We start from the raw sequence: 72,089 nt of genomic DNA on the forward strand, positions 1-72,089 counted from the left end.
TATATTTATTCAAGGATGAAAACATAATTTACCTCTTTATAGGTCCCTGGTAAGGCTTCAACCTGAGTATGCAGTGCAGTTTTGGACATTAATCGGTGAGGGATTTTTTTCCACATAGGACAGATCAACAAACCAGAGGCCGTCCCTTTAGACTATAGAAGCTGAACTTTCATTTGAAGCAGTGAAGGTGGTTTTTATGGTTAGGGCACTGAGGATGTGGAACACCCTGCTGGGTGATGTTGTGATGGCAGATGCTATCAATGTCTTTGAGTGGCTTGGATGATTTTGTGAACAAGATTTAGTGATTTTACCTTGTGAAAATTTAGGGGAACAGTCAAATTGATTTGAATTTGAAAAAAATTTGAAAATTTGAATATCGAAATTTAATTTGTACTGTCTCTCTAAAAATTCGACTTTGATCATTCACCGTCTAAAACCTGCCAAATTGCTGTTTTAGCCTATGGGGGACCTCCTATTTGGAGTCAATTGGTGGACTTTGAAAAAACTTCTAATCGAATTCGCAGTTACTTCGATTCGTATGAATCAAATTTGATCGAAAACTGACCTATTCGATTGAAAACGGACCTATTCGGCCAAAAAAACTTATGGGAGTTGGGAAAAAAAACTCTGATTACTTTGAAATCCTACCCTTGATAAATCTGCCCCCTAGAGTTAGTATTGTAAAGGTATCGATAAATATAGTTTAGATATGATAAATATAGGTCTTTATAGGTATGTGTGTGTGTGTGTATGTGTGTATATATATATATATATATATATATATATATATATATATATATATATATATATATATATATATATATATAAGAATTAGTGCCCATTTATAAGGAATTGCTAAGGGGTTGTTGCTGTTATCAGAAATAGAATAGGGTTTGTGCTGAACATACTTTTTGACTTCCAAATAGGAGAGGGGGATGGTGGACCTTACAATTTCTAAACGATTTGTGTCCGATTCCTTAATGGTTGCTCTGTGCTGCAACTGCTACAAATGATCCAAGTATAAAAGAAGGAAAAGGAACTCCAGCAGTGTTACTTCAAACAGCCTTTAATTCTGGGTAGTGGTAAACACAACATGTTTCGGGTTCAATACTCTTTACTCTTTAATACTCTTTATCAAGTGAAAGTTGATAATGGGTATGTGTGTGTGTGAGTTCCTTTTCCTTCTTTTATACTTTTAATTTTGAGAAATCTAAGTCGGTAAATATGTGTCAGTAAATAACAGAACAGTATTAAAGCTTATGTACAAAATTGTGGTATCATAATGAAAAGAATATGTGGACAGTTAAGCTATGCCTATGGACCATGTTTAATTGCTGAAAATGTGAAAGGTACTTATTCCTTTCTGGCAAAAAAAACAAACAAAGCCGCATACAAAAAAAGTGTAATGTGGCCCAGTCTGGTCCCCCAGCACTTGCTATGATATCCACCCTCATATATCCCCCCTGCCCAACTACTTTTTTCCTTCTTTCTCCCCCCCATGCTTGCCTGCAGCAGTCAGCACAGGAATGTGAGGGTGCAGGATGGAGCTCTACAGCAGACCCCTGGCCATCTCACAGTTAAACCACTAGATTTTGGATATATGATCAGGATCAAAACAGCCATCTAGCAAGACATAAGACAGAATTTTGCTTTAGCTAAAAGACTCATTTACTGCACTGCTGTCTGGAGAGGTATTTTTTTATGTAATTGGGAAAATATGAATAAGTAAGAATAAATAAATACGCGTTTAGTTGAGGTATAGGAAACAAATCCAATGATGTTTAAAAATATATGAAATCTGAATCTTTGATGTGACGGAAAGTGACAGCACTAAAAAAACTGTATAGAATTGTAAAGTGTAGGCGGTATAAGCTTAGTTTTAGAGCCATACTATGTAAATGGATTTGTATGGTCAGTTGTCTGATATCAAAAGAGTAAATATTTAAATACTTTTTATAAATTATAATAGATTTACTTGCCGTGAATATGGATCAGGTAATAGGATCTGAACCACATCTTGTCAGCTATCCTAAAAATTCTGTATAATTTGTAATCTTAAATTCTTGAGGATGCAAAATATGAAACACACACATATATATAGACATGATAATAAGCATGAAAATGTACTTTCTTAAAATAATTTGTATTGTAATATCAACTTGTATTTTTATTATAAAATAAGACTTTATGTGGTTTCCCTTATAAAACAATTCACATTGATTACAATGCTTTATCAAGGTGTTGCCTCTCGGAAGACCTCCAATAACAAATTGTTCAAATAGCAAAATGCATTAAAAGCATTGTAGTTATTATTCACATTCCACTTTTGTACTTTTATCTAGGTTCTGCATAAATACATCATATTATTGAAAATCAGAACATAGGTGTAACTTTTTAGTACCATTTACAATATGCTGTATGTAATACTGTAGATCTCCAAGTTGTAAAAAGATTAAAAATTTAAGTGACAGATAAAATGAATTCAACCAGCCTACTCAAAAGTTTTTCTTTTTTAAATAATGTGCATGTCCACAATATCTCCGCAGATCACATCCAGGTTAGTAGAGAAAATGGCTTCATTTTGTTGCTTTAAAAAGTTCATTTTTTTTCCTTCCTGCTATATCTTCTCTAGACAATGATGTCTTTGCTCACCATGGGGAGTTTCCTGTGTCGAATGAGTCCTTTGACTCCGCAAGGCACTGTTTGTTGTAGACCTGGTAGATGAAGAACCTGATTGAGAGCTTCTGGAGTCTGAGGAAGATGATCCAGGCTTCACAAGTCGAGCTTTTGGGGCTTCGGCATCTTCCCTGGATAACAATAATAATGAAGCTTAGAAAATATAATAAACTTGTAAAGCTTTCTAATAAGTTAGTTATATTAATATTGCATGGTTAATATATATATATATATATATATACATATATATATATATACCTTAATTTTTGGATGTTTGTAAGAAGTTATAGTAGGTAGCAACGGGGTCCATCTATTTTTGGTTACGCTGTGCTGAACTTATTGGGACTTATTGGCAAACAGCTTGTGGTAAAAACTGAATAAAGAATGTTGTGAAAATAAAGCCTGATCATAAAAGGATAAGTAAACCTTTAAAAAATGTATTGTAAAATTGCCTAGGGTGCTTTTCTAAGCACTATTTGCAATTTACATTAATTATTTTTTATCAGTTTCAGAGCTACAGTTTTTATTATTGGCCAATTAGTGATGCATCTATAAAACTTTTGCAGGATGTGAATGGGATTTGGACTGAACTTTACCATGTGCCTGCCCAGATGTCAGTATTTATAGATTTGCACATGCCCCTTTTATGACATCAGAAAGGATCGGTGGCTGGTCTATAAATGCCGAAGCTTGGCTGGTTAGGGTCAGTTGCAAAGTCTACAGCCGTTTTATTGAATGTTATAACAACAGGGCCACCTGCTGGTTCAGTTTCACCTACTGTACAGTCAAAGAGATAGAGATTTAGAAGAAAAGTGTTCTTATGTTGCTTTGCTCAGGAAAGAGATCAGAATCCTGAGATGCCCTTTCCCATCTCCTTCCAAATGTAAATTGCAAAGATGCTTGTAAGGTCAATCCCAAGAGCTTACACTTAGGGGCCGATTCATGAAGCTCGAGTGAAGGATTCGAATGAAAAAAATTCGAATTTCGAAGTATTTTTTTGGTACTTCGACCATCGAATTGGTTAAATTCGTTCGAATTCGAACGAAATCGAACGAATCGAACGAAAAATCGTTCGACTATTCGACCATTCGATAGTCGAAGTACTTCCCCTTTAAAAAAAACTTCGACCCTTTACTTCGGCAGGTAAAACCTACCGAAGTCAATGTTAGCCTATGGGGAAGGTCCCCATAGGCTTGCCTGTGATTTTTTGATCGAAGGATTTTCCTTCGATCGTTGGATTAAAATCCTTCGAATCGTTCGATTCGAAGGATTTAATCGTTCGATCGAACGAAAAATCCTTCGATCGATCGATCGCAGGATTAGCGCTAAATCCTTCGACTTCGATATTCGAAGTCGAAGGATTTCAATTCGAGGGTCGAATTTCGAAGTATTTTTAACTTCGAAATTCGACCCTTAATGAATCTGCCCCTTAAAGTGCCAATTCGTAGGAAATGCGATTTATTAGCAGGGCATTTTGTACCCACTTTCAGACAGGCTTTCACACCGTCGGCACACACAGATTTTATACATATTTTCAGGCGCATCAACGATCATATAAAGCATTCTACTAGCAAACAATACAACCCCAGTTGTCATAGACGCATCCCTTTCCAGGACCTTGCACCACCTGCCGGTCCTAGCAGCCCAGCGTATGCTCTATGCACCCCTTCCCAACTCCGGATATGAATTTTCCTTTTTACCACCGTCTGGTCCTAGCAGTAACCTCTGCCCTACTCCGGATAGGAATTTTTCTGGTCCCATCTTCAGAATGTTCCCACTGGCCCTAAACTGTCACTTCTGCCCTATCTTGGCTTAGCAATGGCCCCTAGGCCACTACCTCTTCATTGGGGGTCTGGGCTACCCTTGCTAGCTATCACCCTATCTAACTCAAGTACTTAGTACTTCTTACTAGAGACCCTCAATCTACCTGATCCTGTCCAGCCGATGTCCCGGCGAAGAAGAACCCAGACTGGGATGTGTTCTCCTTTTTATACCCTATGCACTCTACAACTAAACTTATATTACATTAACACTATTGCCACCTAGTGGCCATTCTAACACATTATACCTATTCTCATTACTTTTGTTTTATCCACAGATTTATAACATTAACAAACTTACTTCACATCACTCTCACACATTCCAGTACAGTAAAAGAAACATTCACACCAATTACTTGGTGTACCCCCTTACACACTTTCCACATTATACATCTTCAGCCACCTTACATGCTTAGAAGAGCACCTTGAGCAATTTTACAAAAAGGGGGGTATTTACAAAAACTCAACTTTTTCTCACTCTAATAAGAAAATAAATTCGACCAAACTTCCAAACCTGACTCCCCTTAACATACCAATAATTCTTCTTAAAAAAGCCAGTGCAAAAAAAATGCAGCGACAAAATTGTGCATGAGTTCGAATTGTGTGGCTTCTTTAATTGACATTTTGAAAACTTGACTTTATTGAATTGTCACAAAGAATTATTGAACGAAAACTAGCTCAACCAGCCTAAAATTACTGCGAATCCGAAATAAAACATGTTCCAATTGTTAAAGGGACCATCTGCTATTGACTTGATTTCAAAAGGTTTTAGCTGGAGAATTTTCGGATTCAAATTTTTAGCAGCTTTCGAGCATAATAAATTTAAAAAAAAAATTTGTTATTTTCCTCTAAAAATTCATGTTTTCCCCCTTTAAAAACTTGGCCAGAAAAATTAGAGGTTTAATAAATAGGCCCATTATGTTAAGGTTTAACATTTCTTTAACGTTTTTTCAACTCAAAATTGAAACAGGAAATATAATTTGACCTTTGAAAAACTTGCTTTGATACGTTTACATTCCTTTAATACATAACTTTTTTGTTTGTAAATGTTTTCATTTTCTGTCATACCTAATTTCATTAAAGTATTCTTCCTCTTCTTTTTTCTTGAAATCCTTTTTACGAAACAGCAGCCAGACTGTAAGGAAAATAAGGAACACACCAACCACTACTCCACAGGTGACACCTGCTAGAATTCCTGTGTTGCTCACACCTGCCCAAGATAAGCAAAAATGAATGCGATCAGCATATTCTATATGGAGATTGATGTGATTGCGCCTTAACTTAAATTTTACTGCTAAAAAAAGGTTTTATTCATAAGTCAACAAATTAGAAAAGGCACACAGCTTGCTCTAGATTTTAGCAATCTATACCAACCAATTAGATGTTACCTACATTGACTTGTAAATGCTACATGCTAATGGAGTGCTATAGGTTTCTAAAACTGGAACACACTCTGCACTCGTTATAGGCTCTTTCACCGTTTGCAAGTGCAATCTGATTTGAGCATTTTGATTTAGAATCCCACTGCTTGGATGATGCTTGCACAAAGTTATAACCTATTGGATGCCATCTCTTCATTCACACTTGTGGTATGCATTAACTTTGGTCCAGGCAGTTACATTTCACTATTGTACTTGAAGCTATTTTCTACTTACGCTGCACAGTTACATGTACATCACAGATTCGCATCCCTACTTCATTAGACACTTCACATCGATAGGATCCATTGTCTGTTTTACTTAAATTATGCAACAACAGTTGATTTTCTGGTCCTGGTTGAAAAATAAGAAAACTATCTGAAACAATTGTCTTTGGCAAAAGCAGCTTTTTTTCTGAATAAATTCCAAGGCACAGTGAACTGGTAAAACTCCAAGAGACACAAATAATGTAGGGTAGGCCCCAAATGCCTCTGATCCTACTCCTATAGAAGTTGTTAATATGTTTCTTTTATAACTTCAAACTAAAAACAAATAACAGATAAACTAAATGTTTGGGTACTGGAACACATGCTAGTATTATTGTCAGACATTACAGGGCCAAAACTAGAGAAAGACAAAAGAGGCACCTCTACAACTATTTTAGTAAAAGGTGGGGGGCACGTTAAAGAAAATACAATTTTATATAGATTATTGCTACTTTGTTATCCACATACAATTAACATTAACAAACATCTTTATAAAAAAAAGTGTTGTTGGCCAGCTCGGCACAGAGGACACCACAATCACTGCAGCAGCAGCAGCAGGGCCGCCATTAGAAATACAGTAATGGGGCCCCAAACAACAAAATTTTCTGGGCCCCCTGGGCCCCACCCTGGCCCCCAAGCCTGGCCCCAGATCCCGCCCACTCTACATCACAGTTAAAAGACCACACAGACACCAGCGCTAAAAAAGGTAACCCCCCCACACACACAAGTTTGCCGCTCTGGGATTCGGCTGCGGCTGTTTTCGTGACTACGGGTCTTTTCGCTGCTTCAGGACTTCGGCTGTTCGGTTTTGGGGCACTTCCGCATTCGAGTCTTCGGCTTTTCGGCACTTCCGCATTCAGGACTTCGGAAGGAGGTTGCAAGGCTTCCGGCTTCGGCACTGTCAAGGAGGGCACGGCTCTTTCAAAAGTTCAGCACTGCTGGGTCCCCTTCAGGCTCGGGCCCGGTACACTTGTACCCCCTGTGCCCCCTTGATGGCGGCCCTGAGCAGCAGCATACCTATTTTACATTGTCTCTTCACACCCTCACAAATTTTGAAATTTGTGCACTAACATGTGTTACATTATGGAACTTTATATAGAACCTATACACACATATTCCTACATATACACAAATGACAAGTTTCTCACCGCTGCGTGCTGTACTCTGCATGGGCCTTTCTACAGCATCTTTGAGATTCACTCGGAACCAGCGGTAGTTCAAGGGTTTTGTGCCAGCCGATGACTTGCATTTCAATGTCAAATTTTTCCCCTCAAGTTGTTCTCCTTCTGAGCTACATGCTAGTTCTGAAGGCTTAACTAAAAGCAAATACAATATCTTTAGAAATAAAAAAACCCACAAATTTATGTATTACATTTTTCCTATATAGAAAAAATCAATAATTTACCCATTTATCAACAAGCTTCCTTGGTTAGTAGTTTGTTGCTTTATGATAAATTAGTCTATTTGATTTTTTATTGCTTTTTGTGTGTTTAAAGAGACCCTTTTATCAAACGAAAGGATTTCATTTGTGTATTATAAACCATTACATTTAGAGGGATAGTAATATGGTATTACATATTAAGAGCAATGTCATAAAGGGCAGTTTTCTTGAACTGGCATTCAGCCTGAAAATGCATATGATAAGGGGCAAAAGAAAAAAGAAAAACATTTTTAACCACAGATGTTTGAGCTAATTAAGAAGGGGACATAACATCCATACGTTTCACATCAAGTGGGGGTGGTATATTCTATTTGGCAAAAGATTAGCCTAAACTGAAGTTGGGTGTTGAAGGAAGGTGGTATCAGTAGGTATGATGGAAATGGATAATCTTAGAATGTATATTCAGACATGGAAATCAAAGTACAGTGCATATTGTGCATAGTGCATTAGTTTTCTTTTTGCCCAGTTTTGACTGTTGTCAGTCCTATTTAGAGTCACAATAAAAGTGTAAAGGTATAATGGCAGAAGTTTAGAGACTTGTTCACACTGTTCATATACTTCTGAATATTCCAGAAGCAAAATGTAGCATGTCAGCTTTGTATGATCCATTTTGTGTCCAAAGTTAAGCTCCTGCAAATTTGTAATTGCATAGTTTTTTTTCAGACAAAAGAATAGTCACTATTTTAGTTAAAATTAGTCATTCCAAGTTGTGGTTACAGTGGGCGTTTTAGGACGATACACCAGGATAATACTCACCCAAAACAATTACTGTAATATAACTCCATGTATACTGTCCTGCATTTTTGACTTTGCAGATGTACTGTCCCGCATCACTGGGCTGCAGAGATCTGATGAACAGTGAAGCATCTCCTTCTAGATATTTGGACACAAAGCTGTAACGTCCCTTGTGGTTTTCAGCATCGTAGACCTGTCCTCCACTGTAACTGAGCAGCTGCACAAAGATAAATAAACCTTTTAATACTTGTTTTCCAAAACTAGTAATATTATTAAATGAAAATGCCATAGAAACATGTTATATAGGTTATGTGATACACTTAGGGGCCTATTTATTAAACCTTGATTCTTTCTGGCTGAGTTTTTAAAGCAATACTGACAGATTCCTATAAAAATCATAGGAACGTGTCAGTATCAAGTAGTTGCTGCATATTGAATATTTTCCCTGAAAGCCCACCTCAAAGCCGCCCCCCAGCGCGGCAAACCTTTGCGCAGCTGACCTGCTTACACTACTAAAGTATCTTCTGCCTTGCTTCTGTGATGCTGGGCTGGGAGCGGATCGTTCCTTCCATAGGCTCAAGTCCTGTTTTTATTTATAATTAGCCTATGGAAGGATCGTGCTACCCTCAGCCCAGCTTCACTGAAACTGCACAGAAGGTCTTTTAGCAGTGTCGGAGGGTCTGGTCAAAGCAGGTTTGCGGGGCTGGGGGCGGTTTTGAGGGGGGCTTTCAGGGAAAATATTCCGGGTGCAGCAAATACTTGATGCTGACACTTACCTTAAGGGGAACTGTAACTGTTCCTTTTAAGGAACCCCAAAGCTGCTAAAAATCTGAAAATACTCAAGCTAAAATCTGTCGAGGTCATGTAGAAGTCAATGGCAGATGTCCCTGGAGATGTTTCTTGACATCTCGATCTGCACTGGTTTTCATATCGAGTGATTTGGGCGTCAAACTCGTAACATTTGCATGATACAAGTTGTCGAATTTAGTTTTTGAGCTGCTTGTTTGATAAATGAGTTCAATTTGTGGATAGGAGTTAGGTTGACTTTGTTTTAATTAAAAGTAGTTATATTTATAGTAAAATATAGTTAAAGTGACATTTGCATGGGATAGATGAAAAACATGTAAGCATGTAAGCAAAAACCTAATGAAAAAATGTAATATAGTCATAGTTTGGCATTCTTACAACTTGCTTTCCATAATCAGAAATGTTTGACAGCCATTCAATATCCAAGCTCTGTGTCCCCAGGTGTCCGAGGCTATGGCGGCATGGAAGTGTCACATTCTCATCTGCTACAAGCTTGATTTCTGTCTGAGCTAATGCTCCCAAGACATACCATAGACCTAAACAAGAGATATTAACATTTTAAAAGAGGAAACACTAATCCTATAATTGCATTTAAATTACATTGAAGTTAACCAGAAGAGCCAAATTACTGTAGCATTGAGAACAGTATTCACATTGGAAAAAGCCACATTTCCATATTTATTTTTTCATTGCAGTGTGAATGCTATAGATTACAAGGTCCCATTGGTTTAGTAGAGCACACACTTAAGGTGGCCATAGACTCAAAGATCCGCTCGTTTGGCGACATAGCCAAACGAGCGGATCTTTCCCCGATATGCCACTAAACTGCATGGCTATAGCGGGGGTAATTCGAACGTTCTACCGTATGGCCGAACGATCGAATTACAATGCGCCAAGCCTCCAACCTTCCTGATCGATATCGTGGCCAGATATCGATCGGGAAGACCCGTCGGAAGCCCCTATACACGGGCAGATCAGCTGTCAAATCGGTCCAAACGACCGATATTGGCAGCTTTATCTGCCCGTGTATGGCCACCATTAGGGGCAGATTTATCAAAGGTCGAGGTGAATTTTTGAATGAAAAAAATTCGAATTTCGAGCTATTTATTGTGTAATTCAACTAGGGAATAGTCCAAATTCAAATATTGGAATTTATCATATACTGTCTCTTTAGAATTCGACTTCGACCATTTTCCATCTAAAACCTGCCGAATTGCTGTTTTAGCCTATGGGGGACCTCCTAAAACTTCTTGGTATCAATTGAGGGACTTTGAAAAATCAAAGTTTTTTTGGGGAAAAACTTTGAATCAAATTCGATCAAATGTGCTATTTCTTCAAATCGTACAATTCGAATTCTGCAAAATACAGACCTATTTGATCGAAAACGGACCTATTCAACCAAAAAAAACCTTTGACTTAATTTCAATTGGTCTTTTTGAATTCGAATTTCAACGTTTTTTCAATTTTAAATTTGACCCTTGATAAATATGCCACTTACTGAACAGTTCTAGGCTTCTGTGACATCTCAGAGACCCTAGCTGATGATAATTTGAAATAACATACATTTGAGCTAAGTAAGTAGTTTACTGTAGTGTAAGTTGGCACTCCCACTACTTTATTTATTATTATACTTTATTTATGCAGTGCTGACTGGTAGCATATTGTGAAGTGCATGACAGAGAGTGTTTAATGATTTACATCACTCTTTGTCCCAGTGGCACTCACAATCCAACTTTCCTGTCACAGACATACAAGCATTCACATTTGCGGAATAACTACAGTATTCCATTTCCACTATCCATTGAAGCCTAGATGAATTTTAGCGAAGACTTTGGAGGGCTACTTCTCCTCAAAACAACACCAATGAATTTCCTACAACACACAGGATAGTAGCATTATACATGAAATTAGTGCTTTATATACATAGAGTTGGTACTATATTTGCCCTGCCATATGTTCTAAGGTTATTGTACATGCAATTTGCATTGTATTTATCCTGCCATGCATCCTGGGGTAATATGCAAAGCTATGGCACTATATGTATCTTGCCGTACATTATACATTAAATTGCCCTGGAATACTATGTTGAATTTGTTTAGAAAAAGTCTTCTATTTGCCACCCCAAGTCTAAGAGCTCTTACACACAGGCATTTTTTCTGCGTTTTTCTGTGTTTAAGTGCAGGTTTGAGCGCAAATAAATACATTTGCCAATTGATTCCATTATATTCTGCCTGATTGTACTCATGAGCTTTCTTAGTTGGGTTTTACACCATTTGCGTTGTTTGCGTTTGTTGACACAGCATGTTGCATTTTCTTGATGCACATTCAGCCATTAATAGAACAGAGGGTTGTGTTTGGAATGGAAAAAAATGCATGCAGCTGCATTAAAAAAAGTGTTTAAATGCAATATATATGTTTTTTTGTGTGCTCAGCATGCAGAAAAATGCTTGTGTGTAGAAGTCCTAAATATCACCCTCTACCTTCGTATAGAAGGCAAATCACTGGGCATCTAAGTCTAACCAGCATTTCAATAAGTGGCTCTGAGCATGATTGAGTGTTAATTACTTTATTGTGGTGTTTATACAAATGGCCTGTAGATGGTCACTGTGCTCAGACTTATCTGTGCATACTTCCTGTCAGCTTAAAAGTGAAAGTTGTGTAATGGCTGCATGAGAGCCTGCTAATAAAGCACTGTTATACTCTACTCATCCTCGGCTACCCAAAACATAACAGATTGATGATGAGATGGATCTTCTACCTCTGCAGCAGCTTGCACCTTTTCTTCCAAACCCTGGTGAGCCTATCATACCTTTTAATGCTTGGATCCATATGTTTGAAAATTACATTATTGCTGCTGACCAAGGGGAGATTTCTGCTGCTAGAAAGCATGCTTTACTTATTCACTGCCTGGGAGCAGAGGGACAGTGTATATTCTATACATTACCATTACCTGATGATACTTATGAAACTGCTCTATACTGTATGCACTATACTGCTATAAAGAACTTTTTCATTCCAAGAGTAAATGTGGTTGCTAAAAGATATAAATTCCGCCAACGTGGACAACGTAATGGCGAATCCACAGAACAATTTGTAGCAGCTTTGAGAGAGCTGGTTGCTACCTGTGACTTTGGGACTCTAACAGATGAAATGCTAAGAGACCGCTAAAACTCTCAGTTAGGGAACTGCTGGGAATGTACAGATTGTGAATTCAGCACTGTGGCCTAATAATGCACAGTCACAGGCAAAATACAGTGCTAAGGAAAGGGATTCACCTACACTGCAAAACCGTGCAGCAAATAGAAAATACTGCTTTCGCTGTGGTTCAACACAACATACTGCAAATCATGTTACGTGTCCTGCAAAAGCTAAACGGTCCCGCAAATGCACAAAAGTAGGACATTTTGCTAAGATCTGCCATAGTTCTGCTAAATGTCTTTATGAAGTCACCATTTATTCCAGACAAGTTTATATGCAGTACTGTCAGTGTCAGTACTGCGTCTGCTGACAAGGGACACTCCATTAACCTGATGTTTGATACAGGTTCAGCTGTTTCTATACTACCAAAGGATATTTTCTTGAATACTCTGAAAAAGATCTTGTTGCACCTGCCCTGAAACTGGTCAGTTACTTAAAGGATCCAATCCTTGTGCTTGGTTGCTTGCCGGTAATTTGATAGACGGGATGGGTCAAGCATGGCCTTTTTAAGAATAGGCTTTACACAGGCTTGTTTGAAAGGAGAAGGGAAGGTTCCAGAAGCTAGAGAAGAATTGAAGATGTGAGTAAGTAGTGGTGTAAGCTCTGCAACACAGTGTTTGAGCAGAGAAGAAGGCATAGGGTCAAGGGGGCAAGTTGTGAGTGGGGAGGACAAGAGAAGCTTGGAGACTTCAGACATTGTTACCAGAGGGAAGGAATTAAGACATGCAGAATGGGGGCTTGGGAAGGACGAGCTGGTTTACATTAGTAGACATAGGGATCTAATTGCGGATGGATTTTCAAGAATAGACGAGCACTCCGTTTCCATCCGTATAGGTTAAAAGGTAATTTTTATTCCAACTTTGTTAAAAACATCAGATCCCTGACGCGTTTCGTATCAGCAGATATGTAGTCATTATGACAATATACCGTATATACTCGAGTATAAGCCGTCCCGAGTATAAGCCGTGGTACCTAATTTTACCTCCAAAAACTGGGAAAGCTTATTGACTCGAGTATAAGCCGAGGGTGAGAAATGCAGCAGCTTCTGGTAAGTTTCAATCTCGTTTTTGGATGACTATTCTTAGGCGCCCGCTACTATTCTAAGCGCCGGCGAATATTCTTAGGCGCCGGTTACTATTCTAAGGTGCCGGCGAATATTCTTAGGCGCTGGCTACTATTCTAAGGCGCTGGCGAATATTCTTAGGTGCCGGCGACCGTTTTTGCACTTGACCCGAGTATAAGCCGAGGTAGAGTTTTTCAGCATATTTTGGGGGCTGAAAAACTCGGCTTATACTCGAGTATATATGGTATGTGTTAATGGACACTTAGTAGCAACAGTCTTTTTGCACACTGAATCTTAGTGCCCATTTAAGCCAAAAAATATTCATAGTGTTTGGTACCAAAATTAGTAGATATTTTGTATATATCCACTGATTGCGGATGGACTCTACTTTGTCTTTAAAGAAATCAGCAAAGTCCTGAGGAGAGTGCATCAGGTTGACTGATACTGTTGATGAAGGATGGAGAAGAGTATTAAATAGAGAAAACAGGTGTTGTGGGTTGGATTTCTGATTGTTTATAAGGGTACTGTAGTACTCTTGCTTGGCCTTTGCAAGGCAGAATTGAGGCAGGACAATAGAAATTTATAGTGAATAAAGTCTGATGGGAAATCTTGGAAAGTATTTACAACAGAGTTCCTATATAACTACAGAGCAAGGTGCCATGCAACAATACAATCATCTCCAGCTGAATTATTACATGGCAGACAGATGCGCACTAAGTTACATAATGCAGACATCAAACTTCCACAAAATACTGTGCCTACAAAGTCATCTACTGCTGACATTGTGAAACATCAGCAAGCCAAATGCAAGGCTTATACTGACAGGAAACATGGTGCCAGAGAAGTACACTTTCAGCCTGGACCTTTAGTCACAATTAAGAAACCAGGAATACTGAAACAAGGACAATCTAAATTTACTACACCACTTGAAGTGAGACGCCAGTGAGGACCATACACATTTTAACTGTCTGATGGACACATATGGAATGCAAGTTGTCTTGCTCCTGTTAGATATGACTTTGGAGAAGCTCCATTTGATGAAGGACATTTTCCTACTCCTGATGTCAACTGCTATAGGCCTGAAGAAAGTGAACCTATAAGGCGTACTGAGAGAATCAGAAAACTACCTGCATGGACCAAGGACTTTGTGATGTGAAGAATGTATAATATTGTTTTAAAATGCATACTGTTTAATTGTTGCTGTTATTATAGTTGTCCAAATTCTTTCCTACTATAGGGGGAATATGTGGTGTTTATACAAATGGCCTGTAGATGTCAATGTGCTCAGACTTATCTGTGCATACTTCCTGTCAGCTTAAAAGTGAAAGTTACTGTTGTGTAATGGCTGCATGAATCTCTTCTAATAAAGCACTGTTATAATCTACTCATCCTTGGCTACCCAAAATTAACCCAGGAACAATTCCTGTGTGAATCACCCACATTCATTGCCTTATTCCTGGTATTTATTCCAATACTTTAAAGGTTATCTGTACAAATTTTGATTACTGCTTCAAAGAACAAACAATTTCATGTCTTCATTTTTCTCAAGACTGCAAAAATGGCAAGATTTTGACTGTTGGTGCCATGTTGTCAGAACAATCGTTCATTTTGTGATGGTTTGTACCTCATCAACGTAACGATAAGTAGACAATTTTATTGGATCATCCTAAAATGTGCCATTTCACCTTTATACTACAAAAAAGAACAGCACTTCAGGCCAGATGAAATATATTACAGTGTACTCATTATGGTAATATCATGCCTGCAGTGAAAGAAATGTGGAAATATAATTACTGTAAATCTGCTTCAGAGAAGATCTAAACAGCATTACAATCCAGAGAACATTATAAATCATAAATTCTGAAATACACTGTAGCTGAAGCACTGTAGGTCAGTCTCAATGCAAAAATGTCCAATTGCTTTTCCTTTAGTGTAAAGAGCAGTTATGTTCATTCTTATTGTTGACTGGCATGCATGCCTCAGTAGGGCTGTAATAGATGAAGGCAAAAGGATACATTTAAGGATAAAGACTAAATTTAGGGGAAATGATTAATGTGTGCTAGTGAAATGAGAGAGTACATAAATTACAGTTATGGAGACTATTTTAATACATTTTTTTAATATAAAAAGTCCTTGCAGAATCTGTTATCCCCCAAATGTATAAGTTGACAGCTCTTGAATTAATGTAAGCTTTTTGACAGTGGTCTTTTCCTATGTCCTGGTTTGCCTTTATATGGTTCATTTTGTATTTTCACACTGTTATACAGCAAGAAATACTTGCCAGTTTATAAATAAACAATTATATTAATAAGCAGAAGGTGATCTGGGAACAGACTTTATAAATGCATTAATATAATAATATAGTTTATTCATAAAGCTCTTACACATTCTGTAGCGGCAATATGAGTGGAACAATAAACAATTTAGACTAAAGAAAGGGACAGAGAAAGGAAAGCTGGAAATATTAGCTTTTAGGTGTTGGTGATATTTCAATTCAACAAGTGCACTGCACGAATTAAGGGATTAAGGGGTTACATTTCTAAAATATGAAATTACAATTAAAAAATACACTTTTAGCTGGATTTGTGCTTGAAGAATGGTATTGAATTTAAGTTAATCAGCCCCAAAGTATATATTTTATTTGGTTTATTTGGTTTTTCTAAATTCTCATCAAACATTTCAAAGTTGTGTGTTCAGTTGAAGTTGCTCATCTTTGATTTATATTATCTCTGCCAACTCTTTTACTCTTGCCAAGTTTATAAAGAGGAAAACCGCATCCTTCTGTTCAGTTGGCAAAAAATATCTAGTAACCTTTTCACTACCAGGTGTTTTAACTTGTTGACATCTCTTAGGTTACAGCTGATTTTTGGAACCAATTCAGCATTTCAGTAATAGTTAACCTGAGTTTTTGCCTCTTTTCAATATGCAGTGCTTCAACAAAACTAACATTGCCACACAGAGATGAATACATATATTTTTTAAAACCACCCAGCCTCAAATCAGATGGAGTCATTAAAAGTCCTTCACTACCCAATAAAACCAGGAAAGCATTATGGAAGTGCACAAATTGGCAATCTGGGTGACTGAGTGGCAATTAGATTAATGTTGATAAATGTAAATGTGTAAACTTGGAATTTAAAATATAGTCATTGATAATCTTAATGTAACTAAGTTAGATTAAGTATTTGATCATCATTATAATTTGTTTATTTAGCACCAGGATGTTATGCAGTGCTTTATAATAATTTGTAACAACCAGGGGTGTCACAACAATTTAAAACAGTTAATAAGCCAAAGATGAGAAAGTCCCAGGGGTTCTGGCAGATAATAAACAAAAACAAAGCTGCAAAAAGCAATGAGAATGAGCATTGTCAGGAAAGGCCAGCAAGGCATTTTTCTGTATTACAAGGAGGTTATATTGGTGGAAGGAGAGGATAATTCTTCCCCTTTACAAGGCCCCATCCAGAATATGCAGAGCAGTTTTGTTCTCCAATTCACAATTCGCTTTACTAGAATAGTAAAACTCCAGAGAAGGGCGACTAAGCTGAAAAGGGTATGGGAAGCCCCTCTTATTAAAGGGATTCTGTCATGATATTTATGATGTAATTTTAATTTTAAAATTATACTATTTAAACCGTATAACATTTTATTCCTGAATCAGCAAATATATATTTTTTAGTTGTAATATTGGTGTGTAGGCATCCATCTCGGGTCATTTTGCCTAGTCATGTGCCAGTGCTACACTATAGAATTGCTTTCAGACAGGTTATTGTTTTCTCCTACTCAATGTAACTAAAGGGGTCGTAGTGGGACTTGGATTTTACTATTGAGTTCTATTCTCATATATACCAGGGAGCTGTTTTCTTGTGTAAGGAAGCTGTTATGTTACATTTCCATTGTTCTGGACTGCTGGGGGGGCTGATAACATTATAACTTGCAGTGCAGCAGTAAAGAGTGACTGAAGTCAGAGCACAAGTCACATGATTTGGGGCTCCTGGGAAACTGTCAACTTGTCTAGCCCAATGTCAGATTTCACATTTAAATATTATTAAATCTGTTAGGTCTTTTTAAAAATGGTTTCCAGATGAACAGATCTCAGGGAGGACTGGCAGTACCCAATATCCGCAGATACTATGAAGCGGCACAACTGCGACAGGTGCTAGGCTGGACCACCTACAACCCTACCTCTAGATGGGCACTCATTGAATCACTTTATCTGGCACCTACACACCCAAATGCTCTTCTGTGGCAGACCCCCAAACCGGTGAAGCTACCACTCAATGTCTTACAGGCAACTAAATTCACTATTAGAATTTGGGAACACTGCTCCAAGAAATCACCCTTGACCAACTTTCCGTCCCCAATGCAATCCGTTCTGGCTAACCCTCACTTTATTCCGGGAATGTCACCCTCCTTCCAGAAACGTTGGGGTTCAAAAGGCCTCTTTAGAATACATGATTTTATCAAACCATTGGAGAATAGACTATACTCATTCGCAGAACTTCAAGAGAAGTATCAAATTCCCCAGAGTTGGTGCTATGACTTTTTGCAAATTCTACATTTCATTAAAGGAGTGTTCAAGGGGCGTCCTCCGTCCAGCTCACTGACGTTTTTTGAAAAGAAATGCCTTGGTGGTCTGCCACAGAAAGCACTAATCTCAACTATTTATTCTATACTAAACACTGAATTGGAGGAACCGTTTCCTAAACATTGGTACATGCTACAATGGGAGAGAGAGCTCTCAACCACTTTCACCATAGAACAATGGCAAGAAATATGGGAAAATGCCAGGAGAAGTGTTACTTGTGTGAGGCAGAAAGAAAGTGTTTACAAGGCTATCTTTCATTGGTACTATACCCCGGTGAAATTAAGTAAAATGTACCCAACAACCTCAGAATTGTGCTGGAGGGCCTGTGGACAAGAGGGCTCTCTCTCCCATATTATGTGGTTCTGTCCAAAACTGTCTGAGTTTTGGAAAGCTGTTGGGGTTCTGGTGACAAAACTCTTTTTTTATGAAATTCCAATACATGCTTCTAATGCAATACTAGGCCTACCCCATGTAGACATCTCCCCCCCAGAACAGAAACTCCTGAATTTCATATACACAGCAGCCAGACTGTCTATTACTTCCAATTGGAAATCACCTCATGCCCCAACAATAGCCGAAACAATTTCACGTATTCGTGATATGAAATTAATGGAAGAAATGACAGCCAAGCATCACGGATCCTTACCTAAGCATGATACAGTTTGGTCAAAATGGGATTATTATATGTCTCAGACACGTGTACAGGAATAGGGGGAATAATGTTTGTAGATACATTGACTCCTGCATAGTACCTTATTCTTACTCAATGTTCTCCAACCATTTCTGTACCACTGTAAGTTTATTCTGGCATCCATGTAAGTTCCCACTTCCTTTCTTTACCAACTGAGAAATCTGTGACAACGATAACCATGACCTTTCTTCCTGTTATATCTGTATCGTGTGATTTTATCATGCTTGGAAACTTAAACGCTAAAACCAAATAAAATTTAAGTTACAAAAAAAATGGTTTCCAGAAGTCTACTGGAGCAGCACTATTAACTAATGCGTTTTGAAAAAAACACGTTTTCCTGTTACAGAATCCCTTTAAGAAAGGCTGGGCAAGTTGGGATTGTTTATTATGGAGCAAAGGCGGGTAAGGTCTGGTGTGATGTCTACACTAAATGTATAACATTTATAATAGTTGCTTGTTTAACCAGTAGATCCTTCCAGATGATGTAAGGGCATCTACTGAAATTTGTGAAAATAAGGTTTCATCTCCCTAAAGTGACTGTAGTGGCAGATACATTGGATGGTTGAATGGTTGAATACCTTTTTAGTAGTGATGGGCGAATTTGCGCCGTTTTGCTTCGCCAAAAAATTCTCGAAACGGCGCCGGTGTCTCGTTTTTGACGCTGGCGTCCGTTTTTTCAAAAAAAAAATTTTGATGCCGGCGAATTTTTTCCGCGAATTTTCGCAGGCATTTCGCGAATTTATTCGCTGGCGGCGAATCGCGCAAATTCGCCGCAAACTCGCGCCTGCCGAATAAATTCGTCTAAGAATAGTCGCCGGCGTCTAAGAATAGTTGCCGGCGTCCAAAAACGAGACGCCGGCACCTCCAATGGGAGCAGAAAACCTCAATTTTTTGATTGAAACTTACCAGAAGCTGCTGCATTTCTCACCCTCGGCTTATACTCGAGTGAATAAGCTTTCCCATTTTTTGGAGGTAAAATTAGGTACCTCGGCTTATACTCGGGACGGCTTATACTCGAGTATATACGGTACTCACTTTTTATTCATTCCGATGGAATTTTTAGAATTGTATTTATCAAAATTCAAGAATGAATAGAAAGTGAGTGAATTTTTCGTGGTGAGCTCTAATCTCACATTTTGATGAATCTGCCCCTTAAAGCGCAACTTCTCCCTAAAATGAAACAGTAGAATTATTCATAGTAGAAGGGAATAACTAAGCTGGTACAGATATAAGGTGATTCTTATTACAAGCAAAAACCCTAGTGAATAGTACCTGATATCTTGTCTGACACCACATGGTCTGATAGGCCATACAACATTATGGCCTCTCGTAATAGGATAGTTAACACAGTAGCTTTGCGGAAGGTTATAAGAAACCCATTGAAACAATAACAGCAAAGCAAGCCAGTATTACTTTCCCACAAATGTTGGGTTTCAAACAAATGGAAAATAAATACATTTATCTCTTAGTATTTCTATAAGGCGAATCCTATGGGGAAATAAGAAATGTAGGGGTTTCCCTTTAAGACCTTTTATTTTTTTAATGTTAATGCCTTTGTGCAGCAGATTTTGAGTTGACTGAAACCAGCCATGCTTATAATAGTGTTCAGGTCTACTTGTGTTTAACAAAGATTCCAGTCTGCAACCAGAACTTCAATATATTTACTTGCAAGGAAAAAATGTATCTTTAATTTATACAGCAGCAGCAGGTACACAATGCATTATAGTCATTTTATAACAAACAAGACATATTAAATTAACAAAGAAGACTCACAGAATATACAATACAACATAAAGATTAGAGGGAAACCTATAGATTACACGGACCAATATATTAATAAAAAACGTGCATATTCATATATGAAGCATAATATCATTCTGTCTTACTCTAGAATTATTTAAATTCACGCTCATCACATCAGCTCTTTTTTTTTTTAAACATTTTACTACAACTCCAAGACCTTTGGATCATTCAGCTTATTTACTGTTCTGGTCATTCAGTTAACTGTCCTTCTTCGTCATTCAACTTCAACACTGGAGTTCACTAGTGCACCTAATGTAATGTTTCTGTAGTCCTGTTTCATGTTGCTTTGGCCTGTATCACTTGTTCCTTGATGAGGGATGCACCTAATCCAATATTTTGAGGTTTCGGCCGAACCCCCAAATCCTTTGTGAAAGATTTGGCCAAATACCGAACCAAATCGGAATCCTAATTTGCATATACAAATCAGGGTTGGAAGGTAAAAAGAGAACCGCGCACAGTTAGTTTTAATTTGGTTTAAACAGACATGGGGATTCGGCTGAATCAGAATCGTGCTGCAAAAGACGGAATCCTTCCTGAATACTGAACTGAATCCTGGATCCCTATCCCTATACTTGTCTGTGGCCAACCCTGATCTGAGCCTGAATTTTTCCTTTTTCCTTCCAGTTCTTTCCCTGTGCATCAACAGGGTACACATATGTGTGAAACATTCAAATGAAAGCCTGGGATCCCAAAAAAGGTGTTGTGTAAAAAAGGCAGCAGCAAACGTATTCAAACGGATCCATACACACACAATTGTTTGCAGTCGGGGAGCTTACCCCTTTTATTTTGCTACCAACAGTATTAATGTTTCTGGGGGCGTATAACTTCATCTGGATACAGAACCAAGTGCACATTCACCTTTAAACCCACAAAACCCCACCTTCTTCACCCATAATACAACCCAATTGGAAACAATCAATCCAGTGATCAGATTCAAATGTCTATTGTCCAATTTAGGATGTTCCTGTGTATTCAAACATCAAACAATAGTCTATAAAACATTAGTATTAGTACAAAAGACAGCACCACTTCCCTCTTTCTGCATAGTGGTTCAGTGTTTTGTTTCTTTTTTTCTGGGTTGAAAATTTGACATTGACAGGAGAAGTGTCTAGTGGCTGCCACTTCACCTGTTTAGGAAAAAACATCAATAAATCCACAGAGGAGAGCTGTGTGACAAGCCAGCCTTGAAGCGTACTACATTCTGAACTGCTTAGTTGTATAGCACTGTAGTACACATTTAGCATGTTAATTTCTTGAATGCACACTCGGCCTGACCCATTAGTAAGATCAATGTTTTAAATGGGAACAAGAAATGCATAAACAGGTGAAATAAATACACTGCCTGAAGCTTAGGGTTTCAATTCATCCTTTTATAATTGAACATATATACAATAGACTAAAAACATCAATCATTATCACTGAACACTTTAAAAAATGTGTTGCTACAATTGATTTAAATATTTTTTGCACAGCAGGTTTTTATTTTTAAAAGTTTCAGCAGCGGCATACTTCCAGGTGTTGCAGGAATTGTGAAAACTATAAGGCCCAGGGCTCAGAAGGGCCCATGTTCTTTAACACAGGAGTGTAGTGTCAAGAGGTCAAATGTAGAGGTTGTGGTATAAGGATGAATAGAAGAGGAAGTATTAGGAAACTAGTAGTCATTGGGGAAATATGTGGCTGAATTACTGGCCATGGCTTAATGTATAGATCACAACTCTGGGAACACTGGGGTCAAATGTGAAAAGCTACAACTACTTGACCCCTTTAAAGCATCTAGATATATTTTCTATGGTGATCTTCACTGTAAATGTATGCAAGAGACAAGTACTTTGAGTCATTTATTATTTTCCCAACAGACAATATATACACCTTTTGTACACTGTAAATCAATAGAATATAAAAATATGAACGTTATCAAATATGACTCAGTTCAGATGTTGATGAATATTTAGTTCATATTCATTGAGGACAAGGAATTTGGGATTAGCAAAGCCACATGAAATGAAAATAAATTTTGTTTTGTTGTAGATTAACTCCCTAATTAAAGTTATTGTTATAGGGTGGTATAGAACAGTTAACTGAAAAGCTTCCAAAGAACTAGGCTTTTTAATGTTCAGAGAGAGTGTGTGTGTTGAACTAGGGATTGTATTAGAACTGTTGAGTTTTATTAAATCCTTCTCATAACTCTGGTATTTATTTCTCTTAAGCAACTTCATCCCTGTTGGTTACAATCTTTATTGCAATAATAATAAATGTTTGGTTATGTTACAGGGCTACTTTACATTTACCATCCTCTTGTTTTAGTTAAAAATTAGCAATATATTCACTCTACCAAATGTTAATTTACTTTAGGTGAAAATATACTTTCAGATGATTTTCTCTGTGTAGAGACATGTATCTATGTACAGATGTGCTTAAATACCTCCATCACAGACAACAGACAGAAAGCCTGGAACAAAGAAGCGTATATATTTCCAGTGGAAAATTACCATTCATTTGATAACCTACTGCAAACCATCTTCTGTCAAATGACTGCATGATTTAATGATGTGTATTGTTTCATGTGCTGTTCTGTAAATTACTAGTCACTGCATTCACTTGTCACTTGTGGAAAGATTGCCATTATTATATGCAAACAAGCTATATGAAAATATCTTTCTACATAGTCTTATGGGGGAGAAAATTACTGTACCTTATAGTAAAATACATTGCAATTAGTTTGCATACATTCTATAGATTTTCCAATTCCAAATGAGTGAACCTGTGTGAACCTGACATCTGGAACCAGCTGCTAGTCAAATGATAGAGGAATGAAGCTTTTAGCTGGGTTTATAGGTAAATGCACCTTGCAAGTTATGGCGAAAGATGCCTGCTTTCCAGAATGATGCGAATGGGGAGAGAGGTGCTCAACTGCAAGGGCCAGGAGCGTGGATATCTCTCGTATCATCAGTGGTAAAAGTTAGATCCTCTTGAGGCAGTGCTGACATCCCCTATAAGATTCCCAGGTGACTCCTTCCTGTGACAGCAAAGCTAGCAAGTAATCTGGTTTGCTTTGATTGGCAATGGCAACTTATTGTAGTTACAATAATTGTGGTTAGAATAATTCAATCTTTCTGATTTATTAGACTCTAAGGAGCCCATTCATTAAACCTTGAATATTTCTGGTCGACAATTAGTTAAAGTCGAGTTTTCGGTGCGTCAATCATATGATTCAAATCTACGCACACATTTTTCACAACGTTTTTTTCACTCGACTTTAATAAAAAAAATTAGATAAACTCGGGTTTTAGTAACTAACCGCCGAACTGTACCTTTTCAGTGTGTTTCTGATATTAATGTTTTGAAAGGAGTGGCTGCATGTTGCAAGCCTATTAAAGGTTAGTTGCAGCCCATCCTATTTCTGTCAGTGGCAAGTAACAGTGCAGCCTCTGTTGAAACAGTGGAATATGTATAGGAAATATTTGAGGGTCATCCTGTAGTATGTATTTCAGCTTAACGCTTATTAGCTTTAAAACCATATAACTATCTAACATGACAGTATCTGATGTAGCAAGTACCAGTAAGTTACTACACCAGCCAATGATACTAGCCCTTCTGGTAGGCAAGCCTCTTTGATATCACCTCTGATGGCCCAATGGAAATCTAAGAACTACAAAGTATAGTAAGTCTGGTTAAAAAAAAAAGAGACTCATCCATCAAGTTCAACCTTTTAAGTCATCGGTCATATTTGATACCTAGAGCTGACCATAGATCAGAAAAAGGCCTTCGTACTGCAGAGTTCATGCAAAGTTTTTGAGACTTGGCTGGGCTAAATTCTCCCATTTGGGAGTGAGAGAGTAGTGAGCCCAGAAGGATGTTATAGCTACTCATACTACAAAAATTAAAATCTGCCATTTTTATAAATAAAATAGCCAAATTGTGTCAGCACAGGCAACTACAGCAGTATGATAATGCAAATGGCACAAAAACAAGACACTGAATTCTTCTTTATGTATACTAAAAGCATTTATATACAGTGAAACCTCAATTTTACATCCCCTTATTTTAAGTTTTCCCTCATTTTACACCATTTTTTTCTGGTCCCATGAAAAACATAAAATGGGGGTTCTACTGTAATGCCATTGTCTACTTACTGCTTTACTGGGGTGATACAAATACAAGACATAACTGTTTAAATATACAGACACACATTTTACCAGAATTAATGCACAGTTACATATTGTTAGGAGATATAGACAGGTGAGATGTTAAGAATAACCAGTGTGGTTGTATAAGGAAAGTGTAAAACCAGAAGCTAGTGAGTGTGTAAAGCATAGGTGTGTTAGGTGGGTGGTAAAGATTATAAGGCTTAGATTATAGTCTTTAAATAATCATTTTAAGGCCGGGAGGTTCAGGGAATGTGGGGAGGGGGGGCATTTTAGAGGATGGGTGCACCACATGACAGGTTTTGGATGAAGGAACATGAAGAAATAATGAGTGAAGAGGAGAGACGGTTATTTTTAGGGGTGTTCTTGATAATTAGACTGGTGATGTAAGGCGATGCAACATTGTTGAATGATTTGTAAATGAGAACAAGAACATTGAAGTGAATTCTATATATGATAGATAGCCAGTGCATGGGACAGCACTTGTGGAGTGAAAACGAAAAGGTGTAGGAGTCTGGCAACAGTGTACATGATAGATTGGAATGGGGTCAGTGTAGACCGGGTTTTCCCAAAGAGCAGTGCGTTACAACAGTCTATACAGGATATGACAAGGGCATGGATGAGAATTTTAGCTGTCTCCTGTGTATTTACGGGTCAAATACAAAAAGTTTTCCTGATTTAGATTTTTTGATTTTGTAAACATTTGAATGTGTGGAATGAATGGGAGGGCAGAGAGAGTTAAAAGCCACTTCTAGGCAGTCGGTTTGGGAAACTTGGGTAATATAATTTGAGGTAAATAAATTGGAGTTAAATAAATTGGAGTCCCCAGAAGTTCTGTTTACACCGTCTAAAAAAATTAAACCAAAATAAGAAGGCATTGTGTACAGTGAGCCGTCAAATATATCACACCTTTATACAAACACAGATGAAATATAGGGTTTTGCAAGAAAACCTGCAGCGCCTCCTGGTGCAATTGAAGCAAAATCCAATCTGTTAAGATTACATGTATTGTACACAATGATCAAGATCTTGTAGGAAGCTCACCAAGAGACCTAACTGTGTGTAATTAGAGTACTTAGGCAGAGGTAGGCTGGCAATATAACCCTTCAGTTTTAGTAGGCAGCTTATCTGCCCATGTTTGGGTCCACTCTGATAGATATCTGGCTGGAAATCATCCACATATCGATTGGACAGGTTTAAGTTTGCAATTTCGTCTCATTATGTGTTCATTTCTCTCTTGTATGCAGAAGAGATGAAAATAAATTTGACTTGACTTGAATAAATGCCAGTTATCATATTTTAGCCAGCTGAAAAGCACTGGATACAAATTGCCCCTTCTGCCATCAGCCTAATCTTTACTGAAGAAATCACAGGCCTGTAATTTTGTGTACTTGACTAGTGATGAGCAAATCTGTCCCAAAAAATTCACAAAATCATGTAAAAATTTGCAAAATGGCAAAAATTTGTGAAATAATGTACATTTCAAATCAATGGGCTTTTTTTTGTGAAAATGCATTAAAGTCAGTGAGTTTTTTGTGGTGAATTTTTTGTGCAAAATATTAGATTTTTTCGTGATAAAAAATTTCCAAACCTGGTACCTGCTAAAGGGTTGATCTGTGTGTGCAAATTTAATCTGTACTTCAGTACTGTCATGTTCTAAACCATTTATTTATGCCCTTAACAAATGAATCTCTAAGTAGAAACGGGACCAAATTGAGAAGCCATTGCAATTCATTTCTTCAAAATAATTATAGATAATTACTTTTTCTTTCCCCAAGGAAAAGGGACTTTCTAGATTTAAACAAGGCTGTGTTCTGGGACAGCTGCTTCTCATCAGTCTTCTTTGAAATTCAGGGTCAGAAGAGGAAAGGTCAGTTACTCTAGTATGTGCAGCCTGCAGCCAGCTTGCAGCCTGACACGTGAGTTTATCTCCCACAGGAACAAAATCCTTATATTAAAAACAATAATCACTCAAACTGCCCATCAACTTGAGACAGGCAAAGGGAAACATGAATTCTTTAGATATTCCTCTAAGAGGAAAAAAGTGTAAATAAAACTGTGTGTCCTTGTGACTGCCAGAAAATACGATCCTTCTTGCATTTATAGTCAGGCTGTCTGGTAACTCCTCCTAGAAGGTCTCAGCACAAACAATCCAAATATTTGCAGGCGCTGCCAAATGTGGAAATGCTTGTTTAAGCCTTTGGGGCAATTTAGACTGCAATACAGAATGATTTGGCACCAGAAGTATTTTTACTCTAATTCAGGCTGTTGGGTGGAACACTGAATTATTGCTTGTACTCAGCAAGAGTGCTTTTTCCATTGCTGGATTTGACCCTTTGATAGCCAAGCTTCTAACTGAACACTTATGCATTTTGTTATTCATCTCTAACTTAAAGGTGTTTAGAAGCAGCATGCTGAATGCAAACAGAAAGTGAAATGTTCTACGGGGAGTGCAATGTCCTGATCCATTTGCACTATGGCAGACTGTAAGGATATGGCTGACCTGTAAATGCCCATGCCATGTTCTTCACTTTGCGCTGTATTTTTAATCCAGCACCAGGTGTAGCGTGCAGACAGACAATCTATTGGGCACTTGACATTATGCTGTACCTCCTTTTTGATGCAGCGTAAGACATACATTATATTTCTTTAAATATTTGTATTTGTTTGCTCAGTAAAAGGGTTCATGAATGAGTGGCCTGGGTAGGTATCCACCATCCTGCCCCCTACTTATAACCTAACTTGCTTGCCATTCAGATGTAGTAGTTAGGGAGTACCAATGTGGTCTCTGTGCCGTTAGCAAGTGCTTAGTGAATGGACATAAAGGGGCTTGAATTAGTGCCCCCATAGTGCTGCTGCACTTGTGGCTGGAACATGGACTTAGTAGCTATGAGTACAAGCTATACATCACAATTTTTTTCAATACATGTAACCATTTTCCATTAGATATAACTAATTGTCTCCTGCATAATTAACTTTTAGGGGCAAATTCACTAACCTCCGAAAATTCGCCAGCGACGGCTTCGCTCACATCGCAACACTTCGCCAGGCGTAGATTCGCTAGGACAACGCTAATTCACTAAAATCCGAAGTTGCGTCCAGGGCGTCGAACACTGGCGAAGTTGCGCTAGTGTTACTGCTCCAAGAGAAGTTGCGCTAGCGTTGGCTAATTTGCATACGGTGGGAAGTTAAAGTTCAATGGACGTATATGTTGCAGCAAATACATTACACTACACAAGCCCGGGAAACCTTAATAAAATAAAATAAAGTTGTTATATTGCCCTTCACATGAGCCCAGTGCATAGTTTATGTGCCATATGTTAGGAAATGTAGGGGGGAAGCCGTTTACCCCAAAAAAGTTTTACGCTCTTTTTTATCCTATCACCCTGAAAAAGGAAGAGACGCTAGCGTTTTTTGGGACTTGTTGAAAAATTTTCAACAATTTTTTTAGAACTCCTATCTACTCTAGTGCACTTCACCTGGCGACGTGGCGAAGGCAAATCTGGAGCAGGAGGTAACGTTCAGTAAAATCCGCATCTTAGTAAATTTGCGTAGTTACGGCAATTCGCCAGAGCGCAAATTCGCCTGGAGTGAGGGAGTGAAGTACCGCTAGAGTCTATCTCCTTCGCTTGCGAAGGCACGCCAGTGACTATTAGTAAATCAGCGATGTGCCAAAATTATGTCATGCTGGCGAATTTTCGTCCAAGTTAGTCACTTCGCCCTTTAGTAAATTTGCCCCTTAGGAAGATGTTGAGAGTGATATTCTGAGACAATTTGAATGGTTTTCATTTTTTATTATTTGTGGTTTTTGAGTAATTTAGCTTTTTATTTAGCAACTGTGCACTGATTTGAATAAGAGACAGAAAAGGAGAGGCCTAAAAAGAAAGATGAGTAACAAAAAGTAGCAATAACAATACATTTGTGGCATTACAGCGAATTTGTTTTAAGATGGGGTCAGTGACCCCTATTTGAAAGCTAGAAAGAGTTAGAAGAAAAAAGGCAAATAATTCAAAAACTGTAGAAAATAAATCATGAAAACCAATTAAAAAGTTGCTTACAATTAGTCATTCTATAACATGCTAAAAGTGATCCACCCTTTTAAGCATTTTTGAAACATGAACTTTGTGGACATTTATTAATGAAATTGGACTTTGCACTATATTTACTGGACTTTTGTGGAATTCACCTTGGGTTATTTAGTTTCACCTGATGATGGAACTATAAGTGAGGAGGCGGACTATGGGTTTAAAGATGTTTGAGCACTGTATCCTGATGAAGGGAGGGGAGGGTGTGCCCCCGTGGTAACATAATAAAAGGTATAAGCTCGCCGACTGCGAAAAAAATTGTGTGCATGGGGATCTGTGAACAAAAGTTGCCAAGCTATACACCCTAATCCTTTTTACAAATGATGTACTCAAGCTAAAATTGTAGCATTTTGATATAAAATCCCAATGACATCCTACCCAATTTTTTGCCTTTTTCTTCTTTTTTGTCTCCTAACCCAACCACTATCCATATTTATGACAATATTTCATACCATTTAGAGCGGGAGTCCCCAAACTTTTTTTACTTGTGAGCAACATTCAGATATAAAAAGAGTTGGGGAGCAACACAAGCATGACAAATGTTCCTGGGTGGTGCAAAATAAGTGCCGTGATTGGCTATTGGGTAGTCTAAAACCCCTCAAGGCTTGTAAAAACAGCAAGGAATACAAAAAAAACATTACTCAAAATACAGAAAAGCCATTTCCAAAAGAATATATATTAAACAAACAATTTTGTTAAAGAAACTGATCCAAAAAAAGTAATGCAAGGTAAAACAAACCCCCTCACTACATAACTGTGAACACAATTTGCTCAAGGGAGCTTATACCAAGTTATTTACAGATACGTTTCCTCACTTGATTGCAACTGCTTTCTGCCCCAGATACTGACAGAGAAGTCTTTATTGAAGCATCTGGGACACATACCATTCCCACTGAGATGAATTGTATGAGGCAAAATCTTCTATAAATAATTTACACTATCTGTACCTCAAAAATTTTAAACTGCAATGCAAATTTTCAACTTTGCATACATACATACCACATTAACTGTTAATCTGCCAGATCATATTCCACTCTAATTCAGAAGCCCTTTATTAAATGGGGGTATTTTAGTAAGCACCCTTGTTTAAAATATAGTAACTCAGAATGTCAGGAAAGTTAATTAACTTTGACTGTGACTGAAAAATGGGAAGTACACTACATTTGAAACATTCCAGAATGCTTTGATATATTTGATTCTTTATTACAAGCAGGACAAAGACTAGGACAATACAAATACAAAATAATGGCAGTGAATTTTAATTCACCAGTTCTGGCTGCTCAAAATTATCTCGTTCCAGCAGTTGGGGATTAAGTTTGCTAAATTAGTATGGCCCTTAAAATAACATGTGCTATGACATGATTAGATATTTTACAGTGTGACTCAATAACACAGCTCTGTTTCTGAATACTGTAAAAATTAGGTCCGAGGCTACAATAATAAATCAAACTCCGGGTTTGTCACTGCTCAGCAGATGAGATGATGAGTCTTTTTTTATCTAAATTACCCTCCTGGATTAATCTGCTTGACATTCTGACCTCTGCTTAATGCAAAAAAATACATTAAAGATCTTAAACCAGCAATATGCTGAATAAAATGCAAGGGCTAAATATAATGTAGAGATTATTTTGTGTCTATTAACATGTCTTGCATTTGTACTAAAGATGAACAAGGGCTTTTATATATATATATATATATATATATATATATATATATATATATATATATATATATATATATATATATATATATATATATATATATATATATAAATAAATGTATATATATATATATATATATATATACAGCAAATGTTAAGTGTAGCCTAATTGTGGTGGTACTATTCTCCACAAATATAACATACAAGTATACATACAGGCTGATGTTTGTTATGGGAGCAAAATGAGTGCCTGCTACATTACCTCCTTAGATTGATTTTTGCTGTAATCAGAGTTGGTTGTCTGTATTAGCACATGTCAAACCAATGCACAATTATCATGTCAAGGGGTATGTGCTTTTGTCCACAGTTGCCCTTAGCTGATGTTGTCCATCCCTCAGATTTCCATCCCAATATCAACATTTCCACTGTTCCTGTCTAATTCTAAGGACTACTTTAGGCAGCATTGTGTGGTTTATTTAAGCAACCTGGGTATTATATAGCTCCGAAATACTGTAAAATAGGCAAATTCACTAGCAGCTAGGGATGGGCGAATTTTTTCACCTTGTTTGGCCGCGGAAATGACGCCCATAGACTTGTATGGCATTGTGCGTCAAAAAAATTTCACTGCACATCAAAACATCAGACTTTAATGGGCGTGGCGACGAATTTTCGGCAAAACGAAAGGGGTCAAATTTGCCCATCCCTACTAGCAACTCAACTCAATTCTTTTGAATGTGTTCAGGAATCCAATGCTTATCAGTAATGGAAATATATTCTCTGTGATAGTTACCTCCTATAGCCATGCAATACAAGCTTTGTTATTATACAAAAACAGTTGTGACAGACAAAGGGAATATATATAAAATATATACACCATCCAAGAGCTCCAACTGAAACGTAATCCAATAATACTAATAGTAATAATGTCCCTGAAAGGAATACCACATGCAAGTGATACCTCAGCAAGAATTTGCAGGCTAAAGACAGTGCTATTTACTCTGGAGAGTATGCCACATCACAGACTGGCAACTGGCTGCTTGATGTTCAAATCTCAGTATAAAATTCATTTGAGCATTTCAAAGATGGCACAAGTGATGTACTTTGAAAAGCATAATCTGTGCTTTACATAAGGCTTTTGTTGGATGCTTTAGTATGCTGAACTGAAATAAAAAACAAACAAACACTCTGGGTAGATAAAAGATAAATGATATACTTAAAAGCAATGAAAGACCACCTTTAATTCTGACAGATCCTGCTGTGTTGTAGGCTAAAGATTCCCTTGACAGATTTATTTTTGAATCAGGCAAAAACTGCAGGGGTATATTTATCAAAGAGTGAAGTTAGAGATCACCACAGTCCACTAGAGTGAAATCCTACCACTCTCCATCCATTTCTATGGAATATAGAGATGTGTTTCAGTGTGTGCTTCAGTCGCCCTTTTTTACATTTAAATGAAAAAAAAAATGAAAAATATTTTAGTTAATAAAGTCCCAGACTGAATAACCCTTCAAAAATAAATTAGAAGAAAAAAAAAAAAACAGACGAGCAGACCCATGGGATTTATTAAGGGTCGAATTGTAAATTTGAATTCAAATTTTTGAATTTTTTTCTATGGTCAAAACTGTCAAATTCGACTAGGGAATCGTCCAAATTCGAGTGTTTTTTTAAAAATGTAAATTTTATTTTTACGAGATTTATCATACTCTAGCCCTTTAAGAATTTAAAGTTTATTTGCCACCTAAAACTTGCTGAATTATTGTTTAAGTCAATGGGAGTGAGCCAGAGATCAAGTTGGGGATGTTTGCAGCCTTCCTAACATTCCAGTTTTTTTAGGAGAAAAAACTCTAATCGAGTTTGATCGAATTCCAGTTTTTGGGTTGTTTTAATTCGACCAAGTTATCAATACATTTCGGCAAGTCAAATTTCGAATTCATTCAAATTTAAGGGAGTTTGAAAAAACCTGCATGAATTCGAAATTCGGCCCTTGATAAATGTGCCTCCCCATATAGATACATGATCATACATTTAATTTCCTCAGTGGCACCTCATATTTATGTATTTTCCTTATTATGGTACCTTTACTTTTACCTGAGTAACCATAGGAACTTCTGATCAAATGCAGCTAATCTTTTGCATAGTCTTCTACATAAATGCAGTCTAACAAACCTGTATTTCAAACTTAAATGGTTCTGTCTCACCTCATAACCTAGTTTTATTTACAGAAAAAGTCATTGTTGATTTCATAAACTACCGTATATACTCGAGTATAAGCCGAGTTTTTCAGCATCCAAAATGTGCTGAAAAAGTCTACCTCGGCTTATACTCGAGTCAGTGGGCAGTAGCTGAGATTGCAGTCACTTTTATTCATTCCTATACCAACAGTTTGCTTGGGGAGAGACTGCAATATCACACAGCGCCCTCTGTTGGTTATACGAAAGAATAACAGTGCGCCCTCTGTTGGTTATATGAAAGAATAACAGTGACTGCAATATCACACAGCGCCATCTGTTGGTTATATGAAAGATTAACAGTGACTGCAATATCACACAGCGCCCTCTGTTGGTTATATGAAAGAATAACAGTGACTGCAATATCATACAGCGCCCTCTGTTGGTTGTATGAAGGATTAACAGTGATGGCAATATCACACAGCGCCCTCTGTTGGTTATACGAAAGATTAACAGTGATGGCAATATCATACAGCACCCTCTGCACATGGTAGTGGGACAGTGGGACAATGCACACAGTAATCCGTTTGGCAATTCTCTGTCACCATCAACTTTGCAAAGAAGTCTGTTGATCGCTGGGGGGGTCGCTTTGGCAGAATGTGCGCTGCTGGGAGACAGGGCTGTAGTTGTGTCTAGGCTTATACTCAAGTCAATAAGTTTTCCCAGTTTTTGTAGATAAAATTAGTTCCCTCGGCTTATACTCGGTCGGCTTATACTCGAGTATACACGGTATACAGTAATGTGTTAAAAACCACATTGGGCTAAAGAATCTCCTATTGAAACAAAAGGGGAACTCCGGCTTCCAAACCAAAATTTGATAAATAGTCCCACATAACAGAGAAACCCCTAATATACCCATCATAGTTATCTGTTTCTTCAAAAAGTATGAATAAATGCCATTTTCTAGGCTGAAATACACCTGTTTAACAGTTCTTCTCTTTCTGCATCATTTGAAATCCTGGCAGGGAAGGAGGGACTAAACACTGATGTTAAAAATTGTATCAACTTCTCCACAGCTTACAGACAGCATGCAGGAACGACATAACTCACAATGCATTGCGCTGTGATGTTCTGTTCCTTATTGAAATCACATGTGCAGGGAATTGTGTGGTTGGAGGATGCAGGCTAAGGACAGATGGCTGCAGGTACAAAGTAACAGTAGTTAGCCAGCCAGCAAAGTAGAAAGACAGATGAGCAGGAGAGCAGGAGTCTATGCTTAGGGAACTGTTCCAATCATGAAAAGTCTGAATATTTTTTAATTGATATTTATTGCAAAGTTGCATGAAATTATGTTTACTTTTCAAAAAGCTAAAGTTATGTTTGTGTGGAGTTCCCCTTTAACTAATTTTCTGGTTATTTTAAATTATTTTGTTGGCTTACCCTTCAGTTTCACTTATTTAGTATTTTCAAATCTCTTTTCATTCTCTGTAAGAAATAAATGTTATATAAGCATCAAAACTAGCAAAAATGAATGTCGAGGTTGGCCAAGATTTGCAGCCTGGAGTCGGCTTTCTGGTTGCTTGCTATATAATCCATCACACACAAAGTCATTTAAATGTCACAACATTTTAATGTCACTACGTTGCTAATGTCAATGCCTCTGATTCACTTTTCCCTGCACAGATTCTAAACATTCATATCCCAAAGGACATTTTAGGGCTCTTCAGGAAAAGAGACATGATGAACAAACTAGTATATTATTTTGCTAAAAAACCTGAACCTCCATGGGGATAAAAACAATGCAGTAGAGGGTTTCCTTTACTGCTTTATCTTCTATGTACTACCTTAGGCTATCTACCTACAGGTGGCTGGACTTGCCACTGTTGAGTGATGCATTCCCGAGGGCTACACATTGAGAAATTGGTCCCATGAAGCTGTATTTGTCTTTACCCACAGGAATAGCTGAACGCTGAATGCTGAAAGATATCAGTGTTGACAAATAGGTTGCACTTTGCATGTGCATGTAAACACACTTAATCATAGGTATTAAAGGGAATGCATCAGCACAAAAGTAAATTAAAGGTGGTGACACTCTGTAGAACTAAATTCACTTGTCCTCTTACACACAAATACTGTTGTGATCACAATGTACTATAACACAAGATTAGTCACCTAATGGTTAAACACTGTTACAATTGTGTATTTGCTCTGTAAAAGTGCACGTAAATCTATGTTGAAACCAGTATAGATATATACCATTTATAACAACAGGCATAACAAAAACCACTAAATCAGAAACATATAAAATACATTAGTGTGAGTGTCACAAAACCGACTCACTCAACCACAATTAACTCTTGGGTTTGGCTACAAGGGGTTACAATCAGTCTCTCAATCACCTTACACACAGGTTAGACTAACAACAGACACCCCAAAAACACACCAACACCCACAAAGTTCATTCGCTGCCACCATCTATCATTAACAGGCGATAGAAACCTAATGTGACTATTCCCCTGCCCTCTATAACAGGTAATAACTCACACTACACAATACATCAAACACTCTCTCCTATGGTAGTTACTCAGGGTAAGATCCTACAAGTCTAACAAGCACTCCAGCAGCCAAAGGGTTAATCTACATTCAAACACACTTTCCTGCTAGCCGTACTAGTTATCCAACATACAAATAGGCAACTTTCCCTTTCCACACATACGAAGAGTTCATACACGTAGGCACAAGCATTCATATGGGCAATGAGTTCGTTTAGAGCACAAGGACTAACGTATTAAATGATATTTAATATTTAAAAGAAACAGTGCATATGTATATATATATAAAAATGATATTACAAAGATGACACACAGTTGCAAATACAGTAAATAAAATAAAAGGGAGTAAAAACACAAAGAAAACCCTTACTTTACCAAGTTTTGAAGTTGTCAGTGTATTTCCTCTGAGGCACGAGTTGGAAGCTGGACATACAATCCACTGAAAAAATGGAGCCTCCTTGTATGACAATGTGATATTGGGGATGTCACCTTTTTATTTCCTGCTGGGACACTCCCCTCATTACCTTATGCATGAGGTAGGAGTGCCCAGGAACATGTCATTTACGACCCCCTGCAGGGGGTTTGCTACTCTCAGGCAATATTCCCCAACATCCCTTAATAAAATATGGGTACTTGCCAGTACCCAATACTATAATAAAAACATGGGCAGGCTGTGATCCATATGTGGGCAAGAAGAACAATACCAAACACTAATAGGTTCCCACTTTCCAGTCCCCCAGGAACCAGCCCTCCTAACAGGCGGGTATAGGCTGGCCCTGTTTGGTATTGTTAGGAAGCATGTGACCTCCTCATAACCAATATGTAAGTTATGACGTTGTGAATCCTATGACACAGGAGATATGGATACTTTCCTATAATCCATAATTTTCTACTAGCTATCCCCCCCTGCTGCTCTAGGTCCACAGCTCTGTTCTTTGATCAGCCGATCAAAGAACAGACTGGCCCAGCTTCCTTGCCCAAATGGTGTGGCTCCAGACCGTCTCAGATGACCGATATGGATGTCACCTTTCCACAGCCCCCTGGTGAGATATACAATTAAGGGTCTCTGTGTGAGCCTGAGACTGAGTAATTATAGTATTAACTTTTAAAATGCCAGTGCAAGGTGGCCCTGGCATGACAGTGAGTATGTAAGTATTAACATATAATTGCTGACATTTATAGGAGTATACATTTCTTGTATGTTGTATATAAAAACACAAAGGAAACACAACCTACAGAAATGCATTGTATTAAGATGAGAGGAAAAAAATATGCACTGCATCATACCATAAAAACTGTATTGCTTATTGTAACCGGTAACATCCGTAAGCTTGTTTAGCCTTTTCATAACTTTCATCCTTATACGAAATATCCAATGGACTTATGGTACTGTTTAATTATACAGGTTTATCACACTCTATATTCAGTGATGAAAGTCATTACCTTCCATGGTAAAATGAGCCCTACTGCTACTGAATTCATTAATTTAGCAAATAAATTGAACAGCTGTTAGGGTCACTTTATGACTCTAATTGCATCTGTTTCAGGTATGCTGTTCAGAATGTGTCCCTATAATATTTAACCAAATAAGTAATAGGAGGCTCTAAACAAGCTTTCTAGAGGATAGATCATATAAAAAATATACAGTGGTCAAAACACTTAGCTTGATGCATTTCATGTGAGGCCTCACTAGGCACATAGTAGATGCATAGTAGCTGCTTGTCAGCCTGTGTATTATTTTCACCATTATGCAAAATTATTTTTTACCCAGTTTACTTTAGCCTTGCTGAATTGAGTTCAGTGGTATCCATTATCTCCAATTATTTCTTCACTATTGGCCTTGGTTGTTCAGTTGTATTGGTTCTTTTTCTGTTATAGTTTCCCTTGCAAATAATTGTTAGTGTTGTTGCATACCCCAGGCAGAAATGCAAAAGCACTAAGGAAAGTTTATCCCTTAGTGTTCACGCAGAGACTACTTCTGTCCAGGTTCTGGCTGCTTTGAAACGGAACACAGACATTGACAGTAATAATAGAGTGGAAACAGCTTAAAGGATCCCTATTGTGTTTACATTTAGAGGCAGTGTGTATGGTTAATTTGTATCTTTAATTTTATTACAGTGTGATGCATAATGTGCTTCTCTGTGTTTACCTATTAAAGGGGTGGTTAATCTTTAAGTTAACTTTTTGTATGTTATAGGATGGCCAAATCTAAGCACCTTTTTATTGGCCTTCATTATTTTCTTTATAGTTTATTCATTATTTGCCTATGTGCTCTGACTCTTTACAGCCTTCAAATGGGGGTCACTGACCCCATCTAAGAAACAAATGCTCTGCAAAGCTACAAATGTATTGCTATTGCTAGTTTCTCTTAGTCATCTTTCTTTTTAGGCCCTCTTCTATACATCTTTCAATCTCTTATTGAAATCAAGGAATGGTTCTTAGGATAATCTGGACTTTAGCAACCAGATTGCTGCAAACTGGAGAGCTGCTAAATAAAAACATAAATAACTCAAAAACCATAAATAATAAAAAATGAAAACCAAAGGCTAGAATATCACTCTTTACATAATACTAAAAGTTAATTTAAAGGTAAACAACTTGGCAAAAGTTTCAAAAGATATAATGAAAAATATAATGTACACAGGCTGTAGAGGTTACACATAAGGAATCCACATTTGCACACCTAAGTGGATAAATGTTTCTGACATTTTAACACATTTACCAGCTTATATTCTAAATTGCACAAGTGCAGTTTCCAGTAGAAACCAATTATCAATTAGTCTTAAATGGTCTAGTATAAGTTTTACAATGAATGCAAAGTTTCCATGTGCTGTTCTTGGTAACTATACTACTAAGCCTCTATTTTCCTGAAATTCTTGATGGCCCCTTCATTCTCAAGTTATGTACATTTGCCAGCTTTTCTAGAAATACTGTCAGTTTTTCGGTAGCCTTATACCAAAAATATTGGTAGCAGTTACAGGACACCCCTAGCTGTACCCCTTTCTTATTCCCTGTTTGCTGCTCTGCTGTCTCTCTGCTTATTGCCATCACCATTGAAGAAGGTAATTGATATAATTTTTATCCCTAATCATTAAAGGAACAATGCTTTTTGCCCTTTTGCTAGCCCATAGTCTTGCTTGTATAATTGGGACTGTGTAACATCATGCAATGGAAACATAACATATTACAAATAATTAACAGGGTTGAACTGCTGCATCGTCAGTGCTTACAGTTGGTAAAAGGGGCATGCAAATCATGGGTATCTCTCAACAGAATGAGTGCAGAGAGGTCAGATAGGTGTGATTCTATAAATGTATCTATATATATAATAATTCAAATCTTACAGTGCTGTTAAAAGGCAAATTTCAGTAGTTGAGTATGGAATTAAAGAATCCCACAAATACTTTGATGCAGGAAAGCAACACAATGGCTGTGCTGAAAAAGCTCTATTGTCATTCAAATCCTCCTCTGCTAGTAGAACAATACAACAGTTGACAAGGACCTTGGATTTTCTTGCTCTGCCTACAATACTACTTGTTCCACAGAGGGAAAACTGTGTTATCAGTTAAAGCTACTAGCTAGGCTTTATGTTATAGTACAGAATTCATAATGCACCATATGCAAGGTTGGGCCAGTGGCATAACTACCATACTGTGGGTGGGGGGCATCTCAACCACTTCTGTGACTTAAATTTTCACAATTATGCGTGCTGTTCACCTGAAAAAAATTTTGTGGGGTCCCAGTCTGGTCTATTTAATACACCACTGGGTTGGCCATAGAAAAGCAGAGCATAGAATATCTGCTTGGTATGAAACTGAAAGAGTGATTATGCAAATCTGAATGTCAGACATAAGCAATGGCAGTCCTCAGTAAATACAAGCAACATCTCTAAGCACCGATTATAATTAATGTCACCACAAAATATGGTTCTGGTGTATTATAATTATTTCTCTTTTAAATGGTATTCTCCACATCTACTCTGAGTAGTATGAATCATAATATGTACCTGGAAGAAATAGTGAGCATTACAGTAAAAAATCAGGAACATAGGGCAACAACTGAGTAAATAGAATGCTTTGAGGCAGCAGTTACATGGCATCTGCAATGAGTCATGTGCCTCAAAGCAAAAAAATGAATTGACATATAAAACCCAAGCCTGCAACATCTGCACAAAATACACTGACCAAATAGTTATAACCCAACCAGATAAGCTACAGTAAGTATTACAGACTTTCCTCTGATTTAGTCAACAAACTGTTCAAGTCAAGTTATATTGTCATCTCAACTGTATACAACTACACATATGTGTGTGTGTGTGTGTGTGTGTGTATGTGTGTATATGGATCTTTTAATGCCTGTGCTTTTCTATAGAAATGTGTTATACCATGCAATGCAATCCAAAACCAGTTCCAAATGTTAGATGGAGTTGCATGTGCAATAACATGCTCTTACATCTCTTTGGATCCTCAATGACATATTATTTCTATACCACTAGTCTGATCCAAAAAAAATAAATTTTCACTGAAAATTTAAGCACACAGAGTCACATCAAAATTACATATAATTTGTTTCCGAGAAGACTGAATATGAAAATTTGTATATGTATTTAAAATATTTGCTATCTGTTGATTACAATAAGTAAGCAAGAGAAAGATCACATGATCATACAAACAAAAGGCTTAAGGTTATTGCAACAGCAGGATAAAACAAATATAGTGGGGAAAATAGCCCAAACAAGAAATAGGTAAGTGAAATGCAAGCTGAAATGTCCAGTTATACTGAATATTGCCACATATAGCCATTCACTTCAATGTGGAATACATACAGATGAAAATATGATTACAATAAGTCCTGAATCGAAGGGAAATGGCCTGGACTGGTGTTCAACTAGTACACAACCTGAAAGTATCTGCTATAGCATAATTAACATTTACATTCCTACAGCTAGTTTACCCAGGGTACAGTTTTGTTTTTCTGCCATGCCTTCAATTGTGGGGAATTTTCCGGTACAGTTAAAATCAGCATAAACTGAAAATTGCAGCTCACAAGGACGAATTTTGTACTTGCAATTTTAAATTGCTAGCAGTACCACTTCCACTTTTAGTGGCAGTGCACCTAATTGCCCATATGAAACTGGCTTTAATGCTTGCCTTGCAGAACACATTGAGTCTAACAGTTTTGAGCTACATGTTTTTAGGCATTGTTCATACTGGACTGCAAGTCGAAGAGTTCCTATAAATGGTAATTAAGATAGATATAAACAAGAGCTGAAAGACACAGACCAGCATATTCTGTAAATAATGTGACGTGAGCCGTCAGACACATTCTTCCCTCGCTGGCTGTTATGTATACAAAAGCTGAAGACAAATTCTTTGGTTAAATTATATTACCACAGTTAAGTTCACAGTTAGAACTAAGCATAGTATTGACCTGGAATAGTAAGTGAATAAACAAGTGAAATGTTATATTCAAAAATAAAATATAAAATTGAAAAATAGGTCCTTAAATAAAGAGCATCAACATACTCCAAAGGAGATGGGCAGAATCCTGTACACTGAAATTATGCCCATGGAAGCTCTCTTCCTTAAAGGTATACAATACATCACATACTGTTTACACCCCACTTTCCTTCTGGAGAAGGTTGAAAGATAAGGAGGTAGGTGAGTAGGCTTGGGTTGGGCAACAGATTTGGTAGCAGAAATGCCAAAATCTACCCTGAAACTATGCTCACAGCTCACAGTTTTGGAATGGTTTGCATCATATGTAACTTTAAAATGTTGTAAAAGTCATAAGCACAAAAATATACATAATGTATATAATCACGTTAAAAAAAACTGGTGATTATTTAATATTGGCTCATTTAGTTTCTGTCTGTAATCAGATCTTATAGCTTTGTTTACAATAAAAGACCACAAAGGCCCATGTCTAGGATGGCAGTAATATACTGTATCTGAAAGTCATTGAAGCCAATGTAATCTTGTCCAGACTGCCTTGCATTACATGATGTCACCAATGCTTGCCATCAGTTAGCTGTGGAGCAGGGAAGAGATTCATGGATGATAACATAAGATCATCTTTTGTTAACATGACGGAATTAAGATAGTTATTCTTATGTGAGCCTTTGGGGTGGCAGAGCTGTTGGACCTAAAGGGGTATGGTAGATAAAGTATCTTAAACTTAAACAATTTTTTGACTACTGGCTTATCAGCCATCAGAAGGTCTTAACGTGTGATCATATATGTTATATTCCATATATAACATTCACCCAAACTCAAGCAGGTGTTATAAATAGAAATTTGTTGTCTAAAATGCATTAAAATTTGCAATGCAAAATAATTTACTTCGCTTTATTCTCTGTTTTCATTTTGCAATTTTTTATCCTACTAAAATAATTTAGTAAATTCCGCGTAAGTATTTTTTACCCACACAATTCACATTAAACTACTTCTGACAACTCCATATATGTTTTCATAGCCATACATAGCTTTTAAAGCTGCTTTTGTGCTTTTACCTTTTTGGTTCCTTCTGTAAGATAAAACCTCAGCAGTTTATTTGTCAGCCTAGTGTCAGGTCTACTCAACTCTTCAGAGCGTGAAACACTACAAGCAATTAGAGTCCAGGTAACACAGATGCTTGCTACATTGTCTGTCACACTGATATTTCTTAATTAAAGCTTTTAATAAATATAGAGACTCATCCAATCCCTCTGAAGCCTGCTGGAGACCCCCCCCCCCCAAACCTTTAACCTAATATATGACTTTTCAGACATTGCAAAATTACAGATGTGTGTGGACTCCAGTATTGTTTGGGTTAAGAAAGGAAGAATAAACGTCTACGCTCACAAAAGAGAGAAGACAATATTGTTTTGATTGTTGTGACAAAAACTGAATGGTGCATATGTAATGTATTGTGATTCTAATACCATCTGCACATTTTTATGTGTCAGAGCCAATTTTAACCTGCAAAAAGCGAAATAATCCTATGATTAAAATTCATTGGGTTGTTATTGTGTTAAAGGCCTAATATACTTCAAGTTAGCTGTGATTCTGATTGGGGTCATCCTGATAAAACATGAACCCATTTTATTTGGATTAACTTTGCAACTAATAATGTTCTAGGACATAGAAGAGAGTAGAAGAAATGTCATAAAATGTTTTAAGTTACAATGTTATTGACATCAGAAGTTAAAACATTAACTGATGCCATTCCATAGCATATTGTTATAATAAACAGTTATTCGGTCTTGCCTGATTAGCTTTTCCTCAAAGCAAAATGCTTGTTTAAGCAATGTTTATGCAAAAATAATATTAAATATTTTTTTAATGTTAAAAATGCTTTAGTAGATTTTTGTCACTGTTCCATATTATATACAAAATCTAGAAACCCCCACCAAATATTCTACCTACCACTGCACTCATCTGCCTATCCTTGCTCTAATAACAGTTTCTTTTAGAATGTGATTTTTCCCTGTAATCCAGTTTCAGCTTGTGCTTCTAATTTATTAAGATGTTAGTGGCAGGCGTACTCATTTTAAAGGGTTCGAAGGCTCAGCCAGTGGTATGGGACAGAGGAGGAAGCACAGTCCAACCAGATCGAGGTATCCAAAGGGTTAAGAGAAAGGCGAAGTTATGTCCAGGCAAAAGGGTCGGTACAGGCGGCAAAGGTTCTATACACAGTTTTACAGGCAAGGTCAAGATCAGGATCAATAGCAGAAGTAATATAGCGCAACCACGAACTCACTATGTGGAACCTATTGTAGGGCACGGTCTGGAGTGTTCTGGCATCTTAAATAGCCCTCCTTTTGGAGCCAAAAATGAATGTGATGACGTCATGACGCTGGCATTCTTGCGCAGGCGTCTTTGCGATGGCATCCAATCTGGCGCTGGCGTTTCTTCGTGACGCTGGCATTCTTATGCAGGCGTTTTTGCGCTGGCGTCCAATCCGGCACTGGTGCGGACGTCACAGAGCTGCTCCCAGGAAGCACCACTAGGATGCCGCCATCTTGCGGAAGGTGAGTTGTTTTCCTTACACTCATAACTAGTGTTTATTTTGTGCATTAGACACCAGCTCTCCGATAAAAAGTGCCTGTTTTTATCTGGCTGTTATTTTTCTCATTTGACCTTCTACTGTTGTCATAGAAACAAATATCAATACCCTATTCACCTCTTCCAGGGTGCACCCAATCACAACATATGTCAAAATCATTAGGCCTGCATTTGAAAAGAATAAGAAAATATAATACAGACATTTGTGGTTTACCACATTATGGAAAAAAATTAAGTTTTCCTCAATAAACATGGAAAATCGTCCTTGATGTATATACAGATTAAATTCATCTTACTACTCAGGATTCAGTTGGAAAAGCTACTGTGCTCAATTGTGAAGGTTCTTTACTTGGTTGACCTACACAGTAATAGGACCCAAATACACTTTGTTCTGCCCCTTACTGATTTGCCTCTTGCACTTCACTGATCCCCCCTTCTCAGTCCATCCCCCTGCTCCTACGTTATTAGCTAGTAAGGTCCAGAAAAAAGGTGGCAAACCTACTTCCTACCTGCCAGACCTGGACTGGCAATCTGTGGAGGGGCTGCTGTTAAAATGCCATAAACAGCCAATATATATTGGGCTGTTTGGAGCTCTATTTACTTAAAATGCCAGGCCTATTTTGAATCCCAGTCTGAACCATTCTTATGGATTGCATAGGGCGCATGCATTATGTGTGGCACAAATAAACAAAAGCATGTGCATGAGGCAAAAAAAGAACACATGTAGGATCTCTAATTCAGAAACTCATTATGCAAAATAAGGTAAAGCTATTTACCATGATATTCTATTTTAACAAACATTTCAGCTTTTGTGACAGATTTACTTCTGCTCTGTGATGATACAGTGCCTGGTGCTTGATGTTAACTAAGCTAGCATAAATCCATGTTGATGGAAAAGCAATCCAATGGTTTTAGTAGCTTACATGACACTCAATATTAAAAAAAAAAAACCTCATCTAGAAAAACCCAGGCCCCCTATGATTCTGGGTGAAAGATCCTTTATTTATGCTCTCTTTACTCTAAATTACCATTGCTACTAATGGCTAATGGCTAAAGGTGGCCATAGATGCAAAGATCCACTCGTTTGGCGACATCACCAAATGAGCGGATCTTTTCCCGATATGCCATTGGCTATATCGGGGGTAATCTGAACAATCCGATTACAATGCGCAATGGGCTCTGGCGTGATCGGTCGGGTCAAAATCAAACCTGTCCGATCGACCAAACGACCGATCTCCCCCAGACTAAAGATGTTGGCACTCTTCACACACGATCCGAAAATAGTATCTTTGCATCTATGGCCAGCTTTAGGCACTACTGGACATACTAAGGCAAGGTATTGTGTTTATGCCTGATAATGGGAACTAGCAAATAATTAATTTTAATTGAAACATATGTCACTATCAACTGAAAAACAAGCGTCATATAATAACAAGAATTTTCGCAGAACACAGAAGATTCCAACTGTGTATAGAATGAGTTGTCATTATTATCAAGCCCCAACACATTGCAATCACAGAATTAAAGGGGCATATACATATTTAATAAATTAATGTTTCTTCTCTTTTAGAAGAAACCATGTAGCAAACACAAACCACAGCCAGATACTGCACTAAAGAAATTTAGCAGAAATACTGTATACAGTTTTAAACATAGCCCAATATAAACATCATTTTCTTTGTTGTTGTTGTTGTTATAATAGTGATTACATTTATTATACTTGAGTGGATGTGGGACAGAACATCTTGCACAAAGAGCAATGGCTATATCCTAATGTGATCCAACTGCTCAAAACAAGAAATCTGTGTCAAAGGAGTTCCTATGCTGAGTGCAATGAAAGTGGGGTAGTAGATTTATGAACATTACTGTTAGTGGGATTACTGGTCCCACGATGGTTGATGCACTGCTTCTACTACTTCTGAATCCTCCAGTTATCCATGGTTTGCTCTAAAAGTTAGGAATCTTATATGCTATTCTGTGGGGATGCCCTGTCATTCACGTTTAGCTTGATGACTTATCAGAAGACTTGAAATTTCATTTCAGTATTTCAGTCCATTCAGACTGTTTGGCTTTTAAATGCACAGTATGAATTACTAATACAAGTGCTTTAGCTCAAAAGTTTTCTCATCCAAAGATATTTATTTCTTGGAAACAAACATGCTTAATATAAGGAAATATGGGACATATACTTAATTCAATGTATTTTAATGACAATTCAATAAAAAGAATTTTAAAAGAAAAGGGAATATGGGCCAGATCAGAACCTAACTGAGAATAACAGTATCCCTTAGCTCAAGAAATGAGTACAGATATAGGAAAATATTGGTGTATCATCAGTCATTCTGCAATATGTTCAAAAATATCTAGGACACAAATATATATTCACATCAAGCTGAGCTTTCAAGTGTATCTGGGAAAGCCAATGACAATTTTCCCAATTCTTTCCCCTAAATGGCCTTCATGCTGAGGCACCCTGCCAACTATTTTTAAGTTTGGGAACTGCCACCACAAGTGCAAAGGTAAATAGTGGAAAAGCCACCGAGATCTATTGCTAAATAGTATGGACATGTCCATTTATTGTATAAAAGGATGGCACAACATATAATGTACTGTTTACTGGAGATCAGGTCCCTCCTGCCATCTAACAAAAATGTTTTTTTTTTATCATGACACTTAGTAGGAAATGTTTAATGAAAGTCTTAAATCCCAACAGAAAAAGACAAACCCCAACTCTTGTGAGTGAAATATGATATTGAGAGTGTCTTGCTAGATATTAATAACATTTTTACTTATCTTGACCACTTGGAATCAAGCACTGCTCATGTTTTAGCAGTTAACCATATGCAGTTTTGATTACTTTTAAAGGAGAACTAGAGCTTAAAGCTTAACAAAGAAGTAGACTAAAATGCTGCACATTATGTTTGAGATTCTCTATCAACCCAAGGCGACCACATCCCATTTGCAGCAAAGATCTTTGAATCCGAAGATTCCCCTAGTAGTTTGCAATGATCCCTGAGCTTTTCTTCACAACAACTGCCCAGAGCACACTGGGCATCTGAGTGTTAATGACATTCTTAACAAAATCCAAAATGTTGGACACCACAAACTAATTTAAAGGCCCAAATCTTTACTGTTATAGAGATGCTGAAACTTTAGGCTGATACAGTAAGTTCAGTGTAAATATGGCATTTCTGCCCATATTTGATTGGAGGGTTTTCTTTTGGATCGCCATACAGCTATGGCTGAGTAATTATGGCCTAACGGGGAAGGTAACGAAACATTTATACACACAATGCTTCTTTCATATATATATATATCAGTTGAAAAGCAAAATTAAACTATATTGAAACAAGTAAATTAAACAATAACTTTATACTATTAGACTAAGCTTGCCAGATCAGCCTTTCTTATGCATCATGACAATATAATATGTAAATACAGGAAGAAAAAAATCAGCACATGTCCAAGGAACCTTAATAAAGACAATAGAGTTATTCTAATGCCCTACACATGTGCCCACTGTAAAATTTATATTCCATATGTTTGCAAATGTATGGGGAAAACCTGTTACCCAAAAAAAGTTTGTAAGGTCTTTTGCAGGCAATCAGGCTGAAAAAAGGAAAAGATGCCAGCGTTTTTTGCACTCTTTCATTTTTGGCTCACAGAATATAATGTTAGTGACAGAAGATTGAGGAAGATCTAGCTACATTAATACACTTTGCCTGGTCTGAGGTGGCGAAGGCAACTCTGGCGAAAGAGGTAATGTTCGGTAAAATCCGTGTTTTATTGAATTGGCGGAGAAGCGTCCGTTCACCAGAGCAAAAAGTCACCTGGCGATAGAGTGCATATGACCACTAGCGGCAGTCTCTTTCGCTAGCGAATTGGCAACTGTGGCTGTTTAAAAAATCGGTGATATTCCTGCGGGTAGCAATTCTGGTGAAAAGTTGCTAGCGTTTGTGCCATTGTGCATTGTGTAAAGTGCAATTTCACCATTTATTTTACACAGAATGCAGTGTTTTCCCCATAATAATGACCGTACCCTGGTGGTGTTGTGCCTGGTACAATTAAACTAGAATATCATTGTCCTTGCACTTGAGAATTGGACACAGTGGTGCTGGAACTATTGACACAGGTCTCCTACTTTCTTAGTAACACACACACACACACACACACACACACACACACACACACACACACACACACACACACACACACACACACACACACACACACACACACACACACACACACACACACACACACACACACACACACACACACACACACACACACACACACACACACACACACACACACACACACACACACACACACACACACACACACACACACACACACACACACACACACCCACCCCCAGATTGAAAGGTAACCATGACACTCTGATGAACCATTTCCCACCATCAATTAGGCTGACAGTGTAATTCATCACCCTGTTCAATTGTGAAGTGGTAGATTCTGGAATGTGAAGTCCCTCTGCTTTTCATAAGGGGTGGTGCACAGATTCTCTAAAAAAACAGGGGGACATCAAGTCACAGAATCCATCACTTCACAATGGAACATGGGGAGGAGGGTTTGCATTAATAATTAGCCTACAAGATTTGGGTTGGGTTAATCAGAATAGTACTTGTGGAATCAGGTGGAGAGTCAGATAGTGTTTATGTATCTTTTCTACATAACCCCAGCTAAATTATCTCTTGTCAAAAATGGGGTATATTTTCTCTTTAACTAACAAAGGTTTGTGCAGTTTTGCCTTTGTGCCTTATTGCAGTGTATTTAGATAGTAAATAGTAAATGAATCTCTGATTGCACCAATTCTCCATTAATGCAAACGCATAATGCTCTAAAACAAATCAAACATAATTGAAACATATGTGTGATGAATGATTAGGCTATACATAATATTTCTTGCTCAAAATCCATTGAAAGCATTCTCCCTTAAATAATAAATTTCAGACCCCAGTACAGTAAGGCCCTCTGTATGCTGCTGAATGCTGCCTGCAATTGTAATCCAAGAGAAAAAAACTCCAGAGAGATAAATAGCAATTTCCTTGCAGCAGTTTAGAGTAATTGGCATTTTGATTGGATGTGATACTGCTTGTCACAGAGGCTTTCATACAAGCTAAAAGATTCCAGCTAAAATTTTAGGTACCATGTGGTTTCATGGTGCAGTTCATATAACCTATGATTATTTCCTAACTGTGAGTCCATATTTGGATTTCTTTGTCACCGTCGTTCTCTCTCAACCCATTTCCTGATGGTTCATGCTTTTTTCGCACTTACCACAAACTTCATTTCTGCTCTAGAAGTCAGTTTACTTTAAAATTTTATTAGAACTAAAAAAACCTGTCCATTAAACGCAGCTTAGATTTTTCTTGAGCACATCTCATAAATATTGTGAATGATGTGTGAACCATCCCCCCTGCTCCTCTGACACGGCAGCATACCTAGTGATACAGGGCACACACAAAGGATCACAGGAAGGCAATCACACTAAGGTATCCTGACACATTCTCCAGGGACAGAAATAAAAGCAGAATGCTATTGATTTTTTTCTAGACATTCGCATTTTAAGGCAAATCTTATGCCATTAATTCATGCTGACTAAAAACAGGCAATTTATTTTATCCTTCTAAATCATAAGATGATTATTGTTATTGATCAGAGGGCAAACACATTATGGAGTGCTGTCATGCTCCTTATAAATAATGCCTGCCAAAGTTGCTTTTCAAGTGACTTATTCTACACGCTGTGTGGCACATCTGTAATTAGCAGGCTCCATCTCATTGAAAACACTCATCATTATCCCTTCCTGGTGTGACTTCCCTGAGCTGGTGCTGCTTGACCTTGTTTTATATGGTCTTTATTCTGTTTTGGAGCAGGCTCTCATTGGCAGAAACACCCACTTTAGGACATGGCTATAATGCAATGCTTTCAATGCAGAATAACAGTCAAATCTGTGTAATATGTATGCCAATGCAATAGAACCCTTACATTTCACAATTAGCCCCTCTGTCCCCAACCCTTGGGCATTACACTTCCTTTTCTGGTTCCTTTCCTTCTTTCCTTTTCTTTTCCTTGCCAGCACTTTTGTTCTCTCCATCCCTCCCTCATTCCACAGCCTGCACTTCACCACATCTGTTTTTCATATGCCGAGCTCTAGGCGTCTGTTTCAAGCAAACAATGGGCTTTTATATGAACCTGAAGAATACCCCTGCTTAGAAATCAGTCCCACCAGCGGTTACACCTTTCCAGCTTCATGAATTGTCTTTGCTAATTGGACAGGTATAACAGTAATGGTTTCATTACAGTATGTTTCAGTTTAAAATCCCATACTGTATTATCCTTTTTCCAAACATAACAGTTGTAAGCATTTTATGCCATAGGGAGGGATGAAGACTTATTACTGATAAAAAATGAATGGGTTGCTCTTATCCTTATTACAGTTGAATCATGGAATATATGTTCTTTTTGAATTCACCATTTGTTTTACACCTTAAACACACATAATGACATTAGGAGAAAATAAATCAAAGCAACTCACCCAGAACAGATTGGATTAAAGTGTGCATCTTTGTTCATTAGTCCAGAAGAAGTCCTGGGATAGTGAGATGGGGCAGAAAGGAAGGCACAATGCTGAACATTGGTTTCCTGCTGGATTGGCAGTCAGCCCTGCATGGGGGAGCATCACAGTCTGTGGAATGCAAGAAGCGTAATTACCTCCATGTGGCTACCCAAGAAGCAACTTTCTTCTGCCCCCGGATAGCTATCCGCAACTTAACCGATCCCCACCTACAGAAATGAGTTGTACAGGAAACGTTTCAAAACAAAATAAAGTCTGAATGTAGCATGATTCTGTAAGAGCAGCTGCCTAATACCTCTGTGGAAAGAAAGGAGTGTAGAGAGGGGGGGAAAAACCACAGCACACAACGTTCTCCACATGCAACCTCCCAGACCTGCTCCTCCCAGCTATCTGCTGAGATTAGTCAGGGAAAGCATTTGCTGGATATGCTGCTGCTGCTGTTGCAACCCCTGCAGAGTAGGAGGGAAAGGGGTACACAGTGTGCCCAGACCTCACATATAGAACCAACTCTGTATTGGCTAAAATGACTCTTGGTTGGCATTTTACAATTTCTTGCAAATGTGCTTTTAGTCTAAATATATTTCAGTGATTTTCTTTGTTCAAATCCAAAATGTCTGTATTGATCTGTTTGATTACAAGACTCTTGAGCTTGACTGTTTGCCATAAACCCATAGTACATTGTCCATATTAGGATATCATCAAGTGTCAGAATGAAACATCAGGCAAAAAAAAAAAAAACCAAAGGCAATCCTAACCTTGAACCCAGATCATGGTCGCTGATAGAATCTGCTGGTGACGTAACAGTTTACACAGATTTTCAAATGATGATGATCCCTGATGCTGACAAAGTTCTCAAACTACAACTCCTATAATAGCTGCCTTAGCAACATATACTGGTTAGTATAATGTGACCTTGGAACTGAAGACTGCAGGATCACCAGCAATGTGTCAGCGTGATACATACACCATGAGGGAGGCAACTGCAATTAGAAATGCCCCCAAGCTTTTCCAGCTGTTTGATATTTGTTTGAAAGTGGCAAAATGCACAACAATTTTCATATTTGCATTAATAAGACAGGTGCTTGGAACTACCATTCCCAGCATCCTTTGCCAGTTTCTGTAGTAAATCCCACCTTTGAAATAAATTGAGGTGAGTAAACAGCACTGATATAGTGTGCGTACTGCAAAAAGAAACATACTGATCGTAAATCATATTACACCGCAATCACAGGTCTTTGGTGATAAACAAAGAAATATGTTCATTGAATCAACGTTTTTGGTTTTTGATGATCTTTGTGGAGACTGACACTAATGGGGCAGATTTATCAAGGGTCGAAGTGAAAATTTAAATTTTTTAATTCAAATTTCTAATTCGAATTTTCACGTTTTTTTTAAGTGGAATACAACTAGGGAATAGTTAAAATTTGATTCGAGCTTTTTAAAAAATTTGAATTTGATTTTCAAAATCTATCATGTCCTGGCCCTTTAAGAATTTGAATTTGACTATTCACCACCTTAAACGTCAAATTGCTGTTTTAGCCTATGGGGGACATCCTGGGATCAATTTGGAGTTCTTTGCAGCCTTCCTTCCTTTCAGAGAAAAAACTCGAATCCAATTAGATTTGAATTCTATTCGAATTTCAGGTCGATCTCATTCACTCGAGTTTGAAAAATTCGAATTTTTTGAAAAATTTCTTACAAACTCCCATGAACTCTAAATTCAACCCTTGATAAATCTGCCCCTCATTGTGCCAGTCAGTCTAGAGAATAAACGTCACCTTAGCAGTTAATCTGTCAGTTTGAGTGCTCTTCTTCTATTGTCATTGGTAGTATATTAAAGATGAGCAGTACCCAATAAATTTGACCAGGTTTGGAATTGCTGGCTGGACTCTTTTAGACGTGGAGGACATCCCACATTAAGACCAATATTTCACTGTTATTACTACTGCAATGCTATTCTTCATTGTGCCTTTTATTGATAACATAGTGTAAAACCAACAATCAAAAAGCTCTGAACCATGAATACCCACCTGTTTTTTTTCTTTATGTGTTTCTATATTTCTTGTTACTGTTTTTATTAAAAACAATAAAAAAAGATTTAAAAAAGATGACGTATTTGAAGGGATTGGAGAAGACAAAGCACCTTAAAATTACTGCCACTGTAGAGCTCCATGGTTTCCCAGCAACAATACCCAAACAGAGACATGTCCAATTTAGATATATCCTATCATGCAGAGTGAACTTTTGTCTGTGTTTCAGATCATTGAAACCTGAACAAGTGATATTAAACTGGACAGCCAGGCTAGCCAGTTCAAAACTGTACTGTTGACAACTATATGCCCACCAATTGTATGATAATGCTGTATGTAATGCACCTTGTTTGAAGCTGCCAGCTGCAATGCTCTGCTTGCAGAAACAATGATGATGCGAGGGAAAAAAACAATGTTTTAAATAGCAAAAATGGCACTACGAAGGATGACATATTGCTCACCAACATTCTCTATGGGGCAAATTCACTAAGCAGCAAAAAAGCGCTAGCGATGCCTTCGCCGCACTTCGCCAGGGCGCTGCTAATTCACTAAAATCCGAAGTTGCGCTCAGGGAGGCGAACAGTAGCGAATTTGTGCTAGCGTTAATTCGTCAAGCAAAGCGAAGTTACGCTAGCGATTCCTAATTTGCATACAGTGCCAAGTTAAAGTTGAATGGACGTATATGTAGCAGCAAATACAATACACTACACAAGCCTGGGAATTTCTATAAATAAAATAGAGTTGTTTTTTTGCCCTATACATGTGCCCACTGTATAGTTTAGGTGCCATATGTTAGGAAATGTAGGGGAGAAGGAGGGTACCCCCAAAAAATTTACGATCTTTTTCAGCCTATCAGCCCTAAAAAAGGAAAAGACGCCAGCAATCCTATCTACTTTACTCAGTAAAATGCGCAAGTTAGTGAATTAGTGTAGTTACGTTGACCCTTCGCCATAGCGCAACTTCGCCTGGCGTAAGGTCCACTTTGCTAGCGGATTTACGCCAGCGCTCATCAATAAATCGCGAAGTAACGAAATGACGTCATGCTGGCGAATTTGCGCTAACGTTATGCGCTCCGTGCTTAAGTGAATTTACCCCTATGTGTTTTCTTTGTTGACATTTGCACTGAAGATTCAGAATTGCCTGATCTGACCCACAATTTGGATGTGCAAATCATGGTACAGGTATAGGATCCCTTATCCGGAAACCCGATATCCAGAAATCTCTGAATTATGAATGGCTGTCTCCCATAGACTTCTTTTCTCTTCTTCTCTTTTCTCTGTAATAATAAAACAGTAGCTTGTACTTGATCCCAACTAAGATATAATCCTTATTGGAAGCAAAACCAGCCTATTGGGTTTATTTAATTTTTAAATGAATTTCTAGTAGACATAAAGCATGAAGACCCGAATTACGGAAAGATCCGTTATCCCCCAGGTCCCGAGCATTCTGGATAACAGGTCCCATACCTGAATACTAATATAAAAGGTCCCTACAGAACTGCTTATTGGGCAGTGGACATTCTCCTTTCTTTGTACTTAGATCAAAAAGGATGTCTGGTCATCTTTTATACTGGGAATGGGCAGATCTTTCAGTGCAGATCACACTTCAGTGATTTGCTAAAGAACTGCCACCACTGACATTAAATTAAATTATGCCACCTGACACTATTTATCAAGCTTTCACAGCTTTAAAACCTATTTAATAATTGAAATTCAAAGCTCTGTTCAGAATAATAAAACATTTAAATATCAGGCCAAAACAAACCTCTAGTATTTTATCATACACATTTAGGGGAAGATTTATCAAGGGTCAAATTTCGAAGTTATAGGATTTTTTTTGAATTTGAATTAAAAAAATCATGCGAAATTCATTAGATCGAATTCGAATCGTACAAATCAAAGCAACAGCACATTCGATCAAATTCGATTCGAAGTTTTTCCAAAAAAAACCAAAAACGTTGATTTTTCGAAGTCCTCCAATTGACTCCGAATAGGTTCTAGGAGGTCCCCCATAGGCTAAAACAGCAACTCGGCAGGTTTAGATGTCAAATGGTCGAAGTCGAATTTTGAGAGTACATAATAAATTTCGTTTTTTGAATTTTTTCCAAATTCGAATCGAATTTGGACTATTCCCTAGTCGAAGTAAAATTCGAAAAATTTTTAATTCGAATTTACACTTCAACCTTTGATAAATTTGCCCCTTAGTGATTTAGGTTCAGTGTGTGGATGCTATAACAATATATCTGTTCTGTACGGTAAGTTATACAAGCAGGGTCAAACTGGGCTGCCATGACACTAAACCAAAATCTATTAATATTATATATATATATATATATATATATATATATATATATCAGGTGAATTTTTAGTAGATTTTTTACATGTTTTTTCAGATTAGCAGAGTTAGGAAGAATAATATAATTCATATGTCAGGGAAAACTGCCTCCCGGCAGCATTAGTACTGATGAGAGGGCTGATTTTAGTGTGCTTCACCATCCTGTGTAATAAGCCTTTAAAGTAAACTTGGAATCAGAATGAAAAATTAGACATTTGCTGTTTTAAACATGCCAACTGATCATTAGAATGTTGTTTTGCTGTAAACAAGGACTAGAACTATACTACAAATGCTTGTTCAGCAAAAATAAAGTTGGAAAGTTAAGATAATTACAGCTACAGGCTCATATCTCTTTTACATTTGACCAAAATGCACTCTAAACTAGATTTGAAATAAGTCAAAGGGTTACCAATTTGATTATTACAGGAGACATAGGGTTGTAGTTAATAGTGTTAGCTCAAAGGAAGGAAAGGTAACAAACTGCATGCTCTGCTTTGTCCTACTTAAGTAATATAATATGTAAAGAATATCACTAGTAGCATTCAATGCTAGTGATGGGCAAATTTGGGGCGTTTTGCTTTGCTGAAAAATTTTCGAATTTCCAGCGAAACGGCGAAAAATTCACAAAACTTTGCCGGCATCTCATTTTTGACGCCGTGCCCGTTTTTTTTACGCCGGCGGACGTTTTTTGATGCCGGCGAAAAAGTTTTGCAGTGGTTTCGCGAATTCGCGCATGGCAAATAAATTCGACCATCACTATTCAATACATGTATTTCTGTAGATGACACAATGATCTGTATGGAAAATAAATTCAACCATCACTATTCAATACATGTATTTCTGTAGATGACACAATGATCTGTAGGGAAAATAAATTCGACCATCACTATTCAATACATGTATTTCTGTAGATGACACAATGATCTGTAGGGAAAAATTAAATACAAAATCTTATATGGAAAGAGGAATGAACAAAGGTTTGGTTTCTTACAAACCCAGCGAAAGAGAGACACAATGCTAAATAATGCATATAGTGCACAGATATCCTAATGCAGAATGCAACAGCAGGTATGCAAGCAATCCAGTAAAAGCAATGGAAAAAGTTCCATGTTGTACAGGAAGATCTATTATTGCCTGTAAAAGGGCAAATGCAAAATGAAGACACATCATGCAAATGTAGGTTTGAGGCCTACAAACAAACCTTTGGTTATGTATAAGCCATAGCAGCATTACCAATATGCACTATGCCACATGATAAGCTTAGTAAATAAATCTGTCCTACAAATTAAATGGTTACATAGAGCAAGCAACAGCTTTTGGGGTTCTTCATAATGGGCAGGCAGGACTATTGGACTATATTGACACATTCAGGTAGAAAGCTGATCCAGATTTGTTGCTATTCATTTACTGTGCTAACAATTTTATTTTATTAGTTTAAATAGTTTATTTTATTAGTTTAATGCTAACCATGATGAATTTTGATGTTCCCTGCAACCTTTTGGGTTGTTTAGGACTCTGCATTCCATTTTGGAGCACAGAGACCTTCAGCATCTGAGCACAGAATACTTAAGTCTATCTATTTAGGCCAACGGAGGCCCCATTGGAAGACTTAGTGGCTCCTATAGCATTGCAGCGGCGTCCCTGCCTTGTTTTGTTCTGCATTGCCCACTAAACCATTGACAGAAGATTCTAAGCAGAAACTGAGGGCAGAACATTCTCTAGCACTGAGAAGGTAAATATCGTAGTAATCACAGTTTGAGCTGTTCTTGGTGGTGGGGCTTACACTTAAGGGCCTACTGATCATATTGTGTAAAACAGAAAATACCAGAAAAAAACAGTGTAAAAATCTGTGTAAACAAACAGCAAATTTATCCAGCCGTGTGTTTTATTTCAAGCAGCAAGTAAGTTCTGGTGGAAAAAACACCAAAAAAGCCTGAAAAATATGTGATGTATATTTTCCCATAGCATTTTCAAATGTCTGTTTCAATTCACACCAGATTTTTACAGAGGTACGTAATCACCGAAAATCAATAAACAGCTTGATAAATATGGCAGACTTAAGGCTTGCTAACTACATATGGGCAGTGATGGGCAAATTCCTCCCGCTCCGCTTCATGGAAAAAACGTGAATTTCAAGCAAAATTTGTGAAACGGTGAAAAATTTGCGAAACTCGAATTTTGATGCCGGCCACAATTCTGACGCATGCAACAATTCTGAAGTGCATTAAAGTCAATGGGCGCCTATTAATTAGCGCCGGCATCGGAATTGTTGCTGGCGACAGTATTATCGTTGGCATCAAAATATATTCGGAACTCAGAAACCGGAAAATTCGAACCTGCTGAATAAATTCTCCATCACTACATATGGCTCCAGCTCTCAGTACAATAGTTGCTTGGAGTCATTCTGCATCTTTGGATTGTGCACTAACATATGGTCTCCTGGGTGCAGGAGTGCAGAGTCAACCACAGACATCTCCTTATTTGCCTCACAAGGTCCCTTGCAACACATAACCTTTTAGAGCAATCAGGTCAAGGAGGGGGGTGTATCCTGTAGCTGAGTGTATGGTATTATTGTAGGCCATTTCTCATGATACACTTCTTCTGGAGTCCTCAACAGCTTTAGCTGTGTACAACTTAACCTCAGTTACCCTGAGGGTAGCGAGTGGCCAGATAACATGAATCCACATTATATGTGCTGTGGTGTGTATGTATGTATGTAATTTGTGTCACATGACTCTGTGAAACTTGTGTTTTATAATAAGTAATTAACCCCCTGTTATAAAATATGAGGATAGTAGAAGCCACCTCACAGTTTCATGACCTCTAAAAAATCACTCGACCTTCGGCCTTTTTCTACTAAAAATTATTTAAACATTAAATAAACCCAATAGGATTGTTTTGCCAATACTGATAAATTTTTATCTCAGTTAGGATCAAGTACAAGGTACAATATTTGAATTATTTAAATAAAATGGAGTCTATTGAGATGGCCTTTTTGTAATATGGAGCTTTCTGGATAATTGATTCCATACATGTATAAGAATATTATAAGTCACATCAGCAAATCGTTCCAAGTGTTCAATAAACCCAATAGTATTGTTTTGCCAATACTGGTACATTTGTATCTCAGTTAGGATCAAGTACAACGTACAATATTTGAGTTATTTGAATAAAATCTATGGAGTCTATGGAGGTGTAATATGTGTAATATGGAGGTTTCTGGATAATTGATTCAGGGCCGGAACTAGGGGTAGGCAGAGTAGGCACGTGCCTAGGGCGCAAAGCTGGGGGGGGGGCGCCATGCACGCACCTTCTCTGCCTTTCTTACCCCCCAGTTCGGTCTCCGATCTGGCCGGCATGTGCAATCTTTTGCGCATACACACGCTGTCCCTTTCGCACTGCCTCTTATTTCAGCGCACGTGCGCACAAGGGGTCTTTTACACATGTGCATACATGTCTTTCCGTGCATGCGCACACGGCTTATCGCGCATGCACGTGCCACTGTGGGGCGGTCCAACCGGCCAGGCTGCCTAGGGTGTCTGCGCGGGCTGGTCCGGCACTGAATTGATTTCTGGATAATCGATCCCATGCATGTATAAAAATATGATAAGTCACATCAGTGTTTCATGATCATATAAAGGCTTAGCAGAGGCTTATTAGTAGAAAATTATGAATATTTTTTACACTTGACTGTAGAGTAAAGATGAAGAACATATTCAGATGCTGGTTGAATCTGGAGAGAAAAACACACAGTGGCCTGCAGATTGTTAATATTTTACATCAAGTAAAGTATGAGAAGCATGGTATATTGTTTATGGAGATAATAATACAACTCATTGTTCTGCTCTGCTGTAATAAATAATAAACACACCTTCTCCTCCTTTCACTGCAAAATCATCTTAATTCCCTATGCTTTTGTAGCAGCTTTTAATGTATTGGATAATTTAATTTCATCTAGGGATTTACCTGATGTGAGATGGAAAAATGGTCAAAGCCATATAAATGACAAGGAATCAGTATGTAATCATTGATGCGATTCAAATAATCTCAGCTTTAAACAAAACAAAAAAAGCTGTTTAAAATATGTGAGAATTACATATCTAAAATATATATCTATATATTTATATATTCTATATGTAAATATATATATATGTATAAGCACAGACATATATATATATATATATATATAATGAATATATATGTTTGTGTGCCTATATTTCACTGGATACACGCATATTGGTGATTACATTGAGAGCACTTTCTTTAAATGGTTCACTGGATCTGTGAAAGGACATAAATCAATGAAAATAATACATTCAATTGCAGAATTTCCCTCTCTCTGGGAAACCAGCTATTATTGAGCTTGTCTCTTTGCATTATGGCTCTGACAGACGAGGACTCTCTGTGCTACTCAGAATAGACACAGCCGTTCAGTGACCAGAGAGACAGAGATCTGCGCTTAGCTATTGCCTCTCTTGTTTTTCTTCCTGCTGTCTAATGTCATTCACTTCACCTCTCTTTTCTCCTCCTACACAGCCCTCTTATCATGTTGAGTTCAGCTATTTTACACTGTATGTCATATCTCTGAAATGCAATTTTTTGGATAATGTCACTGCCCTTTATTGTAAGAACATCATTTATTTGAAAGTTGATATTGGGCTGCTGTGAAGTTTGCTAGCCTCTGGTAACACTGTTCCACATCTCTCTGCTGTGGAATTCTTCCAGACCTGCTTTTATTTGAATCCCCCTGGAGCAAATGTTCAGTCTTAATGAAAAATGACAGAAGGAAAAGCCTTGTTCCAGTTTATATTAATGAGCACATGGACCTATACATATGCTGGTAGAAGTTACACTTTTATTCATTTCCGGGTATCTGAAGTCCCAGAGCTCCAACACATTGGAGGAAAGAAATAATGCTTTCCCCTGCATGACTTTATGGCATCTGTGTTCATCCCTAAGATACATGCTTTTAGATACATAAGCATGTCTCAAACTCAGCAGTACAAGTGTAAGGCTCTGAACCCCTACTGCAAAAGCAACAATTTACCTGCCAAGCCAGAGTGAACCTACATTGCTACTAAGGCCAATCTAAGTGGTGATTTATTTATACTCTCCTCAAAAGATGTGATTTCTGAAAATAAATGTTCTTTCTGCATTAATTCCACACTGTTTCACCTCTTCACTGTATGCAGCTAAACCAATTACTTCCCAGCAGTGGTCAGGGTGAGCAGAGAAAGGTCTCTGGCTAACAGGAGAATATACTGAATGTGAAGTTCCTTAATAATACTTATATCTTTCATCTCAGAGACAAAGACAATCACACTTCTTACATATTTCTCAAGTTGAAAGCAATTAACTGGTAAAATCCATTTGTATCTGGGAAATTTCCAAACGGTAACATTTTGCAAATTCAAATTATAAATTATTTCTTTTAATTGTAAATAAATGTGTCCACGTAGATTAACATTTAGCATAGGGTTGCCACCTGTCTGTTTTTTTCCCAGACAGCCTGTGTTTAAAACTGCCTGCCCAGTTTTCCAAATTATGAAAAGCGGGCAGGTTTCCCTTAGATAGACTCAGTGATTGACCAATTGCTGATCACTATGTCATTGCTCCGAGATGTCATCTCTCCGCTCCAGTGTTGTCATCACCCTGCCCAGTGAAGTTACAGCCAATCCCCCTGTGACATCAGCTCCCGTTCCACTTTCGGACAGGTGGCAACTATAATTTAACCACTTAGGGCCCCATCCTTAAGAAATCCGTTATCCATGAATCCGTTATCCAAAAAATTCAGAATTATGGGAAAGCCATCTCCCACATTCATTTCCTGATTTCGCTGTTATCTGTGTTCAAAGCAAACACCTATTCAACTACTGCAGAACAGAACCGTGCATTTACACATGCAATCAGCACTAGTATTATACAGTCATGTAATTGAAACAATAATTAACTATGAATAAGCCCAGCAGCATATGAATACTATAGGATTTTTTTAGAGTGATAAGTTGACAGATCACCTCCTAAAAAGGTACATACTGCATTGGTAATTAGTATATATTTCATTTTAAAAAACATTGCTTCCATAGATAGCAATTTAGTCTACAATATTAATCTAATTAATTGTTACCAAATATCAATCTATAAGTTGGCTTTTACCGTAATCAGACTAGATAGGTACAATATCTTGGGGAGCATTAAAAAGCTCAGTTTTGAAAGCTAGGGTATCATTTAAGTCACTCCCAACTGTAAATATTAGTGGCATTATATGTAAAAAAATTAGAAATATTTTAGCAATATTTAAGGTTTGACATGGTATTATTTACTTAGCATTAAGGCAGTTATGGGATGAGGGGACTTTGGGACATTCAACCAAATTCAGCCTAATTAACAAGAGTGTTATTTGCACAGAGGCAGCACTGGAACCTGTAGAAGATCATTAAAATACACAGCGAGGGAACAAAAAAACCTAGGAAAAAAACAGAAGAGGGCATTTTTTTTCAAGCCAAAAGAATAAGGTTGTATTAAAGCTTCAATAAAGGAGGTGAAAAGAAAGGTTTTCATATAGAGTTGATAAATGCATGTTTTACATTAGATAGTCAATAAGGGAGCACGTATTTAATGGGTTTGCAAAAGTAACAAAAGGAAATTACATTTTATATATGGAACTTTCCCATATACAATAATTATACATTTAGAATGGTTTTAAAATTACAGTGAAACCTCAATTCTACATCCCCTGATTTTATGTTTTTCCTCATTTTACATTGTTGTTTTGTGGTCCCACCTATATATTATGCATAATACATTTCCCTGATTTTTAAATTTTTCTGCATTTTACACCATTTTTTGTCCCCTGAAAAATGTAAAATGGGGGTTCTACTGTAAATGCAATTGCTATTAGAAGCAGTATCTGTCTCATTTCTGTGCTCTACCCTGTTGGCTCAGACATTTGAAACAATGTAAAAGAAGGCAGCTAATTATTAGACCCATTTTTGTCAGGAGTAGAGAAGAAAATAAGCAATTACAAAATTACAAAAACACTCTAAAACCATTATGCATTTGTTACAAATATATATTGGAACGTTTGTTTGAAATATTTTTTCTTTTGAAATAGGGAACATTTTATTTTTGGCTTTACATCTCCTTTAATTTGCTTGGAATAAAGTAATTTTAAAACTAAAGAAGCAACAGAAGAGAAATTATTGTGGAAAGTGGATGGTCTAGTTAATAAAATGAAGTAATATAACCTCTTATTATTTTAATGTTCAGTCACAAACCTGTTAAAGGTAACCACATCATTACTTTTGGTTCATAACTTTCCTTTTTGGATTTTCATAACTTAAGGTTACTAAAATAAATCCAATAGACAGTTTTTTCTTCCAATAAGGATTAATTATTTCTTAGATTGGATCAAGGTACAGTTTTTTTATTACTGAGAAAAAGGAAATAATTTTTAAACATTTGTATTATATGGATAAAATGGAGTCTATGGGGAGGACCTTTCTGTAATTCAGAGCTTTCTGGATAACGGGTTTCCGTATAACAGATCCCATAAATGTTATTCATTTCACAGATCAAGGAAAATTTTTGAGGAATCGTACCACCAAAACAAACTGAAAATGTTTAATTGGCTTAGCCATCAGGGGATGTGTAAAATATATATAAATCTGATATGTGCTCACATTAAGAACCTAACAAGTACAGCTGACTGGGAACTATAGTATAAAAATTATATGAGTTCTTCAATTGTGTGCTTGCTAATGTATACACTTGGCAAACTATATTCCATGACCACTAAAGTGTAAAATATGTGAACATGTCAGAGAAATTGAAAGTAGAGGCACAGAAAACCCTCAAGGCAAACGTTTTTGTAATGTAATAGGGGAGAACACAGAAAAAAATCACTATGGTAAGTATAGATCACCTCTACCCATTAGTAACAGTTTAACCTAATTTATATCCTATTATGAACAGTTAAATGCAGACATCAACCAGACAACCTACTAGGTCTGAATTTGTTTATTATTTACTTGTATTATTAGGTTTTATAAATCATATTTCCTCCTTATCAATATTTGTATTCTACATAGTCTGCTTAAACTTGTCAATGATACAAACATGCTCCCAAACTGTTGTAGTAAATCACTCTTTTTCCCCAAATACTTCTTTTTTTTCTTGCTTTTTGAGATATAAATGGTTTGTGAATGAACACCATCATCAACCAAACTTTTTTCTGCTTTATATAACTCAACCATGCTGTTTGTCCATAATGCTTTGCAAATTGGCTCATATTGGTATCAGCCAGTTAGAGCAGTTGTTGGTTAATGTCTCACAAGCACCACAGGGTGGAGTTTGTAAATAGAACACATCTTGTTAAGAAATGTATTAATGGGTGTGCTCTCGTATAGATCCCATAGTAATCAGATACTGATACAGTGTCATGTGACATGATCTTTGTTTGCTAATGGAGAAGTGTTAATAAAGTTATGTCTTCTTGAAGCAATAGAAACATGGTGTCCATGTGCAGTTTCTCATCTGTCTAAAGAAAGCTGTAGGCTCACATGAGATTGAGCTACCGGTTATCCCATCTCTTAAGCAGAATGGAAACACATTTGCACTATTTTGTGTCTCTGGGACGTAAGAGCCTATGTGCCTCCCCCTACTATATATATATATATATATATATATATATATATATATATATATATATATATATATATATATATATATATATATATATATTCATAAGACTTTTGTGAAACAGTATTTTTAAAAGTAAACTACAGTTTGAGCATTTTTAATAATAGTGACAATACAGTATGTATCCCCAGCTGTTTTCTAGCCTATGGGTTTGCTCAGCTAAGTGCTAGAGTAATGGGTGATCCAGCTGTGCAGTTGTATCTGCAGGTATGGATGCTTAATTTGAAGAAAGTGTCTGGGTACAGTGTCGGACTGGCCCGGCAGGACACCGGGAAAATACCCGGTGGGCCCCGACCCTTAATGGGCCCCCGCCGGGCCAGACACCTCTCCAGATATCTTTTAAAAAGTTTCCCTCCCGCACTCCCGCAGCGCCGATCAGCGCAGCGCCTTCTGCGCATGCGCCAGGCGCCTTCACGCTGGTGCGCCAAGCGGCGCCTTTGTGTGCGCGCGCTCAGCGCGTCGCAGTAGGGGTTGGGGGGCGGGTCGGAAGGGGCCCTGGACAGTAGTCCCGGTGGGCCCCGGGCCCCCCAGTCCGACCCTGTCTGGGTATCTCTCTATATTGAATAAATGACTAAAGATACTGGGTAAATGTAATTCGTTTTTATCAAAATACAATGGATTATGCAGATAGATCCTTATTTACAAAAGAGGAGATGCAATTTATGTGAAAATTATTTCTTATTTTCACTCCTTTATGTAAAACACCAATGTGACAAGCCAAGGACAGGAAAATTACCAGATATTAGACAAGTGCAATTCATTAATATGATAATTCCAGGCAAAACTGATTCCAAATGCACATTCTATACAGTTGTTATTTTTGTGTCATTCTAAACGCACTCTTGATATGGTTGTTAACTTCGTGTAATTCTAAACAGACACTATATATATATAAATATATATATATATATATATATATATATATATATATATATATATATATATATATATATATATATATATATATATATATATATAGGATTGTTAATTGAATGTGTTTCTAATCTCACAAAACTAGTTTTTATTTTTTTTTGTGAGCTGAAATATTTGATACAAATGGAGCAGGTGCAATTATGTGGCCCATTATATTACATAGATATATATTTAGTATTTAAAATCAATAGCAATGCATTTGATGAAACCTGGTGGTAATGCTACCCTGGTCAATAACAACAGAGAAACAATGACCAGGAGCCACAAAGCCAGCATCAGTAAGTGGTTTAATAGCTCAATTTTAAGGCAGAGATCAATGCCTTATGATACCTGGGGCTACATATGTATTTTTAGACATTATAAAGGCATGATTGACACCATTTGGAAATACAATGTTTCATTTAATACATTGGTTGATTCACAACGGAGCACTTTCATAAAGCTCCTTAAACTATTCAACATGTTGTTGCAAAATTAATTCTGTTCCAGTTTAAAGAGTGGATTTAATTTTTAAAGGCAGCACAAAGTGTTTGTTCTAATTTGTGAATTTATCAAATGTGAAATGTAAAGTGTAAAGATGGGTTGATTACCAACAAGGTGGTAATATGCCAACATAATGACCCTTTTTGCAATGCCTAATGCTATCTACATTACACAGACATTACATACCATCTGGTCATGCTAGAGTGTGTCAGACCATGTAAAAGCAGCAGCGTTTTGTTTGAAGCATTTTGGATTGAGGATCTCATAAATATCCCATATATATACAGTATACATGTATAGAATGGAAATGCAGTACAAAACAGATACTAAAAAGAACAGACTAGGCCACTTCTTAATTAGTAAAATGTTATATGATACTGCCCCCACCCACAAGGCACAGATCTGAGTCACCCTGGGGGCAGTTCCACTACATTTGCAGAACTGAAAACAAAAATTCAGCTTTTGTTGCACTGGAAAATGTTTTTGTTGTAATGAAAAATGAATGGTTCTCCTTTCAAGGATGCCCTTCAAATGCAGAAGAGACTAATAAAAAAAAATGTCCAAAGAGATTAGATACAAGAAATGTGGTTGCCAATATCAATTGTCCCAAAAGAAAAGATACAAATAACAATGTTGCTGAAATCCATCTTCTAGCCTCTTTTCAAATGATATGGAAAGTCTTTTTTGATACAAGATTTAGCCAGGAGCCTTCAGTTAGGATAACACTACCATATTCTCTGAAATGTAGGTGGAATAATGTGCCTGGCTTTTATCTCATCAGAACATTCCTGAACATTTGGGATTCAAATTATTTTTGATTTGTTGACCAAACAACTTTTCTCATTAAAGTCATAATGATAAACCTATTGATCTCCTAGTGTACATTGTTCTTGTACCTCAGGGGCAATATTGTGTGTGTGTGCGTGTGTATGTATATATATATATATATATATATATATATATATATATATATATATATATATATATATATATATATATATATACAGTATATAGTTCAAAAGGACCCCACACTCCAAAATCAGTGAAATATCAGTGTTTGTTACTCAAACTTGTGCATCCAATGTTTTGACCCACATTAGGGCCTTTATCAAGGAGTCCTTGATAAAGGCCCTAATGTGGGTCGAAACACTGATATTTCACAGATTTTGGAGTGCGGATCCTTTTAATCTATACATTTAGGGGGTTATTTATCAAGGTCCAAATTTATCTCAATATCGACTGCTACAAACTCCGATCTAACCCGCTCGGGTTTTTAACTCTTATTTATTATTACATTTTCCCGAAAATTAGCTTTGCGGGAAAAGCTTGGATTTTCACGATTTTTTCGTGAATTTTCCCACGAAAACACAGTGAAATTGCCCGAAACCCCCGACACAACCAAAAATCAATGGGACTGTTCCCATTGACTTTTATACAACCTCGACAGGTTTGAGATGCCATGTTTTTATATTCAGGCTTTTTAGAACTCGGGTTTAATAAATTTTCTTTAAAAAAATAAAAATAGATTTTTTTAAAGGTCCGATTTTATAAAAAAAAAATCACAAATATATCGGATTTCAGAGAATTTCGGGTATTTAGATCTTAGTAAATAACCCCCTATGCGTTGACCCTGCACCCACAATATAAAGTGACTGGTTCAGAGTGCATACGTTTGGTTCTTTTTAAACTCTAAAATCTTCAAAGGTGTATCTATGGTTTTTACAAAATATCTTTTCGATTTTCAAATAAAAAAGGGGGTGGGGTTATTTAAATGTTTATGATCATATATATATACACACACACACACACACACACACACACACACTATAGAGAGAGAGAGAGAGACACACACACACCTAGAAGGGGCTGAATATTATTGTTTTCTCAGGCTTTAAGTTGTTCTGTAGCTGTAGATTGTAGAACGATGATGTTGTTTCAAAGGTTATCATTTGCTTTTAGCTAATTGCAGAACAAAAGACTAAACACCACCATAAACAAGACAGTCAAAGTCCCTTTAGGGGACATACAGTATCTAACTGCCCTGATAACATCAGACAACCACAGCTCTAGCAGGACATACATTTACACATCCTGATATGTGCAAACTGCAGTTAGATAGGATGATTCAATTTCTTTAGTATCGAGAAACTGCTGTAGGGCTGAAGGGGAAAATGTGAGAGTCATATCTTGCTTATTAAACATTTTAGATAAAGATTCTATTATGTGGGATAAATGCTGTCATTCTTTATAAAAAAAATATCTACAGGTTTTGCAGTCCACATTAGCAAGTATCGCTCACATACTCCATTTCTATAATAATTAAAATGACACTAAAGCATTTCTCCTCAAAATATTATGGTACATTAAGGGGGTTATTTACTAAAACTGGAATTTATAATTTTTTTTTTTTTTAAAAAAAACAACCTTACTCCCATCCATGAATTTAACTCATTTATCAAAAAAACAAGTTGGTGTGGGAAAAGTAGTGACAAAATAGTGCGATAATTTGAATCATACAACTTTTTTTTAAAATTTGGAGCCTGAATCATACACTTTTTTCAAGTTGCCACCCGAAATCCCTGACTTTTTCGCATTACCATTCAAAAACCAGCTCAGATCATAATGTCAAGAAACATCTTCAAATTGTAAATGTGACATCTGCCATTGACTTCTACATGACCTCGACAGGTTTTAGCTGGAGTATTTGCAGATTTTGATTTTTAGCCGCTTTGGCGTGTAATAAATCTCTAAACATTTTACGTTTTTTTTCTCTAAAAATTCGAGTTTTCCCCTCTCAACCAGAAAAAATCTAGGCTTCATAAATAGGCTCCTAAAAGTTTCATATAGGCAGAATTTGTAACAAGTTTCCATACATCAGGTGGATTAAGCATCATTTTCTGTTTTATAATAGTCTAAATAAGGACTTCAAGCTGCCCACTTGGGAATTTCTATGCATAAAACATCTTCAGGAAGGAATTATTATGTATGTTGACTACAATCGAGAATTACAGCTGACAAAAGTAAAGAAATGTTAAAATAGGAATTTAAACAAAACCTTAATGGAGAATACTTGATCGAATGATTAAATCCTTCGGATCGAACGATTCGAAGGATTTTAATCCATCGATCGAACGAAATTCCTTAGATCAAAAAAAGCTTAGAAAGCCTATGGTGACCTTCGACATAGGCTAACATTGAGGTTCAGTAGGTTATACTTGGCGAAGTAGGGGATCGAAGTTCTTTTTAAAGAGACAGTGCTTTGGCTATCGAATGGTCGAATAGTGGAAGTCGTAGTCGAAGGTCGAAGTAGCCAATTCGATGGTCGAAGTAGCCAATTCGATGGTCGAAGTAGCCAAAAAACATTCGAAGTTTTTTTCCTTCACTCGAGCTAAGTAAATGTGCCCTTAGTAAATAACTAACAGGGGGTGTAATTAAAGCAAAGAGCAAAACAATTTGCACCAATAAAAATAGAAATCCACATCTTGCAATGTAATATTGTTCCTTAAACTGTTATTACATTGCGAATTGTAATTGTAATTGAGCACTCTTAAGAAGTGCTTGAAGGTGTCGTAATCTTTTGGAGCAAACGTAACGACTTTTTCAGTAAGAAGTTTTATTACACTGACTGCGCATTGGTGCAACCTATAAAATTCGCAATCGGTCTTCCACTGTCGGAAGTGATCGCTAAACAGTTTCTTTGTTCGCAAAAACTATATTAAATTTGCGCACAGTAAAAATTTGTTTGCGCAAAGGCATAACTTTCCGCATTGCGAATAGTTTTTCCGTTACCGACTTTTATTACATTCCCCGTTACTGTTTTAACTATTAAGTTACTTATCCAGATTGTTACCACGTGTATTTTTACAATGAGCAGTATGTATTGAATGTTATTGAGTACACCTTTCTACTAAATTAAAATTTACATTTTAGTCTGCTTTTATGGAAAGGGTAAAATTATTAATTAGAGGACAAATCGAAGGGTCTGTACCTCTCCAATCTATAGACGATTATGTAATAGTTATTTGTGCCTTCACATATTTTACAGTGTTAAAGAATATGTGCATGCTTTATAATTAAAAGGTAATATTGTGGAAAAGTCCTTTCATTTGCTTCCCATCATATCCAAACAAGGAATAAAAAAGAGCTTTATTTATAGGTTAGAATTGGATACAGTAACTGGACAAGCTCCATCACCTCTTATTTTCATTTGTAAAATGTAACCTTAGCAAACACTCTTTTGAGATTGCTGGGTGCACATCAGTTGTAGCCCTTTCCAAACATAAATCAATCTTCAGCTCCTTCACCAGAGTGTCAGAAGATGGAGCGACCTTGCCTGAATCATTCTTCCACCTCACTACCTGCTTGCTTGACCTGATAACCTCAGATTTCTTTTGTTTTCTGTCTACATCCCTAGACACCAAATCAAACTCATGTATTCAGTCTTTGCCTCACCACTTGTACATTCCATTCAGTATATAAGCATGCAATGATAGTTAGCTCACTTTTAACCCTACCTGCCTCTTTAACAGACACATTGTCTTTACATTATCCTTGTTGCTAAGCTTGTTATCCGGGTTATGCACAACCAACAGCAGAGTTATATGAACGATCTAAGAGATATGACAGAGCCCACACTGGCATTAAACAATGATATCACTGGAAACATTGTATTTAGAAAACAATCAAATATAAAACAGATCTTAATTTATCACATTTACTAAAAATGTTTAAGGTTGCTAAAGGGCAGCTGTACTATAAGGGTATTATTTACTAAAACTTGTTTATCTCATTCTTTTTTTTATTAAAACAAAGTTGAAAAGTCCCATCAATAAATTTAACTAATTTATCAATAATACTTCTCTGACAAAAAAAAAATTTTAGCAACAAAATTGAGCGCCAATTCGAATTGTATGACTTTTGACACTCCATAACTCGACTTTATCGTATTAAGGTTGTTAAAGGGCCTCAATACTATAACAGGATTATTTACTAAAACTCGGGTTTATCTAATTTTTTTATTAAAAGAAAGTTGACAACTCCTATCCAAGAATTCTTCTTGAAAAAATTGCAGTGGAAAAACGTTGTCAATTCAAAGTGTTGCTGCGAAAACACATATTTATCGGATTATTGGATGAAAACCAAAGCAGATCATGATGTCAAGAAACATCATCAGGGACATCTGCCATTGACTTCTACAGTTTTGAGATGGAGTATTTTCAGATTCGTATTTTTAGCAGCTTTGGGGAATAATAAATCTCTAAAAATTCTAGTGTTTTTTCCCTCTAAAAATTATAGTTTTCCCCTTTAAAAACTTGCTACCTGGTGGGCAATATCTGTTTGCTGGTAAGAAAAGTGGCATTAAAGGGATGGTTCACCTTTCAGTTAATATAGAAATAGAGAGGGGATGCACACTCAATGAGAAAAATAACACTTGATAAACAAAGGTGGTATTTTTCTTTTGTAGTAAATAGCAAAAAAAGATATACATCAGACAGGCTGGTACACTATATACAACAGTATTAGCAGAAATATATATACATACCACCAAGTAACAAGATCAAGGCAAAAAGGGACAAACCACAGGGAGCAGATACACTTGCCAAAAATGAGAACACCCCAACGTTTCGGCACTAAAGCCTTGTCAAGTGGAATTCTGATGTGTCACCAAGCTGTCTGAAGTATAAATACCCCATTCAATTAGACTTGAAAAATCTCAGTTTTCGCATGCTTTCCTGCACTTCTGCATGCATGACGTCACGTACGCCAGCATTATTACGCTGACGTTATTTCGCAGCTCCCTATCTATGCTGGCGAGAATATGAGTATCAGTGTACATTGTACCATAGCAACCACAAGCAGCGCATTATACAGTGAAATAAAGGTTTTGGTCATCAAATCTCTGTACCAAAAGGCATTCAGTCATAACATCTCTGCCCTTATAGAGGGTGCTGGGTAATCTCATGTCTTTAGCTACCGGGAGCAGCGCATTTTGATACAATATGGAGATTTAATCATCTGGCTCTGCCAACAGATAAACAACTACTTATTACTCATATTTCTAATCATGCCTCTCCTATTCATATTTCAGTCTCTTATTCACATCAGTGCATGGTTGCTAGGCCAGATTGCTTAAATTGCAAACAGGAGAGCTGCTGAATGAGAAGCTAAATAACTCAAAAACCACAAATAGTAAAAAATGAAAACCAATTGCAAATTGTCTGAGAATATCACTCTCTACATCATACTAAACGTTAACTCAAACAACCCCCTTAAATGCCCTGTCTGTTTGCTATATCCTCAACAATGTATGTGGGAGGTGATAAGGAGAGACAATGGCTCTTTATGCAATACTACTAGTAATGGGAAATGGGGCACTTTGTTGCCCGCAGAAAATGTATTCCCTGTGGGTGACAAAAATCCAAAAAAACTCGCTGTTGCACAAGTCTAATCTACTTGAATTGCAGAATTGAGCCAAAATGCAGAAGAGTGCATTTTCATGTGATTAAGCAATTAACGTGGTTTGGCCTCAACAATCCCAATTTGCAGCAAGGGAAAAGTATTTGTGGCAACTTTTTCACTTGCAGGGATTGTTATATTTTGGTAGCCGAGAATGAGTATGGTGTAACAATGCTTCCCATGCAGCCATTACACAGAGCAGGAACTTCAACTCTAACACTTTTAGCAGTATAGCAAGTATTTTGTATGCACAGTATCATTCTTGTACACAGTGACACCTATAGGTCATTCGTAAAAACACCACATATTCTCCCCATAGTAGAAAACCATTTTGTTTCAGTAGGGAAAATCTAATAGCAAGAATAAATGACAAGGAGGTGCGGACGTGTACTGCTGAGGAGCAGACATGCGTAGTGGACTCTGAGAGATGCAAGAAAGACTTACAACCACTGCGAAGCTGCCCATTTGATTTTAATGCAGAGTTTAAATGCGGATTTGTGACAATTTGAGTGCAATTCTACTTATTTATTAAAAGCTAGTAAATGCTTCTTCACATGTCACTCTTTCCTACCCACAAAGGAGAAAGTAATTGTTGGAATTAGCGATGGGATATCCATACTTGATGCATGTCATTATTCATCTGTTGTTTGTGAGTATAATAGACCACCAGAACCACGGTGGCTAACAGTGTGGGATTAATTATACCCTATTCTCTCTCATCACCCATATCTAATCACAAAGTTTTATGTGTTATTTATCACTTTCACTAATCACCTTAGTAAAAGGTTACTATTGGGGTGCACTGAGTTAAGTGATGCTGAACACTTGTTTGGTGGTAACTTAAATAAGAACACTACACTATATTACTTTCTGTTTTTTCCCCTCTCAAAAATATCCTTTTTGAGGTATATAGCTATTTATTTTGGAATTTATAAATTTTTGGAGGTCGAAGAGAGCCTGACAAATTGCTGGACTGGGGAAATATTGTGTTTGGGATTCACCTTTTGTAAAAAACATTTTAAAACAATGTTATGCATTTTTCATGCAGGTAGTTTTCTGATTCTCTCCATATAACTTTTAGGTTCATTTTGTGCAGGCCTATTGCAGGTAATATCAGGAGTAGGAAGATGTCCTTCATCAAATGGAGCTTCTCCAAACCATGAGATGAGTTGAAAGTGTATTTCTCTTGCACCACACTTTCTGACAGTATTTTTCATGTTTGCTGCTCTGTTTTGCATTGTAGAATAATCCTTGTTTTAGCATTGTACTTTGCCTGTAAATCTACTTTATTTGGCCCTAGTGTTGGATTCACAGTGTGTACATTACCAGCAGTTCCATGACTGAGAGTTTTGCCTCTGCTGTTTCAATTTGGCTAGCAATTGTAATAG

The 72,089-nt window shown here is 37.2% G+C and overlaps 1 protein-coding gene across 3 annotated transcripts; it reads right to left on the reverse strand.

Moving 5' to 3' along the window:
• Positions 1-1,684: 1,684 nt before the first annotated feature.
• clmp.L (CXADR-like membrane protein L homeolog) lies at positions 1,685-50,153 on the reverse strand. Of its 3 annotated transcripts, none has more exons than XM_018225675.2 (8): positions 50,061-50,153; positions 49,727-49,974; positions 9,542-9,699; positions 8,378-8,573; positions 7,329-7,496; positions 6,152-6,268; positions 5,565-5,706; positions 1,685-2,807 (listed from the first exon to the last, which is right to left on the reverse strand). In XM_018225675.2, the coding sequence occupies exons 2-8, from the start codon at positions 49,752-49,754 to the stop codon at positions 2,618-2,620; spliced, it is 999 nt and encodes a 332-aa protein (XP_018081164.1). In that variant the 5' UTR covers positions 49,755-49,974; positions 50,061-50,153; the 3' UTR covers positions 1,685-2,617. The 3 variants fall into 3 exon arrangements, with proteins under 3 accessions (XP_018081164.1, XP_018081165.1, XP_041425079.1); XM_018225676.2 differs by having other exon boundaries at positions 49,727-49,876; positions 50,061-50,149; XM_041569145.1 differs by having other exon boundaries at positions 49,727-50,152.
• Between the last annotated feature and the right edge of the window lie 21,936 nt (positions 50,154-72,089).

Source organism: Xenopus laevis, chromosome 7L (assembly GCF_017654675.1).
Source record: "Xenopus laevis strain J_2021 chromosome 7L, Xenopus_laevis_v10.1, whole genome shotgun sequence".
In the NCBI taxonomy this organism is placed as follows: Eukaryota; Metazoa; Chordata; class Amphibia; order Anura; family Pipidae; genus Xenopus; species Xenopus laevis.

Bases quoted from the DNA above. Each gene is read 5' to 3' on its own strand.
- clmp.L (XM_018225675.2), bottom strand. From the start codon at position 49,754: ATGCACACTTTAATCCAATCTGTTCTGG. The intron at 6,269-7,328 runs GTGAGAAACTTG...TTTTTCAACCAG, and splicing joins GCAGAGTACAGCACGCAGCG to GACCAGAAAATCAACTGTTG. The intron at 2,808-5,564 runs GTATGACAGAAA...ATTGTTATCCAG, and splicing joins GAATACTTTAATGAAATTAG to GGAAGATGCCGAAGCCCCAA.